General features: G+C 38.8%; 2 protein-coding genes across 2 annotated transcripts; both read left to right on the forward strand.

Annotated features, from left to right (window-relative positions):
- The first annotated feature begins 30,354 nt into the window (after window positions 1–30,354).
- On the forward strand, window positions 30,355–32,865 carry LOC137217116 (putative G antigen family E member 3). Its single transcript, XM_067723515.1, has 4 exons — window positions 30,355–30,429; window positions 30,854–30,938; window positions 31,750–31,875; window positions 32,843–32,865. The coding sequence occupies exons 1-4, from the start codon at window positions 30,355–30,357 to the stop codon at window positions 32,863–32,865; spliced, it is 309 nt and encodes a 102-aa protein (XP_067579616.1).
- Window positions 32,866–56,160: 23,295 nt separating this feature from the next.
- Window positions 56,161–58,670, forward strand: LOC137217054 (putative G antigen family E member 3). The gene is made up of 4 exons (XM_067723298.1): window positions 56,161–56,235; window positions 56,662–56,746; window positions 57,553–57,678; window positions 58,648–58,670. Exons 1-4 carry the CDS (start codon window positions 56,161–56,163, stop codon window positions 58,668–58,670), a joined length of 309 nt encoding a protein of 102 aa, XP_067579399.1.
- Window positions 58,671–72,089: the final 13,419 nt, after the last annotated feature.

The raw sequence follows: 72,089 nt of genomic DNA on the forward strand, positions 1-72,089 counted from the left end.
CCAGGAAAAACTGGACATGCCAAAGAGGCCAGAGACCGTTTTTTTGGGGTGCACAACGAGAGGAGATTCATGCTCCATGTGCCCACAGAAGGCAGAGCAACACTGAAGCAAGCTCCAGAGACAGGTGGAAGCCATGGCTATTAGCTTGGACCCCAGAATGGGCATTAACCTCTACCATCACCACCACTGCCACCAAGAATCATGTGTGGAAGTGCAGGTCACTATCCACACCACACCAGGATCCTGTGAACCATGCCAGTGCCAGGGTCCCATGATCCAGGGACAACTTCCCCTGGGAGAAATCATGGCGCCCCTCAGGCTGTTGCAATATCACGCTGGCCTCTGCCACTGCAGCCTCACTCCACATTCCAATTGTGACTACAGTAACCCTTCCTCTCGCTGGCCTGAGTGAGCAAGAGAGCCCTAATCAGCTGCTGCTTTAACCTCCTCCAGTCTGAGAAGGGAACAGATGTCTGAGGGTGGCCTAGATGTAAAGGCAGGGCCAAAATCAAAGCTGAACCCGAGGAGCTGTGTGAACAAAGAAGAGAAAAGGAAATTTCTCAGTGCAGCCTCAGGAACAGCAGATTAAATGCCCACAAAGAACTTGAAAAACCAGCATTTGAAGAATACCTGATTAGACAGTGAATGTTCCCAAAGACGAGGCAGTGGACTTTAGGGGCAACTGTAGACTTGGGATTTGCTTTCTAGATCTCATTGGTTTCTGGTTTTATGTTTATCTTAGTTTAGTTTTTAGTGCTTGTTATCACTGGTGGATTTGATTATTGGTTAGGTTGCTCTCTTCCTGTTTTTTAAAATTTTATTTAATTTTTATTTTTTTAATTCTTAGTATTTTTATTTTATTTTAATTTTTTTTGCCTTTTTCTCTTTTTGTGAGTGTGTATGTGTATGTTTCTGTGATCTTGTCTGTTTAGCTATGCTTTTACAATTTTTCCTAGGGTTCTCTCTGTTCATTTTCATTTATTCATTTATTTTTTGGTTTGTTTCTTTGTTTTCTTTTTGTGAGAGTGTGTGTGTATGTTTATTTCTGTGATCATGTCTGTTTTGTATTGTTATTACCATTTGGTTTTGTGTTCTATCTGTTCATTTTTTTGTCCTTCCTTTTCTTGTAAGCCATGTGGCTGGCAGTGTCTTGGTGTTCCGGCCAGGTGTCAGGCCTTAGCCTCTGAGGTGGGAAAGCCAATTCCAGGACATTAGACTACTAGAAAACTCCTGATCCCACATAATCTCCATAAGCACAAGCTCTCCCATCGACCTCCGTCTCAACACTAAGAGCCAGCTCCACCCACTGGCCAGCAGGCTTCTGTTCTGGAGGCCCCAGGCCAAAAAACAAGCAGGAGAGGAACACAACCCCACCAATTAGCAGAGGTGCCTAAAGTCATACTAAGTTCAGAGACACCCCAAAACACACCACCTGATGTGGCCCTGCCCACCTGAAATACAAGATCCAGCCACACCCACCAGAACACAGGAACCAGTCGCCTCCATGGGGAAGCGTACACAAGCAACTGAACCAACCTCACCCACTGGGGGAAGACAACAAAAATAACGAGAACTACAAACATTGAACCTGTGAAAATTAGAACACAAACACAGGAAGTTAAACTGAATGAGATGACAGAGAAAATATGCAGCAGATGAAGGAGCAAGGTAGAAACCAAAAAATTAAGAGGAAATAGGCAGTCAACCTGAAAAAGAATTCAGACTAATGATAGTAAAGATTATCCAAAATCCCGGGAATAGAATGGGGATGGTATAAGAAATGTTTAAAAAGGACCTAGAAGAAATGAAGAGCAAACACACAATGATGAACAACAAAATAAATGAAATGTAAAATACTCTAGAAGGAATCAATAGCAGAATAACCGAGGCAGAAGAATTGATAAGTGACCTGGAAGATAGAAGAGTGGACATAAATGCCATAGAGCAGAATAAAGAAAAAAGAATGAAAAGAATTGAGGACAGTCTCAGAGACTTCTGGAACAACATTAAACACATGAACATTCGAATTATAGGGGTCCCAGAAGAAGAAGAGAAAAAGAAAGTTTCTGAGAAAATATTTGAAAAGATTATAGTTGAAAACTTCCCTAACATGGGAAAGGAAATAGTTAATCAAGTCCAGGAAGCATAGAGAGTCTAATAAAGGATAAATCTAAGGAGAAACACGCCGAGACACATATTAATCAAACTATGAAAAATACAATACAAAGAAAAAATATTAAAAGCAGCAGGGGGTAAGCAACAAATAGAATACAAAGGGATCCATATAAGGTTAATAGCTGATCTTTCAGCAGAAACTCTGCAAGCTAGAAGTGAGTGGCAGGACATATTTAAATTGATGAAAGGGGAAAACCTACAACCAAAATTACTCTACCCAGCAAGGATCTCAATCAGATTCTATATAGAAATTAAGATTTTTACAGACAAGCAGAAGTTAAGAGAATTCAGCAACATGAAAACAGCTATAAAACAAATGCTAAAGGAACTTCTCTCAGCAGGAAACACAAGAGAAGGAAAAGAACAACAAAAGCAAACCCAAAACAATTAAGAAAATGGTAATAAGAACATACATATCAATAATTACCTTAAATGTAAATGTATTAAATGCTCCAACCAAAAGACATAGACTGGTTGAATGGACACAAAAACGAGACCCATATATATGCTATCTTCAAGAGACACACTTCAGACCTAGGTACATATCCAGACTGAAGGTGAGTGGATGGAATAAGATATTCCATGAAAATGGAAATCAAAAGAAACCTAGAGTGGCAATATGCATATCAGAAAAAATACACTTTAAAGTAAAGACTATTACAAGAGACAAAGAAGGACACTACCTAATGATCAAGGGATCAATCAAAGAAGAAGATATAACAACTGTAAATATTTATGCACCCAACATAGGAGCACGATAATACATAAAGCAAATGCTCACAACCATAAAAGGGGAAATCGACAGTAACACAGTAATAGTAGGGGATTTTAACACCTCACTTTCACCAATGGGCAGATCATTCAAAATGAAAGTAAGTAAGGATACACAAGCTTTAAGTGACACAGCAGACCAGATGGACTTAACTGATATTTATAGGACATTCCAATCAAAAACAACAGGATACACTTTCTTCTCAAGTGCTCATGGAACATTCTGCAGCATAGATCATATCTTGGGTCACAAATTAAGCCTCCGTAAATTTAAGATAATTAAAAATATATCAAGTATCTTTTCCTACAACAACACTATGAGATTAGATATCAATTACAGGAAAAAACTGTAAGAAATAGAAACACAAGGATGCTAAACCATACGCTACTAAATAACCAAGAGATCACTGAAGAAATCCAAAAATACCTAGATACACTACCAAATGTAAAATAGATAACTAGTGGGAAGCAGCCGCATAGCACATGGTGATCAGCTCAGTGGTTTGTGACCACCTAGACGGGTGGGATAGGGAGGGTGGGAGGCAGGGAGACACAAGAGGGAAGAGATATGGGAACATATGTATATGTATAACTGATTCACTTTGTTATAAAGCAGAAACTAAAACACCATTGTAAAGCAATGATACTCCAATAAAGATGTTAAAAAAAAATGTCATGCACAGCACTAAGCACAGAGGGGATACAAGGTGGCCCAGACACAGCCCTCACTCGTCAACACGGCACATGTGATTGAGCCTCTGCCCTTTCTGGTCCAAGTTCTTCCCTCATCACAGGCCTGGGTCTCGGGTTGTTGATTCCACAGAGGAGTTTTCCACCATGGGCTTGAGTATCAGAACTGTCAGAGCAGGTCCTTTAGCCAGAGACACCCCCCAAGGTTCCTATCAGCTCCTTCCCCTTCCTGCTCTGCACCCTCCTACCTCCCATTTACTGTGTGCCAGGTGCTGTGCTAAGTACTTTACATGGACGAGCCCCCACTTGAACGTCCTGGACCTTCCTCTGCTGGGCCCTGCCCTCCCCACACACCCCCAGGGAGAGGGATTGGAGTGGAATTCAACTTGGCTTTAAACAGATGTGGTTTCATGTGCTGGTTCTACCTTGTCCTAGCCACATGACCCTGGGCTAGTCATTCCACCTACCTGAGCCTTTGTTCCCTCATCTGGTAAAGAAAATTCCACTGGTACCTACTTCACAGGGTTGTTGGGATTACCAAGGGGGCTAATACATGTAAAGTGCTTAGCGTAGCGCCTGGCACACACTGAATGGTAGTGACAATGGTTCAAATGGCCCAGATATACATTAATTTAAATTTCATAGGGAAAGGTCTCAACAACAACAACAAAAAACACCTAGAAACCAGTGAAAATTAAAGCACGATGACCCAAAACCTATTGGATGCATCAAAAAAAGTTTTAAGATGGAAGTTTATAGCCAAACAATGCTACCTCAAAAAACAAGAAAAATCTCAAATAAACAACCTACCTTACACTAAAGCAATGAGAGAAAGAAGAACAAAATACCCCCAAAGCTAGTAGAAGGGAAAAAAAATCATAAAGATCCGATCAGAAAGAAATGATAAACAAATGAATGAAACAATAACAAATATCAATAAAACTAAAAGCAGGTTCTTTGAGAAGGTAAACAAAATTGATAAACCTTTAGCCAGACTCATCAAAAAGAAAACAGAGAAGACTCAAATCAACAGAATTAGAAATGAAAGAGAAGTAACAACTGACCCTGGAGAACTACAAAGGATCATGAGAGATTGCTACAAGCAAATATATGTGAATAAAATGGACAACCTGGAAGAAATGGACAAATTCTTAGAAAAGTAAAACCTTCTGAGATTGAACCAGGAAGAAACATAAAATATAAACAGACCAATCACAAACACTGAAATTGAGACTGTGATTTAAAATCTTCCAACAAAATAAAATGCCCAGGATCAGATGGCTTCACGGGCAAATTCTATCAAACATTTAGAGAAGAGCTAACACCTATCCTTCTCAAACTCTTCCAAGATATAGCAGAGGGAGGAACACTCCCAAACTCATTCTACGAGGTCACCATCAGCCTGATACCAAAACCAGACAAAGATGTCACAAAGAAAGAAAACTACAGGGCAATATCACTGATGAACGTAGATGCAAAAATCCTCAACAAAATACTAGCAAACAGAATCCAACAGCACATTAAAAGGATCATACATCATGAGCAAGTGGAGTTTATCCCAGGGATGCAAGGATTCTTCAATGTATGCAAAGCAATCAATGTGATACACCATATTAACAAATTGAATGATACAAAACATATATAATCTCAGTAGATGCAGAAAAAGTTTTAACAAAATTCAACACCCATTTATGATAAAAACTCTCCAGAAAGTGGGCATAGAGGGAACCTACTTCAACATAACAGAGACCATATATGAAAAACCAACAGCCAAAATCATTCTCAATGGTGTAAAATTGAAACCATTTCCTCTATGATCAGGAACCAAACAAGGTTGCCAACTCTCATGGGTATTATTCAAAATAGTTTTTGAAGTTTCAGCTGCAGCAATGAGAGAAGAAAAAGAAATAAAAGGAACCCAAATTGGAAAAGAAAAAGTAAAACTATCACTGTTTTCAGATGACACGATAATATACATAGAGAATCCTAAAGACTCTATCCGAAAACCACTAGAGCTGATCAATGAATTTGGTAAAGTAGCAGGATACAAAATTAATGCACAGAAATCTCTTGCATTCCTATGTACTAATAATGAAAATTCTGAAAGAGAAATTAAGGAAACTCTCCCATTTACAATTTCAACCAAAAGAATAAAACACCTAGGAATCAACCTACCTAAGGAGACAAAAGACCTGTATGCAGAAAACTATAAGATGAAAAAAACTAAAGATGGTACAAACAGATGGAGAGATATACCATGTTCTTGGATTCGAAGAATCAACATTGTGAAAATGATTATACTACCCAAAGCAATCTACAGATTCAGTGTAATTGCTATCAAATTATCAATGGTAGTTTTCACAGAACTAGAATAAAAAAATTTCACAATTTTTATGGAGACACCTAAGACCCTGAATAGCCAAAGCAATCTTGAGAAAGAAAAAAGGAACTAGAGGAATAAGGCTCCTGGATTTCAGACTATACTACAAAGCTACAGTAATCAAGACAGTATGGTACTGGCACAAAAACAGAAATATAGATCAATGGACAAGGATAGAAACCCCAGAGATAAACCAATGCACATATGGTCACCTTATCTTTGATAAAGGAAGCAAGAATATACAATGGAGAAAGACAGCCTCTTCAATAAGTGGTTCTGGGAAAACTGGACAGCTACATGTAAAAGAATGAAATTAGAACACTCTGTAACACCATATGCAAAAAATAAGCTCAAAATGAATTAAAGATCTAAATGTAAGGCCAGAAACTATAAAACTCTTAGAGGAAAAAAGAAGGCAGAACATTCTATTACATAAATCACAGCAAGATCCTTTTTGGCCCACCTCCTAGAGAAAGGAAAATAAAAACAAAAATAAACAAATGGGACCTAATGAAACTTAAAAGCTTTGGCACAGCAAAGGAAACCATAAACAAGACAAAAAAACAACCCTCAGAATGAGAGAAAATATTTTCAAATGAAGCAACTGACAAAGGATTAATCTCCAAGATATACAAGCATTTCATGCCACTCTATATCAAAAAAACGATCAACCCAGTCCAAAAATGGGTGGAAGACCTAATCACACATTTCTCCAAAGAAGATATACAAATGGTCGACAAACACATGAAAGGATGCTCAGCATCACTAATCATTAGAAAAATGCAAATCAAAACCACAATGAGGTATCCCCTCACTCTGGTCAGTATGGCCGTCATCAAAATATCTGCAAACAATAAATGCTGGAGAGGGTGTGGAGAAAAGGGAACCCTCCTACACTGTTGGTGGGAATATAAATTCATTTATCCACTATGAAGAACAGCATGGAGGTCCCTTAAAATAGTAAAAATAGAACTACGATATGACCCAGAAATCCCTCTACTGGGCATATACCCTAAGAACAACGTAATTCCAAAGAGACATGTCCCACAATGTCCATTGCAGCACTATTTACAGCAGCCAAGATGTGGAAGCAACTTAAATGTCCATTGATAGATGAACGGATAAAGATGATGTGGCACATATATACAATGGAATATTACTCAGGCATAAAAAGAAATGAAATTGAGTTATTTGTAGTAAGGTGGATGGACCTAGAGTCTGTCATACAGATTGAAGTATGTCAGAAAGAGTAAAACAAATACAGTATGCTAACACATGTATATGTAATCTAAAAAAAAAAATGGTTCTGAGAAACCTAAGGACAGGACCTGAATAAAGGCTCAGACCTAGAAAATGGACTTGAGGACACAGGGAGGGGGAAGTGTAAGCTGGAATGAAATGCAAGAGTATCATTGACATATATACACTACCAAATGTAAAACAGATAGCTAGTGGAAGCAGCTGTATAGCACAGGTACATCAGCTCAGTGCTTTGTGACCACAGAGAAGGGTGGGATAGGGAGAGTGGTAGGGAGGCACAAGAGGGAGGGTATATGGGGATATATGTGTACATATAACTGATTCACTTTATTATATAGCAGAAACTAACACAACATTTTAAAGCAATCATACTCCAGTAACGGTGTTAAAAAAATACATCTACATGTAGAGCAATTGTCACTGAAAACTACCTGGAGACCATCAGAAAAAATCTTGTACAACCAAGGCTATAATAAAGATCCACACAAAATCAGATTGGAAGGGAAGAAAAGCAATCAGGATGCGACCTTTACCTCTGGAATGGGACAAAGAAGAAGAGGGGGATCTTCCCTGGGGAGTGTGCTGTTAGAGTCACATATTGGTTGCCTAACATCTGGGGTCTGACACTGGGAAGCCAAGTTCCCTTAGATGGTTAGAAAACAAGTTGGACCAGCAGAAGAGCTGTAGGAATCCTAGACTCTGCTTGTGAAGAGCATGCACATACTCATTTACTCCTGAAAATAAATGGATCTCTCTCTTCTCCTTCTTTCTTTCCTTCTGCTACATGTGTGGTACTACAGTTTTCTGGGTCTTTTAAAAAACTTAATTGTATATCATTAACAGTTTTCAAGTTAATATGGTCTTCTTTTAAAAGGTTCCATATTATTCCAATAAAAAAATAAGATTGAGAAAGTAGATTGAAACTGCATCAGACTCTGCCCATCTCCCATGACTGCCTCACAATGCACCCCAACCCGAGCCAAGTGTCTGCTCTGGCCCTGCTTGCTTTATAGCACAGCTCCACACTAGGGAAAGGGCTGCTCAGGGCAAAGAAGAGTTCAGTTGTATGGGACAGAATGGATGCAGACTTGGAATGGCATCTGAATGGGGACAATGGTAGCCATTACTGGTGCTTAAAGAGGCAGCACATCAGGAGTGACTTGGGATTCTGACTGGGGCTGGGACCGAGGCTGCAACAGCCAGTGCCCAGATCCATGCAGAACACATGCTCAAGAACCACTTGCCCCAGCACTGCTTCCTTCTGGGGCAAAGGTGCCAGTGTTTCAAGGTGGGGAGAGCACACACTTAGAGGGAAGGGAACCAGCTCAGACCTGACCCACAGGTCTTCTGATTCAACAGCTTGGGACCAACCCAAATAGGGTGGTGTTGGTCACTGAGCAGTGCAGAAGTTCCAGCTCACATTTGGCTCTGGCTGTAGCTTCACCATCTCCAGACATAGCTCCTACCAAGGTGTTAGTTGTTAGAACACCCTGGGGAAAGATGTGACTCATGCTCATGTCAGATCCAGTTCTCCCACCAAACCACTGGGCACACAGATTGTATAAGGATTCTCCCACACAAGCACACCCCTTCAAGATACTAATAATGAAACATCAGAAAGATAAATCAACGAGTGATCAAGATGGCAGAGGAGTAAGACGATTCACACAGAACATCTACTGAATGCTGGCAGAAGACCTCAGACTTCCAAAAGAGCAAGACAACTTCCATGTAAATGGGTAGGACAAAAGGAAAAAAAAAGAGAGAGAAAGAAAGGAATCTAGATGGGACCTGTTCCCCAGGGAAGGAGCTGTGAAGGAGGAAATGTTCTCACACCTGGGGAAGTCACCTCATTGGTGGGAAGATCAGCCTGGAGGGAAGGGGAGCTTTGGAGTCTTGGAGGAGAGTGCAGCAACTGGTTTTCAGTAGGCAAAACGGAGACCGACCAGCACAGATAGTGGGTACCATCGCCCTGTACTCCCCAGACTGAGACACTTGTCTGCCAATGTGGGCAGGGGCTAGATGGTGAAGCTCGGGCTTCAGAGGTCAGACCCAGGGACAGGACCGGGGTTGGTTGTATGGAGACAGGTTGAAGAGGCTGGAGTGTGGCAACTGAGGTATACTCGGAAGAAGCCTGGGCCCGGCTAGAGAGGCAAGGCTCCATTTTTGGTGTCCCACAAACAGAAGGGTGAGACCACCATAGGCACTTCTTTCCCTTTGCATGCTCTCAGGTAACAGGACACTGCCCACACATGCTCTGTGAGTGGGCATGAGACAGCACCACCATTCTGGGCCACTAATATGAGACCTGCAAGCAGGGGTCAAGTGCTGCACCCACAGTCTCCAGAGTGTGTGGGCCACTGCTGCTGCTAAAAGACCTGCGAGCAGGCACCAAGTGCTGCCCTTGCTGTACAGGAGGACACCGTCCCCCTCCCCCACTAAGACACCTATGAATATGAGCCAAGTGCTGCCACCACTGTACCAGGAGAGCACACGTGCCATGACCAGGCACTAAATGCTAGCCCTGCTGTTGCAGGAGTGCATGGGCCACTGCTGCTGCTAAGAGACCTGGGAGCAGGTGCCAATCGCTGCTCCCACTGTCTGGGAGTGGGCAGACCACAACTGCTGCTGGGACACCTGTGAACATGCAGTAATCACTGCCCCTGCCATCCTGTGAGTGTGCAAGGGCCGCTGCAACTGCACACCCCATATCAAGAGGATAATGGCCAGCACACACTGAGGAAAGATGCAGCAAGCATCCAAACTAAAAGAAGCCCTTCAATTACAGAAAAGATGACTGAGTAGAAGGACTTGAGCTCACCTCCTCCCACAAAAACATCAAAGTCACAGTTACCTGCTGAACAACCATCAACAAAAAAGACTGGAACATACCAAAAAAGATATTTTGCATCCAACAATAAAGGAATCACGAGATGGTAGGATGGGCACTTTCACAATATAATCAAATACCATACCCACCAGGTGGGCAACCCACAAACTGGAAAATAAGTATATTGCAGAGTTTCTCCCCCAGGAGTGAGAGATCTGAGCTCCACGTCAAGCTCCCCAGCCTGAGAGTCTGGCATTGGGAGGAGACCCCAGAACGTTTGGCATTGAAGGCCAGTGGGGCTTGAGTACAGAAGTTACACAGGACAGGGGGAAACAGAGACTCCATTCTTGGAGGATGCACACAAAGTTTGACATGCACTGGGACTCAGCATAAACCTCTGACTCCATAAGAGCCTGGGCTGGACCAGCCTGTGGGTCTTGGAAGATCTCCTGGGGAGACAGGAGTTGGCTGTGGCTCCCTGAGGGGTCAAGCAAACTGGTGGAAAGACCCCAGGGAATATTGATTGAGCTCTCCTGGAGGTTGCCATTTTGACACCAAGACCTGGCCACAGCCTGCAGGCTCCAGTACTGGGACACCTCAGACCAAACAACTAGCAGGGTGGACACACAGCACCACCCATCAGCAGACAGCCTGTCTAAAGTGGTATGAGCTCACAGACACCTTTAAACACATCCCTTGACATGACCCTGCCAACCAGAAGGATAAACCCAGCTATAACCACCAGTGGGAAGGCAACATTCCCTCTCACCAGGAAGTTTGCACAAGTCCCTGGACAAACATCACCCAACAGGGGGCAGAAACCAGAAGTAAGAGGAACTACAACCATGTAGCTGGCAGAAACGAGACCACACACATAGAAATTTAGACAAAATGAGACAGCAGAAAAATATGTTCCAAACAAAGGAACAAGATAAAAACCCAGAAGAACGACTAAGTGAAGTGGAGATACAAATTCAGAGTAATGATAATAATGATGATCCAAGATCTCAGAAAGAGATTGTAGGCACAGACCGAGAAGATACAAGAAATGTTTAACAAGGAACTACAAGATTTAAAGAACAAACACACAGAGATGAACTATATGACAACTGAAATGAAAAATACACAAGAAAGAATCAATAGCAGAATAAATGAGGAAGAATAACGAATAAGTGAGGTAGAAGACAGAGTGGTGGAAATTGCTCCTGCAGAACAGAATTTTAAAAATATGAAAAGAAACAAGGGCAGGGCTTCCCTGCTGGTGCAGTGTTTAAGAATCCTCCTGACAATGCAGGGGACAGAAGTTCGAGCCCTGGTCAGGGAAGATCCCACATACCGTGGAGCAACTAAGCCTGTGTGCCACAACTACTGAGCCTGCACTTTACAGCCCACGAGCCACAACTATTGAGCTTCACACCACAACTACTGAAGCCTGCGTGCCTAGAGCCCATTCTGTGCAACAAGAGAAGCCACCAAAATGAGAAGCTCGTGCACCACAACGAAGAGTAGCCCACACTCACGACAACTAGAGAAAGGCCGTGTGCAGCAAAGAAGACCCAATGAAGCCAAAAATAAATTTAAAAAAAAAGAAACAAGAGAACTCTCAGAGACCTCTGCGACAACATTAAACATGCCAATATTCACATTATAGGGTTCCTAGAAGAAAAAGAGACAGAGAAAGGGGCTGAAAAAATATTGGAAGAGATTATAGTGGAAAACTTCCATAACATGGGAAAGGAAACCTTCACTCAAGTAAAGGAAGTGCAGAGTGTCACATACAGGATAAGCCCAAGGGGGAACATGCTGAGACACATATTAATCAAACTGACAAAAATTAGAGACAAAGAGAAAATACTAAAAGCAACAAGTGAACAGTAACAAATAACATACAAGGGAATCCCGATAAAGTTATCAGCTGAATTTTCAGCAGAAACTCTGCAGGCCACAAGGGAGTGGCTTGATATATTTAAAGTGATGAAAGGGAAAAACCTACAACCAAGAATATTCTACCCAGCAAGGTTCTTGCTTAGATTTGACAGAGAAAGCAAAAGCTTTACAGATAAGCAGAAACTAAGGGAGTTCAGTACCACCAAACCAGCTTTACAACAAATCCTAAAGGAATTTCTCTAGGCATAAAAGAAAAGGACACACCTAGAAACAAGAATATTATGAATGGGAAAGGTCACCAGTAAAAGCAGTAAAAGCAAATATACAGTAAAACAAATATACAGTAAAGGTAGGAAATGATTCAGACACAAATATGATATAAAAACCAGCAATGGTGAGAAGAGGTGAGTACAAATGCAGGATATTGGAAATTGTAATTAAGACACCAAAAACTTTAAAAGCTCTTGTAAATATATATATATATATATACATATATATATATATATATATATATATATATGTAGAGAGAGAGAGAGAGAGACTACTTTATCAAAACCTCATAAGAACCACAAACCAAAAATCTAAAATAGGCATATACACAGAAAAAGAAAAAGCAATCCAAACACAACATTAAAGATAGTGATCAAAGCACAAGAGAACAAAAGAGGAAGGGAAGAAAAGCAACCTACAAAAACAAGCCCAAAACAATTAATAAAATGACAATAAGAACATACATTTTTTTCTATTTTTTGTTTGATTTTTTATACTACAGTTTCTTATAGTCATCAATTTTATACACATCTGTATATAAATGTCAATCCCAATCGCCCAATTCAGCACACCACCATCCCCAGCCCACTGCGGTTTTCCCCCCTTGATGTCCATACGTTTGTGCTCTACATCTATGTCTCAACTTCGGCCCTGCACACCGGTTCATCTGTAACATTTTTCTAGGTTCCACATACATGCGTTAATATACGATATTTGTTTTTCTCTTTCTGAATTACTTCACTCTGTATGACAGACTCTAGTTCCATCCACGTCTCAACAAATGACTTAATTTCGTTCCTTTTTATGGCTGAGTAATATTCCATTGTATATATGTACCACAACTTCTTTATCCACTCATCTGTTGATGGGCATTTAGGTTGATTCCATGGCTATTGTAAATAGTGCTGCAATGAACATTGGGGTGCATGTGTCTTTTTGAATTATGTTTTTCTCTGGGTATATGCCCAGTAGTGGGATTGCTGGATCATATGGTAATTCTATTTTTAGTTTTTTAAGGAACTTCCATACTGTTCTCCATAGTGGCTGTATCAATTGACATTCCCACCAACACTACAAGAGGGTTCCCTTTTCTCCACACCCTCTCCAGAATTTGTTGTTTGTAGATTTTCTGATGATGCCCATTCTAATCGGTGTGAGGTGATACCTTGTTGTAGTTTTGATTTTTTCCATTTCTCTAATAATTAGAGATGTTGAGCAGGTTTTCATGTGCTTCTTGGCCATCTGTATGTCTTCTTTGGAGAAATGTATACCTAGGTCTTCTACCCATTTTTGGATTGGGCTGTTTGTTTCTTTAATATTGAGCTACATGAGAAGTTTATATATTTTGGAGATTAATCCTTTGTCCATTGATTCGTTTGAAAATATTTTCTCCCATTCTGAGGGTTGTCTTTTCGCCTTGTTTATGGTTTCATTTGCTGTGCAAAAGCTTGGAAGTTTCAATAGTTTCCCATTTGTTTATTTTTATTTTTATTTCCAATGCTCTAGGAGGTAGATCAAGAAAGATCTTGTTGTGATTTATGTCAAAGTGTGTTCTTCCTATGTTTCCTCTAAGAGTTTTATAGTGTCTGCTCTTACATTTAGGTCTCGAATCCATTTTGAGTTTCTTTTTGTGTATGGTGTTAGGGAGTGTTCTAATTTCATTCTTTTACATGTAGCTGTCCAGTTTTCCCAGCACCACTTATTGAAGAGACTGTCTTTTCTCCATTGTATATCTTTGCCCACTTTGTCAGAGATTATTGACCATAGGACCATAGTGTATCTTTGGGCTTTCTATCTTCTTCCATTGGTCAATGTTTCTGTTTTTGTGCCAGTACCATGTCTTGATTACTGTAGCTTTGTTGTATAGTCTGAAGTCAGGGCGTCTGATTCCTCCAGCTCTGTTTTTTTCCCTCAAGACTGCTTTGGCTATTCGGGGTCTTTTGTGTCTCCATACAAACTTTAAGATGATTTGCTCTAGTTCCATAAAAAAAGCCATTGGTAATTTCATAGGGATTGCATTGAATCTGTAGATTGCTTTGGGTAGTATAGTCATTTTCACAATATTGATTCTTCCAATCCAGGCACATGGTATATCTCTCCATCTGTTAGTATCATCTTTAACTTCTTTTATCAGCGTCTTATAGTTTTCTGCATACAGGTCTTTTGTCTCCTTAGCTAGGTTTATTCCTAGGTATTTTATTCTTTTTGTTGCAATGGTAAATGGGAATTTTTCCATAATTTTTCTTTCAGATTTTCATCATTAGTGTAGGGGAATGCAAGAGATTTATGTGCATTAATTTTGTATTCTGCAAATTTACCAAATTCAATGATCAGCTCTACTAGTTTTCTGGTGGCATTTTTAGGATTCTCTATGTACAGTATCATGTCATCTGCAAACAGTGACAGTTTTACTTCTTTTCCAATTTGTATTGCTTTTATTTATTTTTCTTCTCTGATTGCCATGGCTAGGGCTTCCAAAACTATGTTGAATAACAGTGGTGAGAGAGGACATCCTTGTCTTCTTCCTGATCTTACAGGAAATGCTTTCAGTTTTTCACCATTGCGAATGATGTTTGCTGTGGGGTTGTCATATATGGCCTTCATTATGTGGAGGTAGGTTCCCTCTATGCCCACTTTCTGGAGAGTTCTTATCATAAATGGGAGCTGAATTTTGTCAAAAGCTTTTTCTGCATCTATTGAGGTGATCATATGGCTTTTGTTCTTCAATTTGTTAATATAGTGTATCACATTGATTGATACGCGTATATTGAAGAACCCTTGCATTCCTGGGATAAATCCCACTTAATCGTGGTATATGATCCTTTTAAGGTGTTGTTGGATTCTGTTTGCTAGTATTTTGTTGAGGATTTTTGCATCTATATTCATCAGTGATATTGGTCTGTAATTTTCTTTTTTTTGTAGCATCTTTATCTGGTTTTGGTATCAGGGTGATGGTGGCCACATAGAATGAGTTTGGGAGTGTTCCTTCCTCTGCAATTTTTTGGAAGAGTTTGAGGAGGATGGGTTTTAGCTCTTCTCTAAAAGTTTGACAGAATTCACCTGTGAAGCCATCTGGTCCTGGACTTTTGTTTCTTGCACGATTGTTAATCACAGTTTCAATTTCATCACTTGTGATTGGTCTGTTCATATTTTCTGTTTCTTCCTGGTTCAGTCTTGGAAGATTATACCTTTCTAAGAATTTGTCTATTTCCTCCAGGTTGGCCATTTTATTGGCATAGAGTTGCTTGTAGTAGTCTCTTAGGATTCTTTGTATTTCTGCGGTGTCTGTTGTAACTTCTCCTTTTTCATTTCTAATTTTATTGATTTGAGCCCACTCCCTCATTTCTTGTTGAGTCTGGCTAATGCTTTAATAATTTTGTTTATCTTCTCAAAGAACCAGCCTTTAGTTTTATTGATCTTTGCTATTGTTTTCGTTGTTTCTATTTCATTTATTTCTGCTCTGATCTTTAGGATTTCTTTCCTTCTGCTAACTTTGGGCTTTGTTTGTTCTTCTTTCTCTACTTCCTTTAGGTGTAAGGTTACATTGTTTATTTGAGACTTTTCTTGTTTCTTGAGGTAGGCTTTTATAGCTATAAACTTCCCTCTTAGAAATGCTTTTCCTGCATCCCATAGATTTTGGATCATCGTGTTTTCACTATCATTTGTCTCTAGGTATTTTTTTATTTCCTCACTGATTTCTTGGTTATTTAGTACCGTATTATTTAGCCTCCATGTGGTTGTATTCTTTACGTTTTTTCCCTGTAATTCACTTCTAATCTCATAGCATTGTGGTCAGAAAAGATGCTTGATACGATTTCAATTTTCTTAAATTTACTGAGGCTTGATTTGTGACCCAAGATGTGATCTATCCTGGAGAATGTTCTGTGCACACTTGAGAAGAAAGTGTAATCTGCTGTTTTTGTATGCAATGTCCTATAAATATCAATTAAATTATTCTGGTCTATTGTGTCATTTAAAGCTTCTGTTTCCTTATTTATTTTCATTTTGGATAATCTGTCAATTGGTGTAAGTGAGGTGTTTAAATACCCCACTTGTGTTGTGTTACTGTTGATTTCCTGTTTTATAGCTGTTAGCAGTTGCCTTTTGTATTGAGGTGGTCCTATGTTGGGTGCATATACATTTATAATTGTTATATCTTCTTCTTGGATTGATCCCTTGATCATTATGTAGAGTCCTTCCTTGTTTCTTGTAACATTTTTTATTTTAAAGTCCATTTTATCTGATATGAGTATAGCTACTTGAGGTTTCCTTTGATTTCCATTTGTATGGAATATCTTTTTCCATCCCTTCACTTGCAGTCTGTATGTATCCCTAGGTCTGAAGTGGGTCTCTTTTAGACAACATATATATGGGTCTTGTTTTTGCTTCTGTTCAACAAGCCTGTGTCTTTTGGTTGGAGCATTTAATCCATTCATGTTTAAGGTAATTATCAATATGTATGTTCCTGTGACCATTTTCTTAATTATTTTGGGTTTGTTTTTGTAGATCTTTTTCTTCTCTTGTGTTTTCCACTTAGAGAAGTTCCTTTAGCATTTTTTGTAGAGCTGGTTTGGTGGTGCTGAGTTCTCTTAGCTTTTGCTTCTCTGTAAAGCTTTTGATTTCTCCATCGAATCTGAATAAGATCCTTGCCAGGTAGAGTAATCTTTGTTGTAGGTTCTTCTCTTTCATAACTTTAAGTATATCATGCCACTCCCTTCTGGCTTGTAGAGTTTCTGCTGAGAAATCAGCTGTTAACCTTATGGGAATTCCGCTGTATGTTATTTGTCATTTTTCCCTTGCTGCTTTCAATAAATTTTCTTTGCCTTTACTTTTTGCCCATTTGATTACTATGTGTCTTGGTGTGTTTCTCCTTGGGTTTATCCTGCCTGGGACCAACTGTGCTTCCTGGACTTGAGTGGCTATTTCCTTTCCCATGTTAGGTAAGTTTTCGACTATAATCTCTTCAAATATTTTCTCAGGTCCTTTCTCTCTCTCTTCTCCTTTTGGGACCCCTGTAATGCGAATGTTGTTGCATTTAATGTTGTCCCAGAGGTCTCTTAGTCTGTCTTCATTTCTTTTTATTCTTTTTTCTTTGTTCTGTTCCACAGCAGTGAATTCCACCATTCTGTCTTCCAGGTAACTTATCTGTTCTTCTGCCTCAGTTATTCTGCTATTGAGTCCTGCTAGTGTAGTTTTCATTTCAGTTATTGTATTGTTCATCTCTGTTTGTTTGTTCTTTATTTCTTCTATGTCTTTGTTAAACATATATTGCATCTTCTCGAATTTTGCCTGCATTGTTTTTCTGAAGTCCTGGATCATCTTCACTATCATTATTCTGAATTCTTTTTCTGGAAGGTTGCCTATCTCCACTTCATTTCATTGTTTTTCTGGGGTTTTATCTTGTTCCTTCATCTGGTACATAGCCCTGTTCCTTTTCACCTTGTCTCTCTTTCTGTGAATGTAGTTTTTGTTCCACAGGCTGCAGTATTTTAGTTCTTCTTGCTTCTTCTCTCTGTCCTCTGGTGGATGAGGCTATCTAAGCAGCTCAATCAAGAACATACATATTGATAATTACCTTAAATGTAAATGGATTAGTTGCTCCATCCAAGAAAACAGACACGCTGAACAGATACAAAAACAAGAACCGTATATATGCTGTCTACAAGAGGCCCACTCCAGATCTAGGGACACATGCAGACTGAAAGTGAGGGGATGAGAATAAGAGTATTACATGCAAATAAAAATCAAAAGAATGCTGGGGTAGGAATACTCATATCAGACAAAATAGAGTTTAAAATAAAGACTGTTACAAGAGATAAAGAAGGACACTACATAATGAACAAGAGATCAATCCAAGAAGAATATATAATAATTGCAAATATCTCTGCACCCAACATAGGACCACCACAATATATAAGGCAAATGCTAACAGCCATAAAAGAAGAAATTGACAGTAACACAATAATAGTAGGGGAATTTAACAACCCATTTACATCAATGGACAGATAACCCAGACAGAAAATCAATAAGGAAACACAGGACTTTAAATGACACATTAGAGCAGATGGACTTAATTTACATTTATGGAACATTCCAACTGAAAGCAGCAGAATACACATTCTTCTCAAGTGCATGTGGAACCTTCTCCAGGATAGATCAGATACTCAGCCACAAAGCAAGCCTCAGTAAGTTTAAGAAAGTTGAAATCATATCAAGCATCTTATCCAACCACAACACAATGAGATTAGAAATCAACTACAAGGAAAGAAAACTGTAAAATCACAATCACATGGAGGGTAAACAATATGTTACTAAACAACGAATGGATCACTGATGAAATCAAAGAGGAAATAAAAACATAACTAGAGACAAATGACAACAAAAACATGATGATCCCATACCTATGGGACATGGCAAAAGCAGTTCGAAGAAAGCAGTTTATAGTGATACAATCTTACGTCAGGTGAAAAAAAATTCAAATAAACAACCTAACCTTACTAAGGCAAGTAGAGAAAAAAATGCAAAAATCAGTTAGCAGAAGGAAAGCAATCAGAAAGATCAGAGCAGAAATGAATGAAGTAGAGATAAAGAAAACATTGGAATAGATCAATTAAACTAAAATATGATTCTTTTAAAAGATAAACAAAATTGATAAACCTCTAGCCAGCCTCAACAAGAAAAAATGTGACAGGGCTCAAATCAATAAAATTAGAAATGAAAAAGACGTAAAAACAGACACCACAGAAATATAAAGCATCTTAAGAAACTAACTACAAGTAACTATATGCCAATAAAATGGACAACCTAGAAGAAATGGACAAATTCTTAGAAATGTACAACCTTCCTAGATGGAATGAGGAAGAAAAAGAAAATATGAACAGAGCAATCACAAGTACTGAAATTGAAACTGTGATTAAAATTTTCCAAAAAACAAAATTATAGGACCAGACTGCTTCAAAAGCAAATTCTATCAAACATTTAGAGAAGAGTTAACACCTATCTTTTTGAAACTCTTCCAAAAAATTGAAGAGAAAGGAATAATCCCAAACTAATTTTGTACAGCCACAATCACCTTGAAACTGAAATCAGAAAAAGATACCATGAAAAAGGAAAATTATGGAAAAATATCACTAATAAACATAGACACAAAAATTCTCAAAAAAATATTAGCAAACCAAATCCAACAATAAATTAAAATGATCAGACAGCATACTCAACTGGGATTTATCCTAAGGATGCAAGGATTCTTCTATATCTGCAAATCAATAAATGTGATATACCACATTAACAAACTGCAAAATAAAAACCATATGATCACGAGGGGAAGATGGCGGAACAGTAAGACACGGAGATCACCTTCCTCCCCAAAGATACACCAGAAATACATCTACACGTCGAACAACTCACACAGAACACCTACTGAACGCTGGCAGAAGTCCTCAGAACTCCCAAAAGGCAAGAAGGTCCCCACATGCCTGGGTAGGGCAAAAGAAAAAAGAAAAAACAGAGACAAAAGGATAGTGACAGGATCTACACCAGTGGGAGGGAGCTGTGAAGGAGGAAAGGTTTCCACACTAGGAAGCCCCTTCAAGGGCAGAGACTGTGGGGGGAGGAGGGGGAAAACTTCAGAGCTGCGGAAGAGAGCACAGCAACAGGGGTACAGAGGGGAAAGGAGAGAGACTCCGGCACAGAGGATCTGTGCAGACCTTCACTCACCAGCCCAAGAAGCTTCTCTGCTCACCCGCTGGGGTGGGCGGAGCTGGGAGCTGAGGCTTGGGTTTCAGTAGGAGCACAGGGAGAGGACTGCGGTTGGTGGCATGAACACAGCCTGCAGGGGATTAGTGCACCACGGCTAGCCGGGAGGGAGTCCGGGGAAAACTCTGGACCTGCTGAAGAGGCAAGAGACTTTTTCTTCCCTCTTTGTTTCCTGGTGCGTGAGGACAGGGGATTAAGAGTGCTACTTAAAGGAGCTCCAGAGATGGGCACAAGCCGCGGCTAAAACCACGGACCTCAGAGACGGGCATGAGACAATAAGGCTGCTGCTGCCACCACCAAGAAGCCTGTGTGCGAGAGCAGGTCACTATCAACACCCCCCTTCCGGGGAGCCTGTGCAACCCATCACTGCCAAGGTCCCGGGATCCAGGGACAACTTCCCCGGGAGAACGCATGGTGTGCCTAAGGCTGGTGCAATGTCACGCCGGCCTCTGTCACTGCAGGCTAACCCTGCACTCCATACCCCTCCTTCGCCCTGGCCTGAGTGAGCCAGAGTCCCCGAAGCAGCTGCTCCTTTAACCCCGTCCTGTGTGAGAGAAGAAGAGACGCCCTCCAGTGACCTACACACAGAGGCGGGGCCAAATCCAAAGCGGAGACCCTGGGAGCTGTGAGAAAAAGAAAAAAAAGGGAAATCTCTCCCAGCAGCCTCAGAAGCAGCGGATTAAAGCTCCCAAATCAACTTGATGTACCCTGCACCTGTGGAATACATGAATAGACAACGAATCATGCCAAATTGAGGAGACGGACTTTGAGAGCAAGATTTATGATTTTTTCCCCTTTTCATCTTCTTGTGAGTGTGTATGGGTGTGCTTCTGTGTGAGATTTTGTCTGTATAGCTTTGCTTCCACCATTTGTCCTAGGGTTCTCTCTGTCCGTTTTTATTTAAATGTTTTTCTTATTAATTATTTTTTATTCTAATAACTTTATTTTATTTTATCTTACTTTATTTTACTTTATCTTCTTTCTTTCTTTCCTTCTTTCCCTCCCTCCTTCCATCCTTCCTTCCCTCCCTCCCTCCCTCCCTCCTTTCTTTCCTTCTTTCTTTCTTTCTTTCTTTCTGTTTTCTTTCTTCTTATTCTCACTTTTACTCTGAGCCATGTAGATGAAAGGCTCTTGGTGCTGCAGCCAGGAGTCAGTGCTGTGCCTCTGAGGTGGGAGAGCCAATTTCAGGACACTGGTTCACAAGAGAACTCCCAACTCCACATAATATCAAATGGCAAAAAACTCCCAGAGATCTCAATCACAGCACCAGCACCCAGCTTCACTCAACCATGAGCAAGCTGCAGTGCTGGACACCCTATGCCAAACAACTAGCAAGACAGGAAAACAACCCCACCCATTAGCAGAGAGGATCCCTAAAATCATAATCAATCCACAGACACCCCAAAACACACAAAGAGACATGGACGGGCCCAGCAGAAAGACAAGATCCAGCCTCATCCTCCAGAACACAGGAACTAGTCCCCTCCACCAGGCAGACTACATAACCCATTGAACCAACTATAGCCACTGGGGACAGACACCAAAAACAACGGGAACTACGAACCTGCAGCCGGCAAAAGGATACCACAAACACTGTAATATAAGCAAAATGAAAAGACAGAAAAACACACAGAAGATGAAGGAGTAAGATAAAAACACACCAGACCTAATAAATGAATAGGAAATAATCAGACTACCTGAAAAAGAATTCAGAATAATGATAGTAAAGATGATCCAAAATCTTGGAAGTAGAATAGACAAAATGCAAGAAACATTTAACAAGGACCTAGAAGAACTAAAGATGAAACAAGCAACGATGAACAACACAATAAATGAAATGAAAAGTACTCTGGATGGGATCAATAGCAGAATAACTGAGGCAGAAGAACGGATAAGTGACCTGGAAGATAAAACAGTGGAAATAACTACTGCATAGTAGAATAGAGAAAAAAGAATGAAAAGAACTGAGGACAGTCTCAGAGACCTCTGGGACAACAGTAAACACACCAACATTCGAATTATAGGGTTTCCAGAAGAAGAGGAGAAAAAGAAAGGGACTGAGAAAATATTTGAAGACATTATAGTTGAAAACTTCCCTTATATGGGAAAGGAAAGAGTTAGTCAAGCCTAGGAAGCACAGAGAGTCCCAAACAGGAATAATCCAAGGAGAAATATGCCAAGACACATATTAATCAAACTGTCAAAAATTAAATACAAAGAAAATATATTACAAGCAGCAAGGGAAAAACGACAAATAACACACAAGGGAATCCCCATAAAGTTAACAGGTGACCTCTCAGCAGAAACACTGCAAGCCAGAAGGGACTGACAGGACATATTTAAAGTAACGAAGGAGAAAAACCTGCAACCAAGATTACTCTACCCAACAAGGATCTCATTCAGATTTGATGGAGAAATTAAAATCTTTACAGACAAGCAAAAGCTAAGAGAGTTCAGCACCACCAAACCAGCTTTACAACAAATGCTAAAGGAACTTCTCTAGACAAGAAACACAAAACAAGGAAAAGACCTACAATAACGAACACAAAACAATTAAGAAAATGGGAATAGGAACATACATATAGATAATTACCTTAAATGCAAATGGATTAAATGCTCCCACCAAAAGACACAGATTGGCTGAATGGATACAAAAACAAGACCCATATATATTCTGTCTACAAGAGACCCACTTCGGACCTAGAGACACATACAGACTGAAAGTAAGGGTATGGAAAAAGATATTCCACGCAAATGGAAACCAAAAGAAAGCTGGAGTAGCAATTCTCATATCAGACAAAATAGACCTTAAAATAAAGACTATTAGAAGAGACAAAAAGGACACTACATAATGATGAAGGGAGTGAAACAAGAAGAAGATGTAACAATTGTAAATATTCATGCACCCAACATAGGAAGACCTCAATACATAAGGCAAATACTAACAGCCATGAAAGGGGAAATCGACAGTAACACATTCATAGTAGGGGACTTTAACACCCCACTTTCACCAACGGATATATCATCCAAAATGAAAATAACTAAGGAAACACAAGCTTTAAATGATACATTAAACAAGATGGACTTAATTCATATTTATAGGACATTCCATCCAAAAACAACAGAATACACACTTTTCTCAAGTGCTCATGGAACATTATTCAGTATAGATCATATCATGGGTCACAAATCAAGCCTAGGTTAATTTAACAACATTGAAATTGTATCAAGCATCTTTTCCAACCACAATGCTATGAGGCTAGATATCAATTAGAGGAAAACATCTTGAAAAATTACAAACACATGGAGGCTAAACAATACACTACTCATTAGCGAAGTGATAACCGAAGAAATCAATGAGGAAATTAAAAAAATACCTAGAAACAAATGACAATGGACACATGACGACCCAAAACCTATGGGATGCAGCAAAAACAGTTGTAAGAGGGAAGTTTATAGCAATACAATCCTACCTTAATAAACAGGAAACATCTCGCATAATGAATATAAACATGCACCTAAAGCAATTAGAGAAAGAAGAAAAAAAAAACCCCAAAGTTAGCAGAAGGAAAGAAATCATAAAGATCAGATCAGAAATAAATGAAAAAGAAATGAAGGAAACGATAGCAAAGATCAATAAAACTAAAAGCTGGTTCTTTGAGAAGGTAAACAAAATTGAGAAACCATTAGCCAGACTCATCAAGGAAAAAAAGGAGAACACTCAAATCAATAGAATTAGAAATGAAAAAGGAGAAGTAACAACTGACACTGCAGAAATACAAAAGATCGTGAGAGATTACTACAAGCAACTCTATGCAAATAAAATGGACAACCTGGAAGACACGGACAAATTCTTAGAAATGCACAACCTGCAAGGACTGAATCAGGAAGAAATAGAAAATATGAACAGACCAACCACAAGCACTGAAACTGAAACTGTGATTAAAAATCTACCAACAAACAAAAGCCCAGGAGCAGATGGCTTCACAGGCGAATTCTATCAAACATTTAGAGAAGAGTTAACACCTATCCTTCTCAAACACTTGCAAAATATAGCTGAGGGAGGAACACTCCCAAACTCATTCTACGAGGCCACCATCACGTTGACACCAAAACCAGACAAGGATGTCACAAAGAAAGAAAACTACACGCCAATATCACTGATGAACATAGGTGCAAAAATCCTCAACAAAATACTAGCAACCAGAATCCAACAGCACATTTAAAGGATCATACACCATGATCAATTGGGGTTTATTCCAGGAATGCAAGGATTCTTCAATATACGCAAATCAATCAAGGCGATAAACCATATTAACAAACAGAAGGAGAAAAACCATATGATCATCTCAATAGATGCAGAGTAAGCTTTCAACAAAATTCAACACCAATTTATGATAAAAACCCTGCAGGAAGTAGGCATAGAGGGAACTTTCCCCAACATAATAAAGGCCATATATGACAAACCCACAGCCAACATCATCCTCAATGTTGAAAAACTGAAAGCATTTCCACTAAGATCAGGAACAAGACAAGGTTGCCCACTCTCACCACTCTTATTCAACATAGTTTTTTGGAAGTTGTAGCCACAGCAATAAGAGAAGAAAAGGAAATAAAAAGAATCCAAATCGGAAAAGAAGAAGTAAACCTGTCACTGTTGGCAGATGATATGATACTATACATAAAGAATACTAAAGATGCTACCAGAAAATTACTAGAGCTAATCAATGAATTTGGTAAAGTAGCAGGATACAAAATTAATGCACAGAAATCTCTTGCATTCCTATACACTAATGATGAAAAATCTGAAAGTGAAATCAAGAAAACACTCCCATTTACCATTGCAACAAAAAGAATAAAATATCTAGGAATAAACCTACCTAAGGAGAAAAACGACCTGTATGCAGAAATTTATAAGACACTGATGAAATAAAGTAAAGATGATACAAATAGATAGAGAGATATACCATGTTCTTGGATTGGAAGAATCAACATTGTGAAAATGACTGTACTAACCAAAGCAACTTAGAAATGCAGTACAATCCCTATCAAATTACCAATGGTATTATTCACAGGAGTAGAACAAAAAATTTTTAATTTGTAGGGAAGTACAAAAGACTCTAAATATCTGAGAAAGAAAAATGGAGCTACATGAATCAGGCCCCCTGACCTCAGAATATACTACAAAGATATAGTCATCAAAAGAGTTTGGTACTGGCACAAAAACAAAAATATAGATCAATGGAAAAGGATAGAAATCCTAGAAGTAAACCCATACATCTATAGTCAATTTATCTATGGCTAAGGAGGCAAGAATATGCAATGGAGTAAAGACAGTCACTTCAATAAGTGATGCTGGGAAAACTGGACAGCTACATGTAAAAGAATGGAATTGGAACACTCCCTCACACCATACACTAAAATAAACTCAAAATGAAGGAAACACCTAAATGTAAGACCAGACACTATAAAACTCTTAAAAGCAAACAAAGGGAGAGGACACTTTTTGACATAAATTGCAGCAATATCTTTTAGCATCCACCTCCTAGAGTAAAGAAAATGATAACAAAAGTAAACAAAATGGACTTAATTAAACTTAAAATATATTGCACATCAAAGCACACCATAAACAAAATGAAAAGACAGCCCACAGAATGGGAGAAAATATTTGCAAACAAAGCGACAAACAAGGGATGAATCTCCAAAATATAAACAGCTCATGCAGCTCAATATCAAAAAAGCAAGCAACCCAATAAAAAAATGGGCAAGATACCTAAACAGACATTACTCTAAAGAAGATACATTGCCAAAAATCACATGAAATGATGCTCAACATCTCTAATCGTTAGAGAAATGCAAACCAAAACTACAATGAGGTATCACTTCACACTAGTCAGAATGGCTATCATCAAAAACTCTACAAACTTTAAATGCTGGAGAGGGTGTGGGAAAAGGGAATCCTCCTACATTGTTGGTGGGAATGTAAATTGGTAAAACCACTATGGACAACAGTATGGAGGTTCCTTAAAAAACTAAAACTAGAACTACCATATCATCCAGCAATCCCTCTCCTGGGCATATATCTAGAGAACATCATAATTCAAAAAGATACATGCACCCCAATGTTCATAGATGCACTATTTACAATCACCAAGACATGGAAGCAACCTAAATGTCCACTGACAGAGGAATGGATAAAGAAGATGTGGTACATATATACAAGGGACTACTACTCAGCCATGGAAAAATGAAATAATGTCATTTGCAATAACATGGATGGACCTAGTGATTATCATATTAAGTGAAGTAAGTTGACAGAGAAGGCCAAATATCATATGATATCACTTACATGTGGAATCCAAAAGAAATGAAGCAAATGAACTTATTTAGAAAACATAAATAGGCTTAGAAATCAAACTTATGGTTACCAAAGGGGAAAGTTGGGGGCAGGATTAAATTAGGAGTTTGGGATTAACATATACACATGACTATGCATATAATATATAGTCAATAAGTTCTTACTGTATAGCACAGGGAACTCTACCTGATATTCTGTAATAATTCATGAGGGAAAATAATCTTAAAACTAAGGGATATATGTATCACTGAATCACCTTGCTGTATACCTGAAACTAATGCAACATTGTAAATCAACGATACTCCAGTATAAAACAAACATTAAGTTAAAAAAATAGGTCCTGTGACAAACCATAATGGAAAAGAATATGAAAACATTTATATACATACATAAATATATACATATATATATATATATATAAAACCGAGTCACTTTGCTGTACAGAAGGAATTCACACAACGTTGTAAATCAACTATACTTCAATAAAACTTAAAAAAATTAAGCAGAATAATAATTTTAAAAATGAAAGAGAAATTAAGGAAACAACCTGAGGAATAATACTGAGGAATAAACTTAGCCAAGGAAGTGAAAAACCAATAATTTGAAAACTATTAAAAAATAGATGTTAAATAAGATGATGCAAAAAAATGGATTTGTAGCCTGTCATCATGGACTGGAAGAATTAATGTTAAAATGTCCATACTATCAGAAGCAGTCTACAGATTTAATGAACTCACTATTAAAAATACCCTTGGCATTTTTCACAGAACTAGAGTAAATAATCCTAAAATGTATATGGATTTATGAATTACCAAAGCAATCTTGAGCAAAAAGAACTGAGCAAGATGTAGATAGCTTCCTGATTTCCAAATATACTACAAAGCCACAGTGATCAAAACAGTATAGTAGTATCAAAAATACAATATATAAATCAATGGAACAGAATAGAGAACCCAGAAATTAACCCACGCAATTATGGTCAATTAATCTATGACAATGAAATTAGAATATTTTCTCACACCTATAGAAAAATAAACTCAAAACAGATTAAAGGCCTAAATGTAAGACAAGCAACCATAGAATTCTTAGAAGAAAAGGTAGGGAGAACACTCTTTATCATAAACATTAGCAATTTTTTTTGGATATATCTCCTAAGGCAAAAGGAACAAAAGCAAAAATAAATAAATGATACGTAATTAAACTTAAAAGATTCACACTGCAAAGGAAATCAAGAACAAGCTGAAAACACAAGCTACTGAATGGGAAAACTATATTTGCAAATGATATAACCAATATGGGCTTAATATCCAATATATTTATTCAGCTCATAGGGCTCAATATCAAAACAAAAACAACTTGATTAAAAATTGCCAGACCTGAATAGACATTTTCCCCAAGAATATATACAAATGACCATAGGCACATGAAAAAATGCCCAACATTGCTAATTCTCAGAGAAATGAAAATCAAAACCACAATGAGATATAACCTCATACATATCAGAAAGGCTATCCTCAAAAACTCTACAAATAACAGATATTGGTGAGGATGTGGAGAAAAGAGAGCCTTAGTATATCTTTGGTTGGAATGTAAATTGGTGCAGCTGCCATGGAAAACTATGGATGTTCCTCAAAAAACAAAAAATAGACCTACCATATGATCTAGCAATTCCACTGCTGGGTATATAACTGGAAGAAAAATGAAAACAGTAATTTGGAAGTATACATACACCGCAATATTCATAGAAACATTATTTACAATAGCAAAGACATAGAAGCAACTCAAGTGCCAATCAACAGACAATTGGATTAAGAAGATGTAGTATATCTCAATACATACAATGGAATATTACTCGGGCATAAAAAATAATGAGGTACCGCCATTTGCTGCAATGTGGATGGACCTAGAGAGTATTATGCTTAGTGAAATAAATCAGATAGAGAAAGATAACCATGATACCCATTATATGTGGAATCTAAAAAATAATAGAAATGAATGTATATGTGAAACTGAAACAACTGAGAGATATAGAGAACTAACTAATGGTTATCGATAAGGAGAGGGGAGGGGAGGGGCTAAATAGAGTGGGGAATTAAGAGACAATCTACCTTTTATAAAATAAGTGAGCAGCATACATCTATTGCACAGCACAGGAAAATATAGACATTATTTTTTAATAATTTTAAATGAGCATAAATAATCTATAAAAATATTGAATCACTTCTTTGCACACCTGGCACTAATGTAATATTGTAAATCCTTCATTTAAAAAATTGTTCCATGAGGTTAATATAAAAATCATTAAAAATGGCATTTTCCCCTAAATAAACTTGTAAGTTATATGCAATACCAGTTAGTATCTCAACGGGAATATTTTGGATAAGATGACAATGTTCATCGGAAAGAAAAGAGTGCTAGAAAATCCAGGGGAAGTAGAAGTAATGAGAGGGAGTATTAGTGCTTCAAATATAATTAACCTATAGCCATTAAAATAGGATGGTAGTGGTACAAGTATAGACAAAGAGTGAAATGGAAGAAAATTGAAAGGAGTGAATTACAGAATGAACGGGAATGTGGACGACAATGAAAGAGCCATTTCAAATCTGTGGGAGAAATGAGGGTTGAAGAAATTATGGTTAATCCCTAACTCTACTTTGTGCAGGTCAATCAAGGGTTTGAATACACAATAATGCAACCAAAAAGACTAATTGTGTCTATTCTATTGGAGTGGGCAAGCTCATTGCAAGCATGACAGAAAACTCAAGCAGCAGTAAAGGAAATTATTGAATAAAGCATGTCTAAAAGAGGTATTAAAATCCTTAATATTTATTTCTATCACGGTGGATTTTTCTAAGGCACATCCTTCCCTAAGAGCAGCCTGGGGCTGATCTTCCCCAAAGTTACTGGACATGGAAGAAAGGTTGGTAGGAAAAACAAAAGTTCTTTGAAGTCCATTTTGGTCCTTAGGAGGGCTTGAACTTCCAGGTCTCTCTGTAGCAGTGGGAAATCCTCAGGCTGTGCCACACAAGACCTACTCCCTGTGCATGCACACTGCTATGCATGCATGTTTTTGTGAACGTCGTTTGTGGCGCAAGCTTGTCCGTTGACACGCATGCGCCTTGCCGTCCATCTTCTGTGTCAATTGCTGTGCCAGCAGAGGTCTTCGCTGAGTGAAACTCAGCCAGTACTCATAGCAGTATTCCCTGGAGTTAGGAGTGAGTGTGAGGGGAAGCCAGCGGGCTTCCTGTGAGTTGAATGGTGTGATCTGTAGCATCTGTGGAGGAAGGTCCTCGAGGTCATCGTCCATCTCCTCATAGGTGTCGTGGCTGCCATACTGTTGGCGGGAGAGGGAGGGTGGTGGGCGGTGGAGGGCAGTGGGTCAGATGAAAGAGGGGTGAGTCTTAGGTGTGCTATTTGAGGTATCTTTGTTCTGGTGGCCCTGAAACTGATGACAGAGCACAGAATCCGGAGTCTGCAGTGGGGCCCCAGGCAGGAGGCAGGGCAGACGGTAAAGGAAAGGCCTAGAAGTCGGACCACTGTGGGGTTGTGACTGCATACCGAGATTTGTAGTGCCCTGAACAGGGTGCCAAGGGAGAAGTGGGCAAGTCGTTCTTTGAGAAAGCAGCCACAGGCATTATGTAAAAGAATTAACCTGTCTATGCTTTCCCACAAAAGTTTATTTGGGGGTTGCAGGCATGTGCATAGTAAATGTGGTATGGCAAAACCAGTATTCACTCAAGTTCTAATTCTCTAGTGTTTTCATGATGAGTCCAGTTGTGAAATGAAACCTCATTAGGAAAGCCCCCATTCTTTCACCATGTGTCTTAAAGTGATTTCTATGCCTGTTTGTTGCTACACACATAAACAAAGGCTTATTTGGTATTAAAGTACAAATAAGCATTTTGTCATAGTGTTCATATATAGCTATCCTCTTACATGTAGTTTTCAAATTATAATATTTCTTTTCCAGTGAGAAATATGAGTGGGCATGTAAGAAGAAGATCCAAATCTGCAGGAAGAAGAGAGTCTTCCCAGGTTGTTGGGCCTCTGGTTGTGAGTGCTTCAACATTTAATGTTTTCCATTACCAGAATCAATTTATTTATTGTTGTTGAACTAGTATATATACATTCATATTGTCTTCCTTATTGATAAAAAATGATAATGGAATCTCATGAAAAAAACATTGACCCAGGACGATTAAATTCTGTTCTTGCCTGGATGGGTGTGCTCTTAAGTTTCCTACCTGTTGTCCTATACTTATCAATAATGGATTACACACATCCATTTCAGTGTAGATTAAAACAGTTTGTGTCTGTGAGAAGAGTAACAATTTTATTAAGAAAAAAATTGTGTGTGTGTCTGTGTGTGTATTACTGTTGGAAAATATATTTAGACTTATGATTAAATATATGTATGTATTATATACATTCATAAATTATTGATTTTTAAAATTTGTGAACAAAATCACACCCCTAGGCTCAGCAGCCCAGTGATAAACCACCTCAACTAGAGGAACCACCGTCTGAGAATCAGGATACTATATCTGCTCAGGACATTGAAGGTGAAGGAGCACCTGTGGCTCAAGTTGAAAAGAGAGGGAATAAGAGTCCTTGTGGGTCTATGGGTGGTGGAGTTGTATTTGTACATCATGCATTATGACCCACTGGAAACAAGAGGAAAGAAACATTAGAAAAATATTTCAAACAATTCTTGCTACTACTCTGGGGAAAATGTGGAGTGAAGACAAGTAAAATTGTCAGAAAACGTTCCTAGCCTTCAGAAAGTGGCTTTTTCTTGATTGGGCTTTCATACGTTAACCTTTGAGTGCATTACAGAGCTCCTATATAGTTTGTTCAACCAGTTTCTGAGTGCTTCTTTTTTATGTTTCTATGGGAGAATGAAATTCTGGGACTACCAAACCTGCCGTTTTGCTGATATCTTCATTTTTTAAAGACTTTTTCCCACACAATATTTATTAGTGCCTGCTCATGCCATGTAATGTACTAAGTGCTTGGAGTCTCAGTGCCAAAGAGAGACCTAATTTCTGTCTGAAACTTATAATCTAGTCAGAAAGACCCTAACAAATCACTGATTTAATACACAAGTACAATAACAGCTTAGTACAAAAGGGACAATTTAGTTTTCTGGGGGTAGCCTGGAGTAAGGAAGGAAAGGGTAATGTTTGAACAACTTGTTTTCCTTTTTTCTGGCAAGAGAATCCTGAAGCTAATGCTCTTGGGATACTTATGCAACATATTTATTACCATACGAGTATATAGGCTTTTATTTCATAATGATGAGGGAATGACTATTATTTCCTTATTCATATTTCATGGTTTTACTTCTTAAAAAGTGACCTTTTTATTTTTAAGGGCCTGCTATGGAAGCTGATCAACAGGAACTGGCTCTGCTGAAGACTGTGGATAAGCCTGGGGATGGTCCTGATGTGAAGGGTGAGATTCTACCAAGTCTAGAGACCATTGAAAAGCCAGAAGCAGGTTGGTTATCCATTAAGATGCAAATTATGGGGTTTCTTTTTTCTACAATATTATATATTTTTTAACATAGAGGTAACATTACAGCTATTTTAATAACAGACTTCACATACAAAGTTTATTAGAAAGGCAGTTCAGACCACAGTGACCGTCATATTAAGTCATCAAAGATGGGAACAAATTGGGTCAAATTTATATTGCGTTATAAGAGCCAAAAGTATTTTCTCACTTTGGAGTATGTCATTTAGTCAACAACTAATAATTTTCAGATATTTTATAAAGGCCTGCTTTTCACATAACCCATTATAATAAACATCAGTTTATATTTTGATGTCACCTATGGTGGTAATGGTTTAAAACTAGTGTGGACATGTGATTTTTTTGGTGTAAATGGAAATGCTTTTAATTGTGTAGAGCCAACAGTTTGGGTGATAATGGGGACAAATGTTTACCCTACTTAAAACAGCTACATAAAGACTAAACTATCCCAAAGAAACATTTTTGCATTTTTCCACAATAGAGACAAAACAAATGCAATAATGGCCTTTCTGTTTACTTTGCTTAGCTTGTTCCAAGCACATCTTTTATTCAAAATATTATTTCACGTGAAAACATTGAAAACATATTTTTCCTTAGGTTTTTTGTTTGGTTGGATTATTACTGAAAGTATGTTATTTTTCCCTTTCTACCTATACCTACCTTTAAATAAGTTAATTTGATTAAATTTGCACTGAACTGGAACAGTCTCTTTGTTTCCTTATTGCACTAAAAAGTGATGTGATTCAAATTGCTGTTTATATGACTAAAAGTTTACCTTCAATATCTCTACAGAGGTTAACTGGATGTAAGCCAAAGGGTCACCCCTAGTCACTGGCTTTAATCCATCAAAACTGTAGTGTCCTGTGTATAGCTATAGTCATCTAAATAAAGTTCTGCAAAGTAATTTGCCTCAATTTTCTTTTTATTATAGGTGAAGGGCAACCACGGATTTAAACAAAGGTAGACTGAAGCTAAGTACGCTGTCCCTATGTTGGAAATTTGTTCACCATCTCTCAATAAAGTTTTACAACTTTCTTCAAAGAATTCTTGCATAATATTATTAAATGTATTCCCAGGTATTTGATGTTTTTGAAAATTGTATCTGTTTTGCAAGTTTTTAAGTATTTGAGACTGTACATAGAGAAAAAATGTGAACTGACTTATTGTCCAGCAACTTTGCTAAATATGCTTATTAATTCCAGAAGTTTATCTATTGATCCTTTTGGATTTGAAAAATAACACAATCATATCATCTTTGAATAATGTTCTGGTTTTGCCATTTTAAAGACTATACCTTTACTTTCTTCTTCTCATTTATGGTATTGGACAGGACCATCCAATACTATTTACTAGTGGATATCCCTGTCTTTATCCTAATCAGAAATGGAAAATTTTTCACATTTCAATATAATGTTTACAGTGCCTTCTCATAGGTACCCTTTATCAAAATAAGGAAGTTCCATTCTGTTCCTGTTTTGCTAAGTATACTAAACTTGAATATATGTAGAATTTCATCAAACACTTCCAGTGCATCTCTTGAAATCATAGGACTTTATTCCTCCATTAATTGGTTAATGTGATAAATTACATTAAGTTTTCACATTACATCTCTGAGCCCCTTACACTTCTGCAACAAAGTATAACATTCAAAATCCACTCTGCTTATGGAATGGCAGGGGATTATAAACAGCAACTATTCCTCCCTCTTACAGAAGTTAAAAAATATTTCCCTGAACCAAAAAAGGAATGAAAATCTGTGGTCCATTTGAAAAATGAGTAGAAATTTAGAGTATCCTAATTTGCCACAAAATACGTGAGACGTTCCTAGGTTGTAGAACTGGCTGAAAGGACTAGGTAGAAAAAAAGTGAAATGAACAAGAGGGACCTGCTGAGGGAAAATTACTTGGGTCCTACCAACTCCGTCTCCATAAAGGCTATGGCATGAACTAGCCATTGGTTTCAATCCTGGCTCTGACATACTGGCTGTGTGATGATGGAAAATACTTAAATTCGTTGGGTGTATTTATCTATTTCTAAAATAGAAATTATAATATAATATTTACAGTAGAGTACTGCCATGAAGAAAAAGTGAGTTCACACACACACACACACACACGTGGAGAGAGAGAGAGAGAGAAGGAGTTACAGTACAAATGGATATGATCCATTAATTATATTCTGTGTTTTTGTTTAATTTTTCATGTTTTTTACTTTTTGCAGTTACATCTGTAGCAAATGATATGGCTTTTGAATTTCAAGTTGGGATAAGAAGTTAACTTTATAAATGAATTAGAGCTAAGGAAATGATTTGATTTAAATAAGTTATGTAGTTATCAGACATGGCATCAATTTTAAAGTTGTTTTACAAATGACAGAGGCCTGGCAAATGCTGCCTTAAAGTCCTGCTATGGGCTTAAGTTTGTGCTCCACACAACTCAATACCACAGTCTCTGTCAAGTGGTTAGGCATTCCTTAAACAGCACTGTGGTGGCTAACAGGGTCATAAAGGGCACTACTGAAATTTTTAGACTGAGTTACCACATGTCCATTGATTTGACTGGTAAGGAGACAACTACCCCAAATAGATCTAAAAAGTTTCCTATGGCAGCAAAAGCAAGATCAGCATTGTATCAACTCCCTATGTCCCTAGTCCCACAGCATGATGCAGAATCGGAGATGCTCAGTGATAGACACCACAGGTGGTGAGTCTCTCTGCTGGCGAGGAGCCCACAGCTGTACCCTAAGGCACTGAGCAGTTCTATAGACCACAGCTGTACTCTAAGGTGGAGCAAGGAGGAACATCCTGTACTCAACTGAAAAGAGGGAGATGGATGAATAAGGACCATATGTCAGGGACGAGGGGAAGATGACGGAAGAGTAAGACGTGGAGATCCCCTTCCTCCCCACAGATACACCAGAAATACTTCTACACGTGAAACAACTCCTGCAGAACACATACTGAACGCTGGCAGAAGACCTCAGACCTCCTGAAAGGCAAGAAACTCCCCACGTACCTGGGCAGGGCAAAAGAAAAAAGAATAAACAGAGGCAAAAGGATAGGTACAGGACCTGCACCAGTGGGAGGGAGCTGTGAAGGAGGAAAGGTTTCCACACACTAGGAAGCCCCTTCGTGGGCTGAGACTGCGGGTGGCGGAGGGGGAAAGCTTTGGAACCACGGAGGAGAGCACAGCAACAGGGGTGTGGAGGGCAAAGTGCGAGATTGCCGCAGAGAGGATCAGAGCCGACCGGCACTGACTAGCCTGAGAGGGTTATCTGCTCACCCTCCGGGGACCGCGGGGCTGGGAGCTGAGGCTCGGGCTTCGATCGGGGCGCAGGGAGAGCATGGGGTTGGCAGTGTGAACACAGCCTGCAGGGGTTAGTGCACCACGGCTAGCTGGGAGGGAGTCTGAAGAAAAGTCTGGATGTGCCAAAGAGGCAAGAGATGTTTTCTTCCCTCTTTGTTTCCTGGTGCGCCGGGAGAGGGGATTAAGAGCGCTGCTTAAAGGACCTCCAGAGACGGGTGCGAGCCGCAGCTAAAAGTGCAGACCCCATAGACGGGCATGAGACACTAAGGCTGCTGCTGCCGCCACCAAGAAGCCTGTGTGCGAGCACAGGTCACTATCCACACCCCTCTTCCAGGGAGCCTGTGCAGCCCGCCACTGCCAGGGTACCGGGATCCAGGGACAACTTCCCCGGGAGAATGCACAGTGCGCCTCAGGCTGGTGCAACATCTCGCTGGCCTCTGCTGCTGCAGGCTCGCCGCGCTCGCCGTGCCCCTCCCTCCCCGCGGCCTGAATGAGCCAGAGTCCCCTAAGCAGCTGCTCCTTTAACCCCGGCCTGTCTGAGCGAAGAACAGTCGCCCTCTGCTGACCTACACACAGATGCAGGGCCAAATCCAAAGCTGAGCCTCTGGGAGCTGTGAGAACAAAGAGAAAGGGAAATATCTCCCAGCAGCCTCAGAAGCAATGGATTAAAGCTCGACAATCAACTTGATGTACCCTGCATCAGTGAAATACATGAATAGACAACGAATCATCCCAAATAGAGGAGGTGGACTTTGAGAACAAGATTTATAATATTTTCTCCTTTTCCTCATTTTGTGATTATGTATGTGTATGCTTCTGTGTGAGATGCTGTCTGTATAGCTTTGCTTCCACCATTTGTCCTAGGGTTCTATCCGTCCTTTTTTTTTTCCTGATTTTTAATTTTTTTCTTAAAAATTACTTTTTACTTTAGTAACTTTATTTTATTTTACTTTATCTTCCATCTTCCTTTCTTTCCTTCCTTCCTCCTTTAGACAATGAATCATCCCAAATTGAGGAGGTTGACTTTGAGAAAAAGATTTATAATTCTTTTCCCCTTTTCCTCTTTTTGTGAGTGTGTATGCGTATTGTTCTGTGTGAGATTATGTGTGTATAGCTTTGCTTCCACCATTTGTCCTAAGGTTTTATCAGTCCACTTTGGTTTTTTTTTTCATTTTTTTCTTAATAATTAGTTTTAATTTTAATAACATTATTATATTTTACATTATTTTATTTTACTTTATCTTCTTTCTTTCTTTCATTTTTTTTCTTCCTTCCTTCCTTCCTTCCCCATTTCCTCCCTTCCTCCCTCCCTCCGTTTTTCTTTCTTTCCTTCTTTCTTTCCTTCTTCTTTCCTTCCTTCCTTCCTTCCTTCCTTCCTTCCTTTCTTTCTTTCTTTCTTTCTTTCTTTCTTTCTTTCTTTCTACTTCTACTAATTCTTTCCTTCTACTTTTTCTCTCTCTTATTCTGAGCCGCGTGAATGAAAGGATCCTGGTGCTGCAGCCAGGAGTCAGTGCTGTGCCTATGAGGTGGGAGAGCCATATTCAGGACACTGGTCCACAAGAAACTTCCCAGCTCCACATAACATCAAATGGCGAAAGTCTCCCAGAGAGCTCCATCTCAACACCAGCACCCACTTCACTCAACAACCAGCAAGCTACAGTGCTGGACACCCTATGCCAAACAACTAGCAAGACAGGAACACAACCCCACCCATTAGCAGAGAGGCTGCCTAATATCATAAGAAGTCCACAGACACCCCAAATTACACCACCAGACGTACACCTGCCCACCAGAAAGACAAGATCCAGCCTCATCCAGCAGAACACAGGCACTAGTCCCCTCCACCAGGAAGCCTAGACAACCCACTGAACCAACCTTAGACACTGGGGACAGAAACCAAAAACAACGGGAGCTATGAGGCTGCAGCCTGAAAAAGGAGACCCCAAACACAGTAAGATAAGCAAATGTGAAGACAGAAAATCACACAGCAGATGAAGGAGCAAGATAAAAACCCACCACCTAACAAATGAAGAGGAAATAAGCAGTCTACCTGAAAAAGAATTCAGAATAATGATAGTAAAGATGATCCAAAATCTTGGACATAGAATAGACAAAACGCAAGAAACATTTAACAAGGACCTAGAAGAACTAAAGGTGAAACAAATAATGATGAACCAGACAATAAATGAAATTAAAAATACTCTAGATGGGATCAATAGCAGAATAACTGAGGCACAGGAACGGATAAGTGACCTGGAAGATAAAATAGTGCAAATAACTACTGCAGAGCAGAATAAAGAAAAAAGAATGAAAAGAACTGAGGACAGTCTCAGAAACTTCTGGGACAACTTTAAACACACCAACATTTGAATTATAGTGGTTCCAGAAGAAGAAGAGTAAAAGAAAGGGATTGGGAAAATATTTGAAGAGATTATAGTTGAAAACTTCCCTAATATGGGAAAGGAAATAGTTAATCAAGTCCAGGAATCAGAGAGTGTCCCACACAGGATAAATCCAAGGAGAAATACACCAAGACACATACTAATCAAACTGTAAAAAATTAATTACAAAGAAAACATACTAAAAGCAGCAAGGGAAAAACAACAAATAATACACAAGGGAATGCCCATAAGGTTAACAGCTGATCGTTCAGCAGAAACTCTGCAAGCCAGAAGGGACTGGCAGGACATAGTGAAAGTGATGGAGGAGAAAAACCTGCAACCAAGATTACTCTACCCAGCAAGGATCTCATTCAGATGTGATGGAGAAATTAAAACCTTTACAGACAAGCAAAAGCTGAGAGAGGTCAGCACCACCAAACCAGCTTTACAACAAATGCTAAAGGAACTTATCTAGGCAAGAAACACAAGAGAAGAAAAAGACTTACAATAACGAACCGAAAACAACTAAGAAAATGGGAATAGGAAAATACATATTAATAATTACGTTAAATGTAAATGGGCTAAATGATCCCACCAAAAGACACAGATTGGCTGAATGGATACAAAAACAAGACCCATATATATGCTGTCTACAAGAGACCCACTTCAGACCTAGAGACACACACAGACTGAAAGTATGGGAATGGGAAAAGATATTCCATGCAAATGGAAACCAAAAGAAAGCTGGAGTAGCAATACTCATATCAGACAAAATAGATGTTAAAATAAGGAGTATTAGAAGAGACAAAGAAGGACACTACATAATGATCAAGGCATCGATCCAAGAAGAAGATATAACAATTGTAAATATTTATGCACTCAACATAGGAGCACCTCAATACATAAGGCAAATACTAACAGCCATAAAAGGGGAAATCAACAGTAACACATTCATAGTACGGGACTTTAAAACCCCACTTTCACAAATGGACTGATAATCGAAAATTAAACTAAGGAAGGAAAAACAAGTTTTAAATGTTACATTAAACAAGATGGACTTATTTGATATTTATCGGACATTCCATCCAAAAACAACAATATACATATTTTTCACAAGTGCTCATGGAACATTCTCCAGGATAGATCATATCTTGTGTCACAAATCAAGCCTTGATAAATTTAAGAAAATTGAAATTATATCAAGTATCTTTTCCGACCACAACACTATGAGATTAGATATCAATGACAGGAAAAGATCTGTAAAAACTACAAACACATGGAGGCTAAACAATACACTACTTAATAACGAAGTGATCACTGAAGAAATCAAAGAGGAAATAAAAAAAAAATACTTAGAAACAAATGACAATGGAGACATGATGACCCCAAACCTATGGGATGCAGCAAAAGCAGTTCTAAGAGGGAAGTTTATAGCAATAAAATCCTCCCTAAAGAAACAGGAAACATCTTGAATAAACAACATAACCTTGCACCTAAAGCAATTAGAGAAAGAAGAACAAACCCCCCCCCAAAGTTAGCAGAAGGAAATAAATAATAAATACCAGATCAGAAATAAATGAAAAAGAAATGAAGGAAACGATAGGAAAGGTCAATAAAACTAAAAGCTGGTTCTTTGAGAAGATAAACAATATTGATAAACCATTAGCCAGACTCATCAAGAAAAAGAGGGAGAATTCAAATCAATAGAAATAGAAATGAAAAAGGAGAAGTAACAACTGACACTGCAGAAATACAAAAGATCCTGAGAGATTACTACAAGCAACTCTATGCCAATAAAATGGACAACCTGGAAGAAAGGGACTAATTCTTAGAAATGCACAACCTGCCAAGACTGAAGCAGGAAGAAATAGAAACTATGAACAGACCAATCACAAGTGCTGAAACAGAAACTGTGATTAAAAATCTTCCAACAAACAAAAGCTCAGGATAAGATGGCTTCACAGGTGAATTCTATCAAACTTTTAGAGAAGAGCTAACACCTATCCTTCTCAAATTCTTCCAAAATATAGCAGAGGGAGGAGCACTGCCAAACCCATTCTACGAGGCCACCATCACCTTGATACCAAAAGCAGACAAGGATGTCACAAAGAAAGAAAACTACAGGCCAATATCACTGATGAACATAGATGCAAAAATCCTCAACAAAATACTAGCAAACAGAATCCAACAGCACATTAAAAGGATCATACACCATGATCAAGTGGGGTTTATTCCAGGAATGCAAGATTCTTCAATATACGCAAATCAATCAAGGTGATAAACCATATTAAAAAATTTAAGGAGAAAAACCATATGATAATCTCAATAGATGCAGAGATAGCTTTCGACAAAATTCAACACTAATTTATGATAAAAACGCTGCAGAAAGTAGGCATAGAGGGAACTTTCCTCAATGTAAGAAAGGCCATATGTGACAAACTCACAGCCAACATCGTCCTCAATGGTGAAAAACTGAAAGCATTTCCACTAAGATCAGGAACAAGACAAGGTTGCCCACTCTTACCACTCCTATTCAACATAGTTTTGGAAGTTTTAGCCAAAACAATAAGAGAAGCAAAGGGAAAAAAAGTAATCCAAATCTGAAAAGAAGAAGTAAAGCTGTCGGTGTTTGCAGATGACATGATACTATACATAGAGAATCCTAAGGATGCTACCAGAAAACTACTAGAGCTAATCAATGAACTTGGTAAACTAGCAGAATACAAAATTAATGCACAGAAATCTCTTGCATTCGTATACACTAATGATGAAAAATCTGACAGTGAAATCAAGAAAACACTCCCATTTACCATTGCAACAAAAACAATAAAATATCTAGGAATAAACCTACCTAAGGAGACAAAAGACCTGTATGCAGTAATTTCTAAGAAACTGATGAAAGAAAGTAAAGACGATACAAATAGATGGAGAGATATACCATGTTTTGGATTGGAAGAATCAATATTTTGAAAATGACTCTACTATGCAAAGCAATCGAAAGATTCAATGCAATCCCTGTCAAACAACTACTGGCATTTTTCACAGAACTAGAACAAAAAAAGTTCATAATTTGTATGGAAACACAAAAGACCCCGAATATCAAACACAAACTTGAGAACGAAAAACGGAGCTGGAGGAATCAGGCTCCCTGATTTCAGATGATACAAAAAGGCTACAGTAATCAAGACAGTATGGTACTAGTACAGAAACAGAAAGATAGATCAATGGAACAGGATAGAAAGCCCAGAGATAAACACACGCACATATGGTCACCTTATCTTTGATAAAGGAGGTGGGAATGTACAGTGGAGAAAGGACAGCGTCTTCAATAAGTGGTGCTGGAAAAACTGGACAGGTATATGTAAAAGTATGAGATTAGATCACTCCCTAACACCATACACAAAAGCAAGCTCTAAATGGATTAAAGACCTAAATGTAAGGCCAGAAACTATCAAACCCTTAGAAGAAAGTATAGGCAGAACACTCTATGCCATAAATCACAGCAAGATCCTTTTTGATCCACCTCCTAGAGAAATGGAAATAAAAACAAAAATAAACAAATGGGACCTAATGAAACTTCAAATCTTTTGCACAGCAAAGGAAACCATAAACAAGATCTAAAGACAACCCTCAGAATCAGAGGAAATATTTGCAAATGAAGCAACTGACAAAGGATTAATCTCCAAAATTTATAAGTAGCTCATGCAGCTCAATAACAAAAAAACAAATAACGTAATCCAAAAATGGGCAGAAGACCTAAATAGACATTTCTCCAAAGAAGATATACAGACTGCCAAAAACACAAGAAAAAATGCTCAACATCATTAATCATTAGAGAAATGCAAATCAAAACTACAATGAGATATCATCTCACACCGGTCAGAATGGCCATCATCAAAAAATCTAGAAACAGCTTGTCCCTGGAAGATGGCGGAAAAGTAAGACACGGAGATCAACTTCCTCCCCACAGATACACCAGAAATACATTTACATGTGGAACAACTCCTACAGAACACCTACTGAAGGCTGCCAGAAGATCTCAGACCTCCCAAAAGGCAAGAAACTCCCCAGGTACCTGGGTAGGGCAAAAGAAAAAAAGAAAAAACAGAGACAAAAGAATAGGGCTGGCACCTGCACCAGTGGGAGGGAGCTGTGAAGTAGGAAAAGTTTCCACACACTAAGAAGCCCCTTCGCGGGTGGAGACTGTCGGAGGCGGAGGGGGGAGCTTCGGAGCCGCGGAGGAGTGCATAGTAACAGGAGTGCGAAGGGCAAAGCAGGGAGATTCCTGCACAGAATATCGGTGCCGACTGGCACTGACCAGCCCGAGAGGTTTGTCTGTTCACCCTCCGGGCCGGACGGGCCTGGGAGCAGAGGCTCCGGCTTCATTCGGAGCGCAGGGAGAGGACTGGTGTTGGCAGCGTGAACACAGCCTGCAGGGGGTTAGTGCACCTCGGCTAGCCGGGAGGGAGTCCAGGGAAAAGTCTGCACCTGCCGAAGAGGCAAGAGACTTTTTCTTCCCTCTTTATTTCATGGTGCGCGATGAGAGGGTTTTAAGAGCGCTGTTTAAAGGAACTCCAGAGATGGGCGCCAGCCGCGGCTAAAAGTGCGGACCCCAGAGATGGGCGCGAGCCGCGGCTAAAAGCAAGGACCCCAGGGACGGACGGGAGACGCTAAGGCTGCTGCTGCCGCCACCAAGGGTCCTGTGAGCGAGCATAGGTCACTATCCACACCCCTCTTCCGCGGAGCCTGTGAAGCCCGCCACTGCCAGGTTCCCGAAACCAGGGACAACTTCCCCGGGAGAACACACGGCGGGCCTCAGGCTGGTGCAACGTCACGACGGCCGCTGCCGCCACAGGCCCGCCCTTCACGCAGTGCCCCTCCCTCCCCACCCCCGCCCCCGGCATGAGTGCGCCAGAGCCCCCGAATCAGCGGCTCGTTTAACCCCATCTTGTCTGAGCAAAAAACAGACGCCCTCCAGCGACCTACACGCAGAGGCAGGGCCAAATTCAAAGCTGAGTCCCTGTGAGCTGTGAGAACAAAGAAGAGAAAGGGAAATCTCTCCCAGCAGCCTCAGAAACAGCGGATTAAAGCTCCACAATCAACTTGATGTACCTGCATCTGTTGAATACATGAATAGACAACGAGTCATCCCAAATTGAGGAGGTGGGCTTCGAGAGCAAGATCTATGATTTTTTCCCCTTTTCCTCTTTTTGTGAATGTGTATGTGTATGCTTCTGTGTGAGATCTTGTCTGTATAGTTTTGCTTGCACCATTTGTCCTAGGGTTCTATCCGTCCATGGTTTTTTTAAAATTTTTTTTCTTAATAATTAATTTTAATAACTTTATTATACTTTACCTTCATTCATTCTTTCTTTCCTTCTTTCTTTCTTTCTTTCTTTCTTTCTTTCTTTCTTTCTTTCTTTCTTTCTTTCTTTCTTTCTTTCTTTCTTTCTTTCTTTCTTTCTTTCTTTCTTCCGTCCTTTCTTTCTTTCTTTTTTCATACTTCTACTAATTCTCTCTACTTTTTCTCCCTTTTATTCTGAGCCGTGTGGATGAAAGGCTCTTGGTGCTCCAGCCAGGAGTCAGGGCTCTGCCTCTGAGGTAGGAGAGCCAACTTCAGGACACTGGTCAACAAGAGACTAGTCCCAGATCCACATAATATCAAATGGTGAAAATCTCACAGAGACCTCCATCTTAACACCAGCAACCAGCTTCACTCAACGACCAGCAAGCTACAGTGCTGGCCAACCTATGCCAAACAACTAGCAAAACAGGAACACAATCACACCCATTAGCAGAGAGGCTGCCTAAAATCATAATAAGGTCACAGACACCCCAAAACACACAACCAGACGTGAACCTGCCCACTAGAAAGACAAGATCCAGCCTCATCCACCACGACACAGGCAGTAGTCCCCTCCACCAGGAAGCCTACACAACCCACTGAACCAACCTTAGCCACTGGAGACAGACATCAATAACAGCGGGAACTACGAACCTGCAGCCTGCAAAAAGGAGACCCCAAACACAGTAAGATAAGCAAAATGAGAAGACAGAAAAACACAAAGCAGAAAAAGCACCAAGATAAACATGCACCAGACCTAAAAAATGAAGAGGAAATAGGCAGTCTACCTGAAAAAGAATTCAGAATAATGATAGTAAGGATGATCCAAAATCTTGGAAAAAGAATGGACAAAATGCAAGAAACAGTTAACCAGGACCTAGAAGAAATAAAGATGAAACAAGCAATGATGAACAACACAATAAATGAAATTAAAAGTACTCTAGATGGGATCAATAGCAGAATAACTGAGGCAGAAGAATGGATAAGTGACTTGGAAGATAAAATAGTGTAAATAACTACTGCAGAGCAGAATAAAGAAAAAAGAATGAAAAGAACTGATGACACTCTCAGAGACCTCTGGGACAACATTAAACGCACCAACATTCGAATTATAGGGGTTCCAGAAGAAGAAGAGAAAAAGAAAGGGACTGAGAAAATATTTGAAGAGATTATAGTTGAAAACTTCCCTAATATGGGAAAGGAAATAGTTAATCAAGTCCAGGAATCACAGAGAGTCCCATACAGGATAAATACAAGGAGAAATATGCCAAGACACATATTAATCAAACTGTCAAAAATTAAATACAAAGAAAGCATATTAAAAGCAGCAAGGGAGAAACAACAAATAACACATAAGGGAATCCCCATAAGGTTAACAGCTGATCTCTCAGCAGAAACCCTACAAGCCAGAAGGGAGTGGCAGGACATACTGAAAGTGATGAAGGAGAAAAACCTGCAGCCAAGACTACTCTACCCAGCAAGGATCTCATTCAGATTTGATGGAGAAATTAAAACCTTTACAAACAAGCAAAAGCTGAGAGAGTTCAGCACCACCAAACCAGCTTTACAACAAATGCTAAAGGAACTCTCTAGACAAGAAACACAAGAGAAGGAAAAGACCTATAATAACGAACCCAAAACAATTAAGAAAACGGGAATAGGAACATACAAATCGATAACTACCTTAAATGTAAATGGACTAAATTCTCCCACCAAAAGACACAGACTAGCTGAATGGATACAAAAACAAGACCCTTATATATACTGTCTACAAGAGGCCCACTTCAGACCTAGAGACACATACAGACTGAAAGTAAGGGGATGGAAAAAGATATTCCATGCAAATGGAAACCAAAAGAAAGCTGGAGTAGCAATTCTCATATCAGAAAAAATAGACTTTAAAGTAAGGACTATTAGAAGAGACAAAGAAGGACACTGCATAATGATCAAGGGATCAATCCAAGAAGAAGATATAATAATTGTAAATATTTATGCACCCAACATAGGAGCACCTCAATACATAAGGCAAATGCTAACAGCCATAAAAGGGAAAATCGACAGTAACACATTCATAGTAGGGGACTTTAACACCCCACTTTCACCCATGGACAGATCATCCAAAATGAAAATAAATAAGGAAAAACAAACTTTAAATGATACATTAAACAAGATGGACTTAATTGATATTTATAGGACACTTCATCCAAAAACAACAGAATCACATTTTTCTCAAGTGCTCATGGAACATTCTCCTGGATAAATAATATCTTGGGTCACAAATCAAGCCTTGGTAAATTTAAGAAAATTGAAATTGTATCAAGTATCTTTTCCAACCACAACGCCATGAGACTAGATATCAATTACAGGAAAAGATATGTAAAAAATACAAACACATGGAGGCTAAACAATACACTATTTAATGATGAAGTGATCACTGAAGAATCAAAGAGGAAATAAAAAAATACCTAGAAACAAACGACACTGGAGACACAACGACCCAAACCTATGGGATGCAGCAAAAGCAGTTCTAAGGGGGAAGTTTATAGCAATACAAGCCCACCTTAAGAAGCAGGAAACATCTCGAATAAACAATCTAACCTTACACCTCAAGCAATTAGAGAAAGAAGAACATAAAAACCCCAAAGCTAGCAGAAGGAAAGAAACCATAAAAATCAGATCAGAAATAACTGAAAAAGAAATGAAGGAAACAATAGCAAAGATCAATAAAACTAAAAGTTGGTTCTTTGAGAAGGTAAACAAAATAGACAAACCACTAGCCAGATTCATCAAGAAAAAAGGGAGAAGACTCAAATCAATAGAATTAGAAATGAAAAAGGAGAAGTAACAACTGAAACTGCAGAACTAAAAAAGATCATGAGACATTACTACAAGCAACTCTATGCCAATAAAATGGAAAATCTGGAAGACATGGACAAATTCTTAGAAATGTACAACCTGCCAGGATGGAATCAGGAAGAAATAGAAAATATGAACAGACTAATCACAAGCACTGAAATTGAAACTGTGATTAAAAATCTTCCAACAAACAAAAGCCCAGGATAAGATGACTTCACAGGCGAATTCTATCAAACATTTAGAGAAGAGCTAACACCTATCCTTCTCAAACTCTTCCAAAATATAGCAGAGGGAGGAACACTCCCAAATTCCTTCTACAAGGCCACCATCACCTTGATACCAAAACCAGACAAGGATGTCTCAAAGAAAGAAAACTACAGGCCAATATTACTGATGAACATAGATGCAAAACTCCTCAACAAAATACTAGCAAACAGAATCTAACAGCACATTAAAAGGATCATACACCATGATCAAGTGGGGTTTATTCCAGGAATGCAAGGATTTTTCAATATACGCAAATCTATCAATGGGCTAAACCATATTAACAAATTGAAAGAGAAAAACCATATGATCATCTCAATAGATGCAGAGAAAGCTTTTGACAAAATTCAACACCCATTTATGATAAAAACCCCGCAGAAAGTAGGCTTAGAGGGAACTTTCCTCAACATAATAAAGGCCATAAATGACAAGCCTACAGCCAACATCATTCACAATGGTGAAACACTGAAAGCATTTCCACTAAGATCAGGAACAAGACAAGGTTGCCCACTCCCACCACTCTTATTCAACATAATTTTGCAAGTTTTAGCCACAGCAATCAGAGAAGAAAAGGAAATACAAGGAATCCAAATCGGAAAAGAAGAAGTAAAGCTGTCACTGTTTGCACATGACATGATACTATACATAGAGAATCCTAAAGATGCTACCAGAAAACTACTAGAGCTAATCAATGAATTTGGAAAAGTAGCAGGATACACAATTAATGCACAGAACTCTCTGGCATTCCTATACACTAATGATGAAAAATCTGAAAGTGAAATGAAGAAAACACTCCCATTTACCATTGCAACAAAAAGAAAAATTATCTAGAAATAAACCTACCTAAGGAGACAAAAGACCTGTATGCAGAAAATTATAAGACACTGATGAAAGAAATTAAAGATGATACAAATAGATGGAGAGATATACGATATTCTTGGATTGGAAGAATCAACATTGTGAAAATGACTCTACTACCCAAAGCAATCTATAGATTCAATGCAATCCCTATCAAACTACCACTGGCATTTTTCACAGAACTAGAACAAAAAATTTCACAATTTGTATGGAAACACAAAAGAGCACAAATAGCCAAAGCAATCTTGAGAACGAAAAGAGGAGCTGGAGGAATCAGGCTCCCTGTCTTCAGACTATACTACAAATCTACAGTAATCAAGACAGTATGGTACTGGCACAGAAACGGAAAGATAGATCAATGGAACAGGATAGAAAGCCCAGAGATAAACCCACGCACATATGGACACCTTATCTTTGATAAAGGTGGCAGGAATGTACAGTGAAGAAAGGACAGCCTCTTGAATAAGTGGTGCTGGGAAAACTGGAAAGATACATGTAAAAGTATGAGATTAAATCACTCCCTAAAACCATACACAAAAATAAGCTGAAAATGGATTAAAGACCTAAATGTAAGGCCAGAAACTATCAAACTCTTAGAGGAAAACATAGTCAGAACACTCTATGACATAAATCACAGCAAGATCCTTTGTGACCCACCTCCTAGATTAATGGAAATAAAAACAAAAATAAACAAATGGGACCTAATGAAACTTCAAAGCTTTTGCACAGCAAAGGAAGCCATAAACAAGACCAAAAGACAACCCTCAGAATGGGAGAAAATATTTGCAAATGAAGCAACTGGCAAAGGACTAATCTCCAAAATTTACAAGCAGCTCATGCAGCTAAATAAAAAAACAAACAACCCAATCCAAAAATGGGCAGAAGACCTAAATAGACATTTCTCCAAAGAAGATATACAGACTGCCAACAAACACATGAAAGAATGCTCAACATCATTAATCATTAGAGAAATGCAAATCAAAACTACAATGAGATATCATCTCACACCAGTCAGAATGGCCATCATCAAAAAATCTAGAAACAATAAATCCTGGAGAGGGTGTGGAGAAAAGGGAACACTCTTGCACTGCTGGTGGGAATGTGAATTGGTTCAGCCACTATGGAGAACAGTATGGAGGTTCCTTAAAAACTACAAATAGAACTACCATATGACCCAGCAATCCCACTACTGGGCATATACCCTGAGAAAACCAAAATTCAAAAAGAGTCATGTACCAAAATGTTCATTGCAGCTCTATTTACAATAGCCCAGAGATGGAAACAACCTAAGTGCCCATCATTGGATGAATGGATAAAGAAGATGTAGCACATATATACAATGGAATATTACTCGGCCATAAAAAGAAATTAAATTTAGCTATTTGTAATGAGGTGTACAGACCTAGAGTCTGTCATACAGAGTGAAGTAAGTCAGAAAGAAAAAGACAAATACCATATGCAAACACATATACATGGAATTTAAGAAAAAAAATGTCATGAAGAACCTAGGGGTAAGACGGGAATAAAGACACAGACCTACTGGAGAACGGACTTGAGGATATGGGGACGGGGAAGAGTGAGCTGTGACAGGGCGCGAGAGAGTCATGGACATATACACACTAACAAACGTAAGGTAGATAGCTACTGGGAAGCAGCTGCATGGCACAGGGATATCAGCTCGGTGCTTTGTGACTGCCTGGAGGGGTGGGATAGGGAGGGTGGGAGGGAGGGAGATGTAAGAGGGAAGAGTTATGGGAACATATGTATATGTATAACTGATTTACTTTGTTATAAAGCAGAAACTAACACACCATTGTAAAGCAATTATACCCCAATAAAGTTGTTTAAAAAAAAACCTTGTCCCTCCCCCCAAAAAAGAAAAAAGAAATCTAGAAAAAATAAATGCTGGAGAGGGTGCAGAGAAAAGGGAACACTCTTGCACTGCTGGTGGGAATGTGAATTGGTTCAGCCACTATGGAGAAGAGTATGGAAGTTCCTTAAAAACTACAAATAGAACTACCATATGACCCAGCAATCCCACTACTGGGCATATACCCTGAGAAAAACATAATTCAAAAATAGTCATGTACCAAAATGTTTATTGCAGCTCTATTTACAATAGCCCGGAGATGGAAAGAACGTAAGTGTCCATCATCAGATGAATAGATAAAGAAAATGTGACACATATATACAACGGAATATTACTCAGCCATAAAAAGAAAGGAAATTGAGCTATTTGTAATGAGGTGGATGGACCTAGAGTCTGTCATACAGAGTGAAGTAAGTCAGAAAGAGAAGACAAATACCGTATGCTAACATATATATATGGAAATTAAGAAAAAAATGTCATGAAGAACCTAGGTGTAAGACAGGAATAAAGACACAGACCTACTAGAGAATGGACTTGAGGATATGGGGAGGGGAAAGGGTAAGCTGTGACAAAGCGAGAGAGTAGCATTGACATATATACACGTAAAATTGATAGCTAGTGGGAAGCAGCTGCAAAGCACAGGGAGTTCAGCTTGGTTCTTTGTGACCACCTAGAGGGGTGGGATAGGGAGGGTGAGAGGGAAGGAGCAGAAAGAGGGAAGAGATGTGGGAACATATGTATATGTATAACTGATTCCCTTTGTTATAAAGCAGAAACTAACACATCATTTTAAAGCAATTATACTCCAGTCAAGATGTAAAAAAAAAAAAAAATGCGGTTCCCACTTCAAGGAAAAATACTTCAACTGAAATTATTTTTGCTGATAATGAAAGTCAAGCTTTCAAGTGAAAATGATAATGGAAAACTTGTCTTTGCCACTGTAAGCTTTTCAGCTCTCTATCCCTTGAAGATTTTAAATATTGTGACATTAGTGGTTATACAAATGAAGGAGATTTTTTCGTATTGTATAATGAAATATGTCAGTGCTTAAAAGATCTGTGTAACCCAGTGAACGGTATTTTCCGAATGAGCAATGCATAATATTATAATCGTCACTTAACTCATAAGTGCAAGATACAAGTCAATGTACAATAATGTGATAGAGTGTGAGAAGTATGTTGATACGGCCTCAGAGTCCCCACATATCACATGTTGAGTTTTGGTGTCATATTAAAGAATGCAGAACATTTTGTGAAATATATTCTTTCCTTTTCAAAGTATTTCTGTTTGAGACTTGATTTTCTTCATATACTTCAGCCAAAATAATGTAACAGATTGAATGCAAAAGCAGATATTAAAACTCATCTACCTTTCTATTATTCCAGAAATTAAAGAGATTTTTGAAAATGTAAAACAATGCCAGTGTTTTCACCTTTTGGTTTTGGAAAATAGACCTATTTTTAATGAAAATATGCTATGTATGCTTAAAAAAACATATGATCATCTCAATAGATGCAAATAAAGCTTTTGACAAAATTGAACACTCATTTATGACAAAATCTCTGCAGAATGTTGGCATAGAGGAAACATTTCATCTAAGATGAGGGACCTACGGTAGATGTCCACTCTCACCACTTTTATTCAACATAGTTTTGGAAGTCTTAGCAGCAACAATCAGAGCAGAAAAAGAAATAAAAGAAATCCAAATTGGAAAAGAAGAAATAAAAGTGTCACTGTGTGCAGATACCATAGAAAATCCTAAAAATGCTACCAGAAAACTACTAGAGGTCATCAATAAATTTGGTAAAGTGGCAGGATATAAAATTAAAACACAGAAATCTCTTGCATTTCTATACACTAATGACAAATAACCCGAAAGAGAAATAAAGGAAACAATCTATTTACCATAACATCAAAGAGTATAAAACACCTAGGAATAAACCTACCTAAGGAGGAAAAATCCTGTACTCCAAAAACTATAAGATGTTGATGAAAGAAATCGAAGATGACACAAACAGTTGGAAAAATATACCATGTTATTGGATTGGAAGAATCAACATTGTGAAAATGACGATACTACCCAAAGCATCTGAGAGATGCAATACAATCCCTATCAAATTACCAATGGTATTATTCACAGGAGTAGAACAAAAAATTTTTAATTTGTAGGGAAGTACAAAAGATCTTGAATAACCTGAGAAAGAACAACGGAGCTATATGAATCAGGCTCCCTGACCTCAGACTATACTACAAAGATATAGTCATCAAAAGAGTCTGGTACTGGCACAAAAACAGAAATATAGATCAATGGAAAAGGATAGAAAGCCCAGAAATAAACCCATACATCTATAGTCAATTAATCTATGGCAAAGGATGCAAGAATATGCAATGGAGAAAAGACAGTCACTTCAATAAGTGATGCTGGGAAAATTGGACAGCTACATGTAAAACAATGGAATTGGAACACTCCCTCACACTATACATTAAAATAAACTCAGAGTGAAGGAAAGACCTAAATGTAAGACCGGATACAGTAAAACTCTGAAAAGCAAACATAAGGGAGAGGACAATTTGTGACATAAATTGCAGAAATATCTTTTAGGATCCACCTCCTAGAGTAAAGAAAATGATAACAAAAGTAAAAAAATGGACTTAATTAAACTTAAAATATTTTGCACAGGAAAGCACACCATAAACAAAATGAAAAGACAGCCCACAGAATGGGAGAAAATATTTGCAAACAAAGCGACAAACAAGGGATGAATCTCCAAAATATAAACAGCTCATGCAGCTCAATATCAAAAAAGCAAGCAACCCAATAAAAAAATGGGCAAGATACCTAAATAGATATTTCTCTAAAGAAGATATATTGCCAACAGTCACATGAAATGATGCTCAACATCTCTAATCGTTAGAGTAATGCAAATCAAAACTACAATGAGGTATCACCTCAAACTAGTCAGAATGGCTATCATCAAAAACTCTACAAACATTAAATGCTGGAGAGGGTGTGGGAAAAGGGAACCCTCCTACATTGTTGGTGGGAATGTAAATTGGTAAAACCACTATGGACAACAGTATGGAGGTTCCTTAAAAAACTAAAAATAGAACTATTGTATCACCCAGCAATCCCTCTCCTGGGCATATATCTAGAGAACATCATAATTCAAAAAGGTACATGCACCCCAATGTTCATAGATGCAATATCTACAATGACCAAGACATGGAAGCAACTTAAATGTCCATTGACAGAGGAATGGATAAAGAAGATGTGGTACATATATGAAATGGACTATTACTCAGCCATGAAAAAATGAAATAATGTCATTTGCAACAACATGGATGGACCTAGTGATTACCATATTAAGTGAAGTAAGTTGACAGAAAAGGTCAAATATCATGTGATATCACATGTGGAATCTAAAAGAAATGAAACGAATTTATTTAGAAAACATAAAGAGACTTAGAAATCAAACTTATGGTTACCAAAGGGGAAAGTTGGGGACAGGGTTAAATTAGGAGTTTGAGATTAACATATACACACCACTATGCATAAAATATATATTCAATAAAGACCTACTGTATAGCGCAAGGAACTCTACTTAATATTCTGTAATAACCCATGTGGGAAAAGAATCTTAAAACTAATGGATATATGTATATGTATAACTGAATCACCTTGCTGTATACCTGAAACTAATGCAACATTGTAAATCAACTATACTCCAGTATAAAATAAAAACTAAATTAAAAAAATAGGTCCTGTGACAAACCATAATGGAAAACAATATGAAAACATATATATATATATATATAAAACCAAGTCACTTTGCTGTACAGAAGGAATTCACACAACATTGTAAATCAACTATACTTCAATGAAACTTAAAAAAATTAAGCAAAATAAAAATTTTAAAAATGAAAGAGAAATTAAGGAAACAACCTGAGGAATAAACTTAGCCCAGGAAGTGAAAAACCTATAATTTGAACACTATTAAAAAAATAGATGATTAATTAAGATGATGCAAAGAAATGCATTTGTAGCCTGTCATCATGGATTGGAAGAATTAGTGTTTAAATGTCCATACTACCACAAGCAATCTACAGATTTAATGAACTCACTATTAAAAATACCCATGGCATTTTTCACAGAACTAGAGCAAATAATCCTAAAATGTATATGGATTTATGAATTCCCAAAGCAATCTTGAGCAAAAAGAATAAAGTAAGATGTATATAGCTTACTGACTTCCAACTATGCTACAAAGCTACAGTGATCAAAAGAGTATATTAGTGTCATAAATACAATATATACATCCATGGAACAGAATAGAGACCCCAGAAATTAACCCATGCAATTATGGTCAATTAATCTATGACAATGAAATTAGAATATTTTCTCACACCTATAGAAAAATAAACTCTAAATGGATGAAAGGCCTAAATGTAAGACAAGCAACCATAGAACTCTTAGAGGAAAGTGTAGGGAGAACACTCTTTATCATAAACTGTAGCAATTTTTTTGGATATATCTCCTAAAGCAAAAGGAACAAAAACAAAAATAAATAAGTGATACCTAATTAAACTTAAAAGCTTCACACTGCAAAGGAAATCAAGAACAAGCTGAAAACACAAGCTACTGAATGGGAAAACTATATTTGCAAATGATATAACCAATATGGGCTTAATATCCAATATATATATTCAGCTCATAGGGCTCAATATCAAAGCAAAAAACAACTTGATTAAAAATTGGCAGACCTGAATAGACATTTTTCCCAACAATATATACAAATGACCATAGGCACATGAAAAAATGCCCAACATTGCTAATTCTCAGAGAAATGAAAATCAAAACCACAATGAGATATAACCTCATACATATCAGAAAGGCTATCCTCAAAAACTCTACAAATAACAGATATTGGTGAGGATGTGGAGAAAAGAGAGCCCTAGTATATCTTTGGTTGGAATGTAAATTGGTGCAACTGCTATGGAAAACATTATGGAAGTTCCTCAAAAAACAAAAAAATAGAACTACCATATGATCTAGCAATTCCACTGCTGGGTATATAACTGGAAGAAAAATGAAAACAGTAATTTGGAAATATACATACACCCTAATATTCATAGAAGCATTATTTACAACAGTGAAGAAATAGAAGCAACTCAAATAGCCATCAACAGACAATTGGATTAAGAAGATGTGGTATATCTCAATACATACAATGGAATATTAGCCATAAAAAATAATGAAGTACTGCCATTTGCTGCAATGAGGATGGACCTAGAGAGTATTATGCTTAGTGAAATAAATCAGATAGAGAAAGATAAGCATGATATCCGTTATATGTGGAATCTAAAAAATAATAGAAATGAATGTATATGTGTAACTGAAACAACTTAGAGATATAGACAACTAACTAATGGTTATTGATAAGGAGAGGTGAGGGGGAGGGGCAAAATAGAGTGGGGAATTAAGAGACAATCTATCTTTTATAAAATAAGTGAGCAGCATACATCTATTGCACAGCACAGGGAAATATAGACATTATTTTGTAATAACATTAAATGAGCATAAATGATCTATAAAAATATTGAATCACTGCATTGCACACCGGGAGCTAATGTAATATTGTAAATCCTTCATTTAAAAAAATTGTTCCATGAGGTTAATATAAAATCATTAAAAATGGCATTTTTCCCTAAGTAAACTTGTAAGTTATATGCAATACCAGTTAGTATCACAACGGGAATATTTTGCATAAGATGAAAATGTTCATCTGAAAGACAAGAGTGCTAGAAAAGCCAGGGGAAGTGGAAATAATGAGAGGGAGTATTAGTGTTTCGAATATAATTAAACTATAGCCATTAAAATAGGATGGTAGTGGTACAAGTATAGACAAAGAGTGAAATGGAAGAAAATTGAAAGGAGTGAATTACAGAATGAATGGGAATGTGGACGACAATGAAAGAGCCATTTCAAATCTGTGGGAGAAATGAGGGTTGAAGAAATTATGGTTAATCCCTAACTCTACTTTGTGCAGGTCAATCAAGGGTTTGAATACACAATAATGCAACCAAAAAGACTAATTGTGTCTATTCTATTGGAGTGGGCAAGCTCATTGCAAGCATGACAGAAAACTCAAGAAGCAGTAAAGAAAATTATTGAATAAAGCATGTCTAAAAGAGGTGTTAAAATCCTTAATATTTATTTCTATCACGGTGGATTTTTCTAAGGCACATCCTTCCCTAAGAGCAGCCTGGGGCTGATCTTCCCCAAAGTTACTGGACATGGAAGAAAGGTTGGTAGGAAAAACAAAAGTTCTTTGAAGTCCACTTTGGGCCTTAGGAGGGCTTGAACTTCCAGGTCTCTCTGTAGCAGTGGGAAATCCTCAGGCTGTGCCACACAAGACCTACTCCCTGCGCATGCCCACTGCTATGCATGCACGTTTTTGTGAACGTCGTTTGTGGCGCAAGCTTGTCCGTTGACACGCATGCGCCTTGCCGTCCATCTTCTGTGTCAATTGCTGTGCCAGCAGAGGGTCTCGCTCAGTGAAACTCAGCCAGTACTCATAGCAGTACTCCCAGGAGTTAGGTGTAAGTGTGAGGGGAAGCCAGCGGGCTTCCCGCGAGTTGAATGGAGTGATCTGTAGCATCTGTGGAGGAAGGTCCTCGAGGTCATCGACATTCTCCTCACAGCTGTCCTGGCTGCCATGGCTCTCGTACTGTTGGCGGGAGAGGGAGGGTGGTGGGCGGTGGAGGGCAGTGGGTCAGATGAAAGAGGGGTGAGTCTTAGGTGTGCTATTTGAGGTATCTTTGTCCTGGTGGCCCTGAAACTGACGACAGAGCACAGAATCCGGAGTCTGCAGTGGGGCCCCAGGCAGGAGGCAGGGCAGACGGTAAAGGAAAGGCCTAGAAGTCGGACCACTGTGAGGTTGTGACTGCATACCGAGATTTGTAGTGCCCTGAACAGGGTACCAAGGGAGAAGTGGGCAAGTCGTTCTTTGAGAAAGCAGCCATAGGCACTATGTAAAAGAATGAACCTGTCTATGCTCACCCACAAAAGTTTATTTGGCGGTTGCGGGCATGTGCATAGTAAATGTGGTATGGCAAAACCAGTATTCACTCAAGTTCTGATTTTCTAGTGTTTCCGTGATGAGTCCAGTTGTGAAATGAAACCTCATTAGGAAAGCCCCCATTTTTTACCATGTGTCTTAAGGTGATTTCTACGCCTGTTTGTTGCTCACACACATAAACAAAGGCTTATTTGGTATTAAATACAAATAAGCATTTTGTCATAGTGTTCATATATAGCTATCCTCTTACGTGTAGTTTTCAAATTATAATATTTCTTTTCCAGTGAGAAATATGAGTGGGCATGTAAGAAGAAGATCCAAATCTGCAGGAAGAAGAGAGTCTTCCCAGGTTGTTGGGCCTCTTGTTGTGAGTGCTTCAACATTTAATGTTTTCCATTACCAGAATCAATTTATTTATTGTTGTTGAACTAGTACATATACATTCATATTGTCTTCCATATTGATAAAAAATGATAATGGAATCTCATGAAAAAAACATTGACCCAGGACGATTAAATTCTGTTCTTGCCTGGATGGGTGTGCTCTTAAGTTTCCTACCTGTTGTCCTATACTAGTCAATAATGGATTACACACATCCATTTCAGTGTAGATTAAAACAGTTTGTGTCTGCGAGAAGAGTAACAATTTTATTAAGAAAAAAATTGTGTGTGTGTGTCTGTGTGTGTATTACTGTTGGAAAATATATTTAGACTTATGATTAAATATATGTATGTATTATATACATTCATAAATTATTGATTTTTAAAATTTGTGAACAAAATCACACCCCTAGGCTCAGCAGCCCAGTGATAAACCACCTCAACTAGAGGAACCACCGTCTGAGAATCAGGATACTATATCTGCTCAGGACATTGAAGGTGAAGGAGCACCTGTGGCTCAAGTTGAAAAGAGAGGGGATAAGAGTCCTTGTGGGTCTATGGGTGGTGGAGTTGTATTTGTACATCATGCATTATGACACACCGGATTCAAGAGGAAAGAAACATTAGAAAAATATTTCAAACAATTCTTGCTACTACTCTGGGGAAAATGTGGAGTGAAGACAAGGAAAAATGTCAGAAAACTTTCCTAACATTCTGAAAGTGGCTTTTTCTTCATTGGGCTTTCGTATGTTAACCTTTGAGTGCATTACAGAGCTCCTATATAGTTTGTTCAGCCAGTGTGTTATTTTATTTATGTTTCTATGGGAGAATGAAAGTTTGGGACTACCTAACCTGCCATTTTGCTGATATTTTCATTTTTTAAGACTTTTTCCCACACAACATTTATTAGTGCCTGCTCATGCCATGTAATGTACTAAGTGCTTGGAGTCTCAGAGCCAATGACAGACCTAATTTCTGTCTGAAACTTATAAACTAGTCAGAAAGACCCTAACAAATCACTGATTTAATACACAAGTACAATAACAGCTTAGTACAAAAGGGACAATTAAGATTTCTGGGGGTAGCCTGGAGTAAGGAAGGAAAGGGTAATATTTGAACAACTTGTTTTCCTTTTTTCTGGCAACAGACTCCTGAAGCTAATGCTCTTGGGATTCTTATGCATCACATTTATTACCATACGAGTATCTAGGCTTTTATTTCATAATGATGAGGGAATGACTATTATTTCCTTGTTCATATTTCATGGTTTTACATCTTAATATAATGACCTTTTTATTTTTAAGGACCTGCTATGGAAGCTGATCAACAGGAACTGCCTCTGCTGAAGACTGTGGATGAGCCTGGGGATGGTCCTGATGTCAAGGAGGAGATTCTACCAAGTCTAGAGCCCATTAAAATGCCAGAAGCAGGTTTGTTATCTATTAAGATGGAAATTATGGAGTCTTTATTTTCTAAAATATTATATATTTTTTAATATAAAGGTAACTTTACTGCTGTTTTAATAACAGACTTCACATACAAAGGTTATTAGAATGGCAATTCAGACCACAGTGACTGTCATATTAAGTCATCAAGGATGGGAACCATTTGGGTAAAATTTATATTGCGTTTTAAGATCCAAAAGTATTTTCTCACTTTTGAGTATAAGTCATTTAGTCAACAACTAATAATTTTCAGATATTTCATAAAGGCCTGCTTTTCAAAAAAACACATTATAGTAAACATCAGTTTATATTTTGATGTCATCTATAGTGGTAATGATTTAAAACTAGTGTGGATATGTAATTTCTTTGTATAAATGGAAATGCTTTTAAGTGTGTAGAGACAAGAGAATGGGTGATAATGGGGACAAATGTTTACCCTACTTAAAATAGCAACATAAAGACTAAAATATCCCAAAGAAACATTTTTGCATTTTTCCACAATAGAGACAAAACAAATGCAATAATGGCCTTTCTGTTTACTTTGCTTAGCTTGTTCCAAGCACATCTTTTATTCAAAATATTATTTCACGTGAAAACATTGAAAACATATTTTTCCTTAGGTTTTATGTTTGGTTGGATTATTACTGAAAGTATGTTATTTTTCCCTTTCTACCTATACCTACCTTTAAATAAGTTAATTTGATTAAATTTGCACTGAACTGGAACAGTCTCTTTGTTTCCTTATTGCACTAAAAAGTGATGTGATTCAAATTGCTGTTTATATGACTAAAAGTTTACCTTCAATATCTATACAGAGATTAACTGGATGCAAGCCAAAGGGTCACCCCTAGGGACTGCCTTTAATCCAACAAAAGTGTAGTGTCCTTTGTATGGCTATAGTCAGTTAAATAAAGTTCTGCAAATTAATTTGCCTCGATTTTCTTTTCATTATAGGTGAAGGGCAACCACGGATTTAAACAAAAGTAGACTGAAGCCAAGTACGCTGTCCCTATGTTGGAAATTTGACTGTTCACCATCTCTCAATAAAGTTTTACAACTTTCTTCAAAGAATTCTTGCATAATTTTATTAAATGTATTCCCAGGTATTTGATGTTTTTGAAAATTGTATCTTTTTTGCAAGTTTTTACGTATTTGAGACTGTATATAGAGAAAAAATGTGAACTGACTTATTGTCCAGCAACTTTGCTAAATATGCTTATTAATTCCAGAAGTTTATGTATTGATCCTTTTGGATTTGAAAAATAACACAATCATATCATCTTTGAATAATGTTCTGGTTTTGCCATTTTGAACAGTATACCTTTTATTTCTTCTTCTCATTTATGGTATTGGACAGGACCCTCCAATACTATTTACTAGTGGATATCCCTGTCTTTATCCTGATCAGAAATGTAAAAGTTTTCACATTTCAGTATAATGTTTACTGTGCTTTTTCATAGGTACACTTTATCAAAATAAGGTAGTTCCATTCTGTTCCTGTTTTGCTAAGTATACTAAACTTGAATATATGTAGAATTTCATCAAACACTTACAGTGCATCTCTTGAAATCATAGCACCTTATTTCTGCATTAATTGGTTAATGTGATAAATTACAGTACGTTTTTACATTACATCTCTGAGCCCCTTACACCTCAATAAAACACTTCTGCAACAAAGTACTACATTCAAAATCTACTCTGCTTATAGAATGGTAGGTGATTATAAACAGCAATTATTCCTCCCTCTTACAGAAGTTTAGAAATATTTACCTGATCAAACACAGGACTGAAAATCTGTGGTCCAATTGAAAAATGTGTCTAAATTTGGAGTATCCTAATTTTCCACAAAATACGTGAGAGGTTCCTAGGTTGTAGAACTGGATGGAAGGATTAGGTAGAAAAAAAGTGAAATGAACCAGAGGGACCTGCTGAGGGAAAATTACTTGGGTCCTACCTACTCTGTCTCCATAAAAGCTATGGCATGAAATAGCCATTGGTTTCAATCCTGGCTCTGACATACTGGCTGTGTGATGATGGAAAATACTTAAATTCGTTGCGTGTATTTATCTATTTCTAAAATAGAAATTATAATCTAATATTTACAGTAAAGTACTGCCGTGAAGAAAAAGTGAGCTGACATACACACACACACACACACACACACACACACACACACACACAAATACACAGATACATATGGAGAGAGAGAGAAGGAGTTACAGTACAAATGGATATGATCCATTAATTATATTCTGTGTTTTTGTTTAAATGTTCATGGTTTTTTACTTTTTGCAGTTACATCTGTAGCAAATGATATTGCTTTTGAATTTCAGGTTGGGATAATAGGTTAACTTTATAAATGAATTTGAGCCAAGAAACTGATTTGATTTAAATAAGTTATGTAGTTATCAGACATGGCATCAACTTTAAAGTTGTTTTACAAATGACAGAGGCCTGGCAAATGCTGCCTTAAAGTCCTACTATGGGCTTAAGTTTGTGCTCCACACAACTCAATACCACAGTCTCTGTCAAGTGGTTAGGCATTCCTTAAACAGCACTGTGGTGGCTAACAGGGCCATAAAGGGCACTATTGAAGTTTTTAGATTGAGTTACCACATGTCCATTGATTTGACTGGTAAGGAGACAACTACCCCAAATAGGTCTAAAATGTTTCTTATGGAAGCAAAAGCAATATCAGCATTGTATCAACTCCCTATGTCCCTAGTCCCACAGCATGATGCAGAATCGGAGATGTTCAGTGATAGACACCACAGGTGGTGAGTCTCTCTGCTGGCGCGGAGCCCACAGCTGTACCCTAAGGCACTGAGCAGTTCTGTAGGCCACAGCTGTACTCTAAGGTGGAGCAAGGAGGAACATCCTGTACTCAACTGAAAAGAGGGAGATGGATGAATAAGGACCATATGTCAGGGACGAGGGGAAGATGGCGGAAGAGTAAGACGCAGAGATCACCTACCTCCCCAAAGACACACCAGAAATACATCTACACGTGGAACAACTCCTACATAACACCTAGTGAATGCTGTCAGAAGACCTCAGACCTTCCGAAAGGCAAGAATCTCCCCACGTACCAGGGTTGGGCAAAATAAAAAAGAATAAACAGAGGCAAAAGGATAGGTACGGGACCTGCACCCGTGGGAGGGAGCTGTGAAGGAGGAAAGGTTTCCACACACTAGGAAGCCCCTTCACGGGCGGAGGCTGCGGGTGGCGGAGGGGGAAACTTTGGAACCACGGAGGAGAGCACAGCAACAGGGGTGCGGAGGGCAAATTGGGGAGATTCCCCCACAGAGGATCGGTGCCGACTGGCACTGACCAGCCCGAGAGGCTTGTCTGCTCACCCTCCGGGGCGGGCAGGGCTGGGAGCTGAGGCTTGGGCTTTGGTCGGAGCACAGGGAGAGGACTGGGGTTGGCGGCGTGAACACAGCCTGCAGGGGGTTAGTGCACCACGGCTAACTGGCATGGAGTCCGGGGAAATATCTGGACCTGCCGAAGAGGCAAGTTACTTTTCCTTCCCTCTGTTTTTCTTGGTGAGTGAGGACAGCGGATTAAGAGCGCTGCTTAAAGGAGCTCCAGAGACGGGCGCCAGCCGCGGCTAAAAGCACTGACCCCTGAGACAGGCATGAGATGCCAAGGCTGCTGCTGCCACCACAGAGAAGCCTGTGTGTGAGCACAGGTCACTATCCACACTCCCCTTCCGGGGAGCCTCTGCAGCCTTCCACTGCCATGGTCCCGGGATTCAGGGACTACTTCCCAGGGAGAACGCACGGAGCGCTTCAGGCTGGTGCAACGTCACGACGGCCTCTGCCGTGGCAGGCTCTCCCAGAACACCGTGCCCCTTCCTCCCCCAGGCCTGAGTGAGCCAGAGTCCCAGAAACAGCTCCTCCTTTAACCCCGTCCTTTCTGAGCGAAAATCAGATGCCCTCCACCGACCGACATGCACAGTTGGGGCCAAATCCAAATACAAGCCCCTGGGAGCTGTGAGAACAAAGAAGAGAAAGGGAAATCTCTCCCAGCAGCCTCAGAAGCAGCAGATCAAAGCTCCAAAATCAACTTGATGTACCCTGCATCTGTGAAATACATGAATAGACAACGAATCATCCCAGATTAAGGAGGTGGACTTTGAGAGCAAGATTTATGATTTTTCCTCTTTTTGTGAATGTGTATGTGTATGCTTCTGTGTGAGATTTTGTCTGTATAGCTTTGCTTCCACCATTTGTCCTAGGGTTCTATCCATCCGTTTTTTTGTCTTTTTCTTCTTTTTGGAAAAAAAAAAAGAATCAGGGCTGACCAGCACTCACCAGCCGGAGAGGCTTGTCTGCTCACCCGCCGGGGCGGGCGGGGCTGGGAGCTGAGGCTCGGGCTTCGGTCGGAGCGCAGGGAGAGGACTGGTGTTGGCGGCGTGAACACAGCCTGCAGGGGGATAGTGCACCACGGTTAGCCGGGAGGGAGTCCGTGGTAAAGTCTGGACCTGCCGAAGAGGAAAGAGACGTTTTCTTCCCCCTTTGTTTCCTGGTGCGCGAGGACAGGGGATTAAGAATGCTGCTTAAGGGAGCTCCAGAGACGGGCGCGAGCCGCGGCTAAAAGGGCGGACCCCAGAGACGGGGCGTGAGATGCTAAGGCTGCTGCTGCCGCCACCAAGGAGCCTGTGTACGAGCACAGGTCACTATCCACACCCCTCTTCCGGGGAGCCTGTGCAGCCCGCCACTGCCAGGGTCCCGGGAGAATGCTTGGCACGCCTCAGGCTGGTGCAACGTCACACCGCCTGAGTGAGCCAGAGTCCCCAAAGGAGCTGCTCCTTTAACCCCGTCCTGTCTGAGTGAAGAATAGAGGCCCTCCATGACCTACATGCAGAGGTGGGGCCAAATTCAAAGCTGAGGCCATGGGAGCTGTGAGAACAAAGAAGAGAAAGGGAAATCTCTCCCAGCAGCCTCAGAAGCAGCAGATTAAAACTCCACAATCAACTTGATGTACCCTGCATCTGTGGAATACATCAATAGACAATGAATCATCCCAAATTGAGGAGGTGGACTTTGAGAGGAAGATTTATGATTTTTTCCCCTTTTCCTCTTTTTGTGAGTGTGCATGTGTATGCTTCTGTGTGAGACTTTGTCTGTATAGCTTTGCTTCCACCATTTTTCCTAGTGTTCTATCCGTCCTTTGTTTTTTTTTTTGTTTGTTTGTCTGTTTTTTGCAGTACGTGGGCCTCTCACTGTTGTGGTCTCTCCCGTTGCAGAGCACAGGCTCCAGACACGCAGGCTCAGCGGCGATGGCTCACGGGCCCAGCTGCTCCGTGGCATGTGGGATCTTCCCAGACCAGGGCACGAACCTGTGTCCCCTGCATCAGTAGGCGGACTCTCAAACACTGCACCACCAGGGAAGCCCTATTGTTTGTTTTTTAATTTTTTTCTTAATAATTACTTTTTATTTTAATTATTTTATTTTACTTTATCTTCTTTCTTTCTTTCTTACCTTCCTTCCCTCCTTTAGACAACGAATCTTCCCAAATTGAGGCGGTGGATTTTGAGAGCACGGTTTATGATTTTTTTCCCCCTTTTCCTCTTTTTGTGAGTGTGTATGTGTATGCTTCTGTGTGAGATTTTGTCTGTATAGCTTTGCTTCCACCATTTGTCTTAGGGTTCTCTCCATCTGTATTGCTGATTTTTTAAAATATTTTTACTTTCTTTTTTCTAATAATTAGTTTTTATTTTAATAACTTTACTATATTTTAACTTACTTTATTTTATTTTACTTTATCTTTTTTCTTTCTTTATTTTTTTCCTTCCTTCCCTCCTTCCTTCTTTCCTTCCTCCTTCCCTCCCTCTCTCCCTCCTTTCTTTCTTTCTTTCTTTCTTCCTTTCTTTCTTTCTTTCTTTCTTTTTTCTTTCTACTTCTACTATTTCTTTCTTTCTACTTTTTCTCTCTTTTTTTTCTGAGCCGTGTGGATGAAAGGCTCTTAGTGCTACAGCCCAGAGTCAGTGCTTGCCTCTGAGGTGGGAGAGCCAACTACAGGACACTGGTACACAAGAGACCTCCCAACTCCACATAACATCAAATGGTGAAAATCTCCCAGATATCTCCATCTCAACACCAGCACCCAGCTTCACTCAACGACCAAAAAGCTACAGTGCTGGACACCCTATGCCAAACAACTATGAAGACAGGAACACAACTACACCCATTAGCAGAGAGGCTGCCTAAAATCATAAGAAGTCCACAGACACCTCAAAACACACCACCAGACGTACAGCTGCCCACCAGAGAGATAATATCCAGGCTCAGCCACCAGAACACAAGCACTAGTCCCCTCCACCAGGAAGCCTACACAACCCACTGAACCAACCTTAGCCATTGGTGACAGACACCAAGAACAACAGGAACTACGAACATGCAGCCTGCAAATAGGAGACCCCAAACACAGTAAGATAAGCAAAATGAGAAGACAGAAAAACACACTGCAGATGAAGGAGCAAGATAAAAACCCACCAGACCTAACAAATGAAGAGGAAATAGGCAGTCTACCTGAAAAAGAATTCAGAATAATGATAGTAAAGATGATCCAAAATCTTGGAAATAGAATAGACAAAATGCAAGAAACATTTAACAAGGACCTAGAAGAAATAAAGATGAAACAAACAATGATGAACAACACAATAAATGAAATTAAAAATACTCTAGATGGGATCAATAGCTGAATAACTGATGCAGAAGAACGGATAAGTGACCTGGAGGATAAAATAGTGGAAATAACTACTGCAGAGCAGAATAAAGAAAAAAGAATGAAAAGAACTGAGGACAGACTCAGAGACCTCTGGGACAACATTAAACGCACCAACATTTGAATTATAAGGGTTCCAGAAGAAGAAGAGAAAAAGAAAGGGACTGGGAAAATATTTGAAGAGATTACAGTTGAAAACTTCCCTAATATGGGAAAGGAAATAGTTAATCAAGTCCAGGAAGCACAGAGAGTCCCATACAGGATAAATCCAAGTAGAAATATGCCAAGATACATATTAATAAAATGTCACAAATTAAATACAAAGAAAGCATATTAAAAGCAGCAAGGGGAAAACAACAAACAACACACAAGGGAATCCCCATAAGGTTAACAGCTAAACTCTCAGCAGAAACTCTGCAAGCCAGAAGGGACTGGCAGGGCATATTTAAAGTGATGAAAGAGAAAAACCTGCAACCAAGATTACCCAGCAAGGATCTCATTCAGATTTGACGGAGAAATTAAAACCTTTACAGACAAGCAAAAGCTGAACGACTTCTGCACCACCAAACCAGCTTTATAACAAATGCTAAAGGAACTTCTCTAGGCAAGAAACACAAAACAAGGAAAAGACCTACAATAACGAACCCAAAACAACTAAGAAAATGGGAATAGGACCATAGATATCAATAATTACCTTAAATATAAATGGAGTAAATGCTCCCATCAAAAGACACAGATTGGCTGAATGGATACAAAAATAGACCCATATATATGCTCTCTAAAAGAGACCCATTTCAGACCTAGAGACACATACAGACTGAAAGCACGGGGATGAAAAAAGATATGCCATGAAAATGGAAACCAAAAGAAAGCTGGAGTAGCAATTCTCATATCAGACAAAATAGACTTTAAAATAAAGAGTGTTAGAAGAGACAAAGAAGGACATTACGTAATGATCAAGGGATCAATCCAAGAAGAAGATATAACAATTGTAAATATTTATGCACCCAACATAGGGGCACCCCAATACATAAGGCAAATACTAACAGCCATAAAAGGGGAAATCAACAGTAACACATTCATACTACGGGACATTAACACCCCACTTTCACCAGTGGACCGATCATCCAAAATGAAAATAAATAAGGAAACACAAGCTTTAAATGATACATTAACAATATGGACTTAATTGATATTTATAGGACCTTCCATCCAAAAACGACAGAATACACATTTTTCTCAAGTGCTCATGGAACATTCTCCAGGAGAGATCATATCTTGCGTCACAAATCAAGCCTTGGTAAATTTGAGAAAATTAAAATTTTATCAAGTGTCTTTTCCGACCACAAGGCTATGAAACTAGATATCAATGACAGGAAAAGATCTGTAAACAATACAAACACATGGAAGCTAAACAATACACTACTTAATAATGAAGTGTTCACTGAAGAAATCAAAGAAATTTAAAAAATACCTAGAAACAAATGGCAATGGAGACATTACGACCGAAAACTATGGGATGCAGCAAAAGCAGTTCTAAGAGGGAAGTTTATAGAATACAATTCTACCTTAAGAAACAGGAAACATCTCGAATAAACAACCTAACCTTGCTCCTAAAGCAGTTAGAGAAAGAAGAACAAAACCCCACAAAGTTAGCAGAAGGAAAGAAATCATAAAGAACAGATCAGAAATAAGTGAAAAAGAAATGAAGGAAACGATAGCAAAGATCAATGAAACTAAAAGCTGGTTCTTTGAGAAAATAAACAAAATTGAGAAAGCATTAGCCAGACTCATCAAGAAACAAAGGGAGAAGACTCAAATCAATAGAATTACAAATGAAAAAGGAGAAGTTACAACTGACACTGCAGAAATACAAAAGATCATGAGAGATTACTACAAGCAACCCTACGCCAATAAAATGAACAACCTGGAAGAAATGGACAAATTCTTAAAAATGCACAACCTGGCAAGACTGAATCAGGAAGAAATAGAAAATATGTACAGACCAGTCACAAGCACTGTAACTGAAACTGTGATTAAAAATCTTCCCACAAACAAAAACCCAGGACAAGATGGCTTCACAGGCGAATTCTATCAAACATTTAGAGAAGAGCTAACACTTATCCTTCTCAAACTCTTCCAAAATATAGCAGAGGGAGGAACACTCCCAAACTCATTCTACGAAGCCACCATGACCTTGATACCAAAACGAAACAAGGATGTCACAGAGAAAGAAAACTAAAGGCCAATATCACTGATGAACATAGATGCAAAAATCCTCAACAAAATACTAGCAAACAGAATCCAACAGCACATTAAAAGGATCATACACCTTGATCAAGTGGGATTTATTCCGGGAAAGCAAGGATTCTTCAATATATGCAAATCAATCAATGTGATAAACCATATTAACAAATTGAAGGAGAAAAAACATACGATCATCTCAATAGATGCAGAGAAAGCTTTTGACAAAATTCAACACCCATTTATGATAAAAACCCTTCAGAAACTAGGCCTAGAGGGAACTTTCCTCAACATAATAAAGGCCATATATGACAAACCCACAGCCAACCTCGTTCTCAATGGTGAAAAACTGAAAGCATTTCCACTAAGATCAGGAAAAAGAAAAGGTTGCCCACTCTCACCACTCTTATTCAACATAGTTTTGGAAGTTTTAGCCACAGCAATCAAAGAAGAAAAGGAAATACAAGGAATCCAAATCGGAAAAGAGGAAGTAAAGCTGTCACTGTTTGCACATGACATGATCCTATACATAGAGAATCCTAAAGATGCTACCAGAAAACTACTAGAGCTAATCAATGAATTTGGTAAAGTTGCAGGATACAAAATTAATGCACAGAAATCTCTGGCATTCCTATACACTAATGATGAAAAATCTGAAAGTGAAATGAAGAAAACACTCCCATTTACCAATGCAACAAAAAGAATAAAATATCTAGGAATAAACCTACCTAAGGAGACAAAAGACCTGTATGCAGAAAATTATAAGACACAGATGAAAGAAAGATGATACAAATAGATGGGGAGATTTACCATGTTCTTGGATTGGAAGAATCAACATTTTGAAAATGACTCTACTACGCAAATCAATCTACAGATTCAATGCAATCCCTATCACACTACCACTGGCATTTTTCACAGAAGTAGAACAAAAAATTTCACAATTTGTATGGAAACACAAAAGACCCCGAATAGCCAAAGCAATCTTGAGAACGAAAAATAGACCTGGAGGAAGCAGGCTCCCTGACTTCAGACTATACTACAAAGCTACAGTAATCAAGACAGTATGGTACTGGCACAAAAACAGAAAGGTAGATCAATGGAACAGGATAGAAAGTCCAGAGATAAACCCACGAACATATGGACACCTTATCTTTGATAAATGAGGCAGGAATATATAGTGGAAAAGGACAGCCTTTTCAATAAGTGGTGCTGGGAAAAATGGACAGGTACATGTAAAAGTATGATATTAGATCACTCCCTAACACCATACACAAAAATAAGCTCAAAATGGATTACAGACCTAAATGTACGTCCAGAAACTATCAAACTCTTAGAGGAAAACATAGGCAGAACACTCTATGACATAAATCACAGCAATATCCTTTTTGACCCACTTCCTAGAGAAATGGAAATAAAAACAAAAATAAACAAATGGGACCTAATGAAACTTAAAAGCTTTTGCACAGCAAAGGAAACCATAAATAAGACCAAATGACAACCCTCAGAAAGGGGGAAAATATTTGCAAATGAAGCAACTGACAAAGGATTAATCTCCAAAATTTACAAGCAGCTCATGGAGCTCAAAAAACAAAAAACAAAACAAAACAAAAAAACAACACAGTCCAAAATTGGGCAGAAGACCTAAATAGACATTTCTCCAAAGAAGATATATAGACTGCCAACAAACACATGAAAGAATGCTCAACATCCTTGACCATTAGGGAAATGCAAACCAAAACTACAATGAGATATCATCTCACACCAGTCAGAATGGCCACCATCAAAAAATCTAGAAACAATAAATGCTGGAGAGGGTGTGGAGAAAGGGGAACACTCCAGCACTGCTGGTGGGAATGTGAATTGGTACAGCCACTATGGAGAACATTATGGAGGTTCCTTAAAAAACTGCAAATAGAACTACCGTATGACCCAGCAATCCCACTACTGGGCTTATACCCTGAGAAAAACATAATTCAAAAAGATTCATGTACCAATATGTTCATTGCAGCTCTATTTACAGTTGCCCGGAGATGGAAACAACCTAAGTGTCCATCATCGGATGAATGGATAAAGAGGATGTGGCACATATATACAATGGAATATTACTCAGCCATAAAAAGAAACGAAATTGAGCTGTTTGTCATGAGGTGGATAGACCTAGAGTCTGTCATACAGAGTGAAGTAAGTCAGAAAGAGAAAGACAAATACTGTATGCTAACACATATATATGGAATTTAAGAAAAAAAGATGTCATGAAGAACCTAGGGGTAAGACAGGAATAAAGACACAGACCTACTAGAGAATGGACTTGAGGATATGGGGAGGGGGAAGGGTGAGCTGTGACAAAGCGAGAGAGAGTCATGGACATATATACACTACCAAACGTAAGGTAGATAGCTAGTGGAAGCAGCCACGTTGCACAGGGATATCAGCTCGGTGCTTTGTGACCACCTGGAAGGATGGGATACGGAGGGTGGGAGGGAGGGAGACACAAGAGGGAGGAGATATGGGAACATATTTGTACATATAACTGATTCACTTTGTTATAGAGCAGAAACTAACACACCATTGTAAAGCGATTATACCCCAATAAAGATGTTAAAAAATAAAAATAAATGCTGGAGAGTGTGTGGAGAAACGGGAACACTCTTGCACTGCTGGCGGGAATGTGAATTGGTATAGCCACTATGGAGAACAGTATGGAGGTTCCTTACAAAAGTACAAATAGAACTACCATATGACCCAGCAATCCCACTACTGGGCATATACCCTGAGACAACCATAATTGAAAAAGAGTCATGTACCAAAATGTTCATTGCAGCTCTATTTACAATAGCCCGGAGATGGAAACAACCTAAGTGCCCATCATCAGATGAATGGATAAAGAAGATGTGGCACATATATACAATGTAATATTACTCAACCATAAAAAGAAACGAAATTGAGCTATTTGTAATGAGGTGGATAGACCTAGAGTCTGTCATACAGAGTGAAGTAAGTCAGAAAGAGAAAGACAAATACTGTATGCTAACACATATATATGGAACTTAAGAAAAAAAGATGTCATGAAGAACCTAGGGGTAAGATAGGAATAAAGACACAGACCTACTAGAGAATGGACTTGAGGATATGGAGAGGGGGAAGGTTAAGCTGTGACAAAGCGAGAGAGAGGTGTGGACATATATACACTACCAAACGTAAGGTAGATAGCTAGTGGGAAGCAGCCGCATAGCACAGGGAGATCAGCTAGGTGCTTTGTGACCGCCTGGAGGGGTGGGATTGGGAGGGTGGGAGGGAGGGAGACGCAAGAGGGAAGAGACATGGGAACATATGTTTATGTATAACTGATTCACTTTGTTATAAAACAGATACTAACACACCATTGTAAAGCAAGTATACTCCAATAAAGATCTAAAAAAATTTTAAAAAAGGACCTTATGTCAACCTCCAGCAAGGTAGGGAAGCAGTTGAGAGACTGCCTAGTGGCAACTCCCACCAGGCTGCTTATCTCTCCTTGTTCCCAGAGGAATCACAACATGTTCTGCCAGATTCGGATCTGCCTGCAGTATAGTCTTGCGTCCATGGCCTAAGTGGGGACGTGCAAGGTCACCAGGGCACCGAGGCAGAGCCACTCCCCTACAGTGTCTGGCACAGAACAAGAGGTCACATATGTATGGTGCCAATAAACATAACATATACAATAATGACTCCAAAACAGAGGAGATTCTTTTCTTACCAGAGTCATTATAAAGGATTAATTAATTAATTAAACATGAATTAATGCCTCCATGTCTCAGGAAATATCTGGAATGCTGGAAATGAAAAGACCAATGTCACACAGTACTTGCCATGAGGGATAGCACACTCTAGTTGGAGAAATAGACACATATATAGAAAAACACTTCAAGAATAAAGAAGGAACACAGGCAAGGGACCCACAAAACAACAATAAAAACAGTGAATGGGGTAGCCTAGAATCAAGAGTCAACCAAGCGGGGCTTCCCTGGTGGTGCAGTGGTTGAGAGTCCGCCCGCTGATGCAGGGGACAAGGGTTCGTGCCCTGGTCTGGGAGGATCCCACATGCCGTGGAGCGGGTGGGCCCGTGAGCCATGACCGCTGAGCCAGCACGTCCGGAGCCTGTGCTCCGCAACGGGAGAGGCCACAACAATGAGAGGCCCGTGTACCACAAAAAAAAAAAAAAAAAAAAAAGAGTCAACCAAGCAGAAAAGACTAATTATGAGAGTGAAAATAGGTCCACTGGATTTCCCATGTCCACTGATCACTGGGTTCACATACTTGGCTCTGCTGATACAAGGCTGATTGGCATTTAAGCCTCACATTTAAATACTAAAATAACCAGATTAGCAGTGTCATGGTCATTCAAAAATATTTGCTGATGGCCAGGTGCGGTTTCAGTCCCTTTGTACAGAGGAAAATCAGTGAATTAGCTAACACAGTCCTTAACTGAGGGCTGATCTGAGCAAAGTGTCCAAGATTCATTATGAACATAAAGGTATAGAATATGTTTCTACTGGACACTTCTGGACAGTGTGTAATGAAGGCCACAAACCCTTCAAAGAGAAGACTGGAAGAGAGATTTCCTATGATATCTCACTTGCAAAGTATTATTTTCAGTAGACTGCTGTTGTTATCATGGTTATACTTGGTTAAGTGAGTTGCATGTGTCATAAACATGCAGACAAAAAAAAATCTCTAATCACCTGCTGGGAATCTGCCTCTGGGCTCTAAGCTAGGCAGGCTCTAAGGACTTAAAAATGGTTCATTCTGGATATGAGTTCTCAAAGAAAGAGCTCAAAGTCTAATGATAAGAAAGCCATCCAAAAAACAATGAAAAAACACGTGTGATGAAAGCTATGGCAGGGGTGACACAGGGGATGTGCAGAACATAGTGAAGGGCCCTGTAATCCAGGTGGTCAAATATGGTTTCTCCCAGGGGATGATGCATGTGTTCTAAGTACTACTTCACCATAAACAAATTTTAATCTTTATCCATCCTTCTCATTTTCATTAAAAAATATAAATCTCTCCATTCAAGTATATCAAATTTATACACGACTAAAGATCAGGGAAGATAAGTAAGTTTTTCAAGGTCAAGTCTCTAACCAGTAGAGCAGCCAGTTTTCAATATATTGATATTGGAACCCATATTGGATATCAATATACTGATATTGGAAACCATGCACTTCTTATTATAGCCATCTCTTTGCTCTTAATATTGTCTTCTGTTTTAATTCACATTCATTACATGTAGTTTTCCTTGCTCTGCTTTTCCCATAAATTATTTTTCTTTAATTCATCTGTAGTTTATTCTTACAAAACTTTATTGCCAAACTGCTGAAAAAGTTTTCGAAGTTGATTGTACAATATTGCATTCTGACCAGTAGTAAATGAGGGTTCC

Source organism: Pseudorca crassidens, chromosome X (assembly GCF_039906515.1).
Source record: "Pseudorca crassidens isolate mPseCra1 chromosome X, mPseCra1.hap1, whole genome shotgun sequence".
Taxonomy (NCBI): domain Eukaryota; kingdom Metazoa; phylum Chordata; class Mammalia; order Artiodactyla; family Delphinidae; genus Pseudorca; species Pseudorca crassidens.

What these genes read in the sequence shown, in the direction of transcription:
- LOC137217116 (XM_067723515.1), top strand. Translation starts at nt 30,355, where the DNA reads ATGAGTGGGCATGTAAGAAGAAGATCCAAATCTGCAGGAAGAAGAGAG. An exon ending in ATCTGCTCAGGACATTGAAG is followed by an intron (nt 30,939 to 31,749) that starts GTGAAGGAGCAC and finishes TTTATTTTTAAG; the next exon opens with GGCCTGCTATGGAAGCTGAT. An exon ending in CATTGAAAAGCCAGAAGCAG is followed by an intron (nt 31,876 to 32,842) that starts GTTGGTTATCCA and finishes TTTTTATTATAG; the next exon opens with GTGAAGGGCAACCACGGATT.
- LOC137217054 (XM_067723298.1), top strand. Translation starts at nt 56,161, where the DNA reads ATGAGTGGGCATGTAAGAAGAAGATCCAAATCTGCAGGAAGAAGAGAG. An exon ending in AGGTTGTTGGGCCTCTTGTT is followed by an intron (nt 56,236 to 56,661) that starts GTGAGTGCTTCA and finishes TCACACCCCTAG; the next exon opens with GCTCAGCAGCCCAGTGATAA. An exon ending in CATTAAAATGCCAGAAGCAG is followed by an intron (nt 57,679 to 58,647) that starts GTTTGTTATCTA and finishes TTTTCATTATAG; the next exon opens with GTGAAGGGCAACCACGGATT.